We start from the raw sequence: 72,089 nt of genomic DNA on the forward strand, positions 1-72,089 counted from the left end.
GAGGAGAAGGGGACGACAGAGGCTGAGATGGCTGGATGGCATCACTGACTTGAAGCACATGAGTTTGGGTGAACTCCGGGAGTTGTTGATGGACAAGGAGGCCTGGTGTGCTGTGGTTCATGGGGTCGCAAAGAGTTGGACACGACTGAGCGACTGAACTGAACTGAAGTTCTAATTCTGGCACCACCATTCACAAACTCTTCAAGTGTCACCTTTCTTTAACTTGAAAAAAATAATTTGTGTTGCTGTGATAAATTGCTATCAAATGGTTGGCCTGGTTTCTGACTTATAGGGGCATTGAACACATTTTCCTTATATTCCAGTATCATTTAATGAATGCTAAGTAAAAATAAATGTTTATATTTTATGAACTAATCAAAGTTTTACAAATTCTCAGGGCTTCCTTGGTAGCTCAGTGGTGAAGAATCTGCTTGCCTCTGCAGGAAACACGGGTTCGATCCCTGGTCAGGAATGCTTCCACATTCTGCAGAGCAACTAAGCCTGTGTGCCAAAAAATAGAAAAAAAAAGAGAGAGAGAGAGAGAGACAAATTCTCAAACTCTATCTATGAAGATTCAGATTCTACAGGTTTGTACTGGGGCCCAAAGATGCATGTTTTCCCAAAACTCTATAGGTGATTCTGATGGTGAGCCAAAATTTGGACCTCTACTGGGGCATTTCATTCTTTTTATAATCGTCATTTAGTAAGTGCTTGTGATGAGCCAGGTACTTTGTTTTTTATTATTCACAATAATCCTGTAAAATTTCTATGATACAGAGAAATGACTGATTAGTCAAAGGTCCCAGAGTTAGTAAGTTTAGGAGACAGGGTGCAAATCAAGTGTTAGTAGACTCTAAAGCTTGTTTTCTTTGCTCTTCAATTCAACTTCTATCTCACTCATTTAAAAACATATTCATGGTTATCTGCTCAAGCTCTGTATCACAGGTGGATTCTAGGATGGTATCTGAGAACTTGGCAGAGGTAAGGAACATGAAGCAGTCTTTATGAATTGACTAGTACCAACCTCTGGGTGGAAAACCAGGAGTGAGTCCTACTTCTGATACTAGCTTTGTGGCTTTAGGCAAATTTATAAAGCTGTATGAGTCTTAGCTTCCTCAGTTGTAAAATGCAGATAATACATGAGATTAGAAGACTTTTCTCATGAGGCTTATTGTGATAATGAGAGAATAATGTGAAATGCCACATGAATATAAGGTGGTATTATTATATGGGTTTGTAAATCTTGATATATATGTATATATATATATACATACATATACACACACATATATATATACACCACGTCTTTAGTTTGAGTATTAAGGACTCAAGCACTACCATTAAGATAAATGCAAATGAATATGACTCTACACTTCACTTATTCAGGCATTATTCTAGCACATAAAAAAAGTGACTGAGTGTGTGTGTGTGTGTGGGTGTGTATTTTAATTAGCTGTTAGGTGATTTTACATTTTAAAATTCTCTCACCAGTAAGCATTTTGTAGGACTTTAGAAATAGGCTGGTGAAATGAGCATTTAGGAACACTTTTACGAATCATCATGTCATTCATCTTCAGAGGGTTAAATGTCAACTCAGGTATGGATGTCCAGGGTCTTCCTTAAATTTGAAAATGATAAAATTATTGTTATGAACTAAAACAAATGCTCCCTAGTGGCTCAGAGGGTAAAGCATCTGCCTCCAATGCAGGAGACCCGGGTTCGATCCCTGGGTCAGGAAGATCCCCTGGAGAAGGAAATGGCAACCCACTCCAGTGTTCTTGCCTGGAGAATCCCAGGGACGGGGAAGCCTGGTGGGCTGCTGTCTCTGGGGTCGCAGAGTCGGACACGACTGAAGCGACTTAGCAGCAGCAGCAGCAGTGCAGTAAACCAGTGGAATTTTCCCTCAATTGTGGTTGTTCTCAAGACAAAATTTATACAAAATATAATTTAACAGAAATGATAAAGCAGAAAGGAAAAAGCTGATAAAAGGAATCAAAGAAAATGTCTTACATATTTGTTTCTTTAGTGGCTAAGTGTATACTAAAATACTTAGTAGGTCATTACTGAAGAATAAATCATAATAACAAATAGTTAAGATGAGTATGGATATTTTCCCAATTGGGCTTAATTTTACATTAAAAAAGATTATGATAGACTATAAAATAATTTAGTTTCTCAGCTTTACCACATAATATTTATCAAATGCTCACTAATCTAACTTCTTAGAGTTTTCAACTTCTAAGAAAATACTTTTATCTTCCTTAAATTTCTTAGATGTTAATAAGAAAGCTAATTTTAAAAATAATATTTTTCATTGTATGTGAACTTTGGAGTGAGTTTTATTGTGGCATTTGTTAGCCATGGAGCAGGGAGACACTGGACTTCTCCTATAGACATTAATAAAAACTTCCATTTTTAAGCAAGACTTGATGCCTAAAGTGTAGGGTATCAGGCATAGCTTTTCACAAAAACAACAGTACAGTTTCAAACCCCAGGTCCTAAGGGATGGGGGATGAATAATGAGCAGGAACTCTAAGGGATTCTGTGCTTGAAAATCCTGGTTGCCAGGCAATTCATTAGTGCAAGAAAATCAAAAAGCAAGAAATAAAGCTTTGGGAATTCCCTGGTGGTTTAGTGGTTAAGACTCTGGGTTCCACTGCAGGGGGCTCGGGGTTCAATCCTTCCACAGAGAACTGAGATCCCACAAGCCGTGCTGTGGCCAGGAAAAAAACACAAAAGTAAAGTGCTCGGAATCAAAACACTCTGAGAAGGGGACCTGATTATTCAGAAGGTAAGGTAGAGCTTCAGGCTTAAGGTGAGGAGGTACAGGGGTAATATTTCTTATTAGAAGGCAGATTCTGGTCCAAAAGAGAAGTTTAGTTATAAAATCCTGAGCACACAATCTAGGTAGATTGCCATTAAGAATGGATTGATGCAAAATCCACCTTGTTGTACTCGTTCAACGTGATAAAACTTGGTTCTGCACAAGCCGGTCACTTTAGAAAAGTAGCTTACCCCTTCCTTATGTTCATTTGAATTCTTCACAGTAATCTTAACTAAATGGCTATAAATTTATCATTACTTGTCTTTTTGCAAAATGAAGATTATACTTTATGGGAATGTTTTGACAGTAGTTTTGTTTTGTTTGACCACGTCACCCAGCATGGGGGATCTTATTTCCCCAACCAGAGACTGATCCTCCGCCCCCTGCCTGGAAGCACAGTCTTAACCTTTAGACCACCAGGGAAGCTCCCTTGAGTAGTAAATGTCATAATGTATCAAAAATGCCTGGTACATAATAGGAAGTCAATCATTAAAAATATTTATGTTTTTTTCTCAAATACGATTGACCTCATCAGTTTAGTCCTGAGGAGTGGAGAATGGGATGAATCATTCTAAAACCCTGGGTAGACCAAGGCATGAAATAGAGACTTCAAAAGAAACCCTGAGGCAACAAAGTTGCCGCCCCGGTGACCTGTTAACAGGAACTCCTGTGGCATCTCCTTGACCTCAGATTTCCACACAGCACTGATCCTTGTCCTCACTTGCACTCACCTTTGTTTTGTTTTCCTACTATCAGACATGGGCTTGTGTATACTCTATCTTCCATCTGTAGAATTGGTTTTGGAACTTGATCTTCGTCAACTTGAACCTACCCATTCCTCGTTTTGGAATTCCTCTCACCCTTCCCCATCCCCTGGACGGAAGTTGACGGAGGGGGTCAGCTTTTCCCAGATTCTCCCCAATCCCCTGACCTGAACCTGTTACCTATGCAAGAAGGTCCTCCGCACAACTCTTTGCTTCATAGGGAAAGGTTGTGTGGAGGACATGTTCCAGGACACTGTTGATTGCTTCCAATAACGACACTTGGGGAATTTATTTAGAGTTCAGTTCTAGGAAAAGATTGTCTAAAGCACTGTTAGATTTTCTCCATTTTGATGATGAAAGATCTGAAATTTATGCTATATCCCTTTCTTCTTTGTTTGCCAGTAACTTGAAAATCACATCTGAAGCAGCAAATGTGTATGATCTTATGACCTACATAATTGAGTTCCTAATTTTGACATACTAGTTTAATTTATGTTTACTGGATTCTGATTTCTTAAATTCATATTTACATTGTACACATTGTGTTAATTTTTTTTCCCCTGAAAACCCCACTTGGACTCTTTGTAGGAGGAAGTAGGAGATAAGCAAACATATGATTCCATGCTACTCTTATTCTTATGATTCTAAGAATAATTTTTAATGTGTTACTTAAGGCTTTGAATCCATTTTTAAAATTTCTTTCCAGTTTCTGAATTGCTTATTATAAGTAAATATTAAGCATATGTTTGTTGTATGAAAAAATGATAAAGTAGCCCCAGTGTTAGAAAATGCAGATCTTGAACAGTTAGTGCCATTCTTTCATTCAGTAATCTAAGGTATTAAATAACCACAGGGTGTCAGACACTAAGATTCAATAATATCATAATCGCTTTGAAATACTGTTAAGACTTCGAGAATATGATGAATGCTCCTTAATGGTAGGTGGCAAATCCAGGACAAGAACTTTAGGGGAGAAGTAAATATGATTTGAGCATGCAAAGGTGGGAGCAGCTTAGACTAGCATATAGGCAAGAGTAGACTCACTAAGCAACAATCAATATCAAGCCTTCCAGGTTTTTGTGTCACACACAAGAATATAAATGATAACAAAAGGTTAATATCCTTAATATATATAGAATTCTTAAAGCTCAAAAAAGAAAAAAAGATCAGCAATTCAATAAACATAGAGACAAACACATTTCACAGAAGAAATACAAATGACCAATAAATATATGCAGCTCTTCAGTTAACTAGTATATGCAAATTACAAACCCAATGCTATATTTTTTAGAGCCATCAGATTATCCAAAATTAAAGTCAGTATCTTGAGGGCAAGGATATAGAGCAAATCTGTTTGTGATATCAACTACAAATTGGCACTTACCAAGAACATTGCCAACAACAAAGGCATTTGCCATCTGCCTCTAGGGAGACTGAGCCCATGCTACTATAGCTGCTGACCTCAGCGACCCCTGAGGGAGTTCAGGGTGGAGTGAGGTGCCGTGTGCTCCAGGGAATCTGGTGGGACAGGTCTTTAGGTGAAAGTGAAGTTGCACAGTCATGTCTGACTCTTTGTGACCCCATGGACTGTAGCCCACCAGGCTCCTCCATCTATGGGATTTTCCAGGTGAGAATAGTGGAGTGGGTTGCCATTTCCTTCTCCAGGAGATCTTCCCAACCCAGGGATTGAACCCGGGTCTCCTGTGTTGTAGGCAGACACTTTACCATCTGAGCCACTAGGGAAGTCAGATCTTTAGGTAGTTGGGTGTTTTTAAAAACAGATGTTCGGAGAAGGCAATGGGGTCACTAAGAGTCGGACACAACTGAGCGACTTCACTTTCACTTTTCATTTTCATGCATTGGAGAAGGAAATGGCAACCCACTCCAGTGTTCTTGCCTGGAGAATCCCAGGGACGGAGGAGCCTGGTGGGCTGCCGTCTATGGGGTTGCACAGAGTCGGACAGGACTGAAGCAACTTAGCAGCAGTAGCAGCAGCAAGAACAGATGTTATGATCTCAATCCTTGCATCTCCTCTAGAGAAGCATTAAATCCCTTCATGGTGACATCAGATCCTCATGTCTGATGAGTAAAATTTGTGCTTTTGTCAAATGAGTGCTTCATGATATTGAACTCCCCCTTCACCAAAATCTTATATATTGACTTTCCCCCACTGCTTCTTTGGAGCAGTCTCTCAGAGCTATCTGAGATGCTGCCTCCTGGGGTGCAGTCCTCATTTTGCCCCCAAATAAAACTGAACTCACAACTCTCAAGGTGTACATCTTTTTTTAGTCGACAGTGTACTTATTTCCTTAATTTCAATAGAAACTACTGAAACATTGAAAGGTTACATAGACTTCCATAGACTCTTTGTGACTCCACGGACTGTAGCCTGCCACGTTCCTCTGTCCATGGGATTTCCCAGGCAAGAATACTGAAGTGGGTTGCCATTTCCTTCTCCAGGGGATCTTCCCAGCCCAGGGATTGAACCCAGGTCTCCTACATTGCAGGCAGACTCTTTACCATCTAGCCACCAGGGAACCCCCTACATAGACTTATACTTGAAATTAAAAGACACTTACTCCTTGGAAAGAAAGTTATGACCAACCTAGACAGCATATTAAAAAGCAGAGACATTATTTTGCCAACAAAGGTCCGTCTAGTCAAGGCTATGGTTTTTCCAGCGGTCATGTATGGATGTGAAAGTTGGACTATTAAGAAAGCTGAGCACTGAAGAATTGATGCTTTTGAACTGTGGTGTTGGAGAAGACTCTTGAGAGTCCCTTGGACTGCAAGGAGATCCAACCAGTCCATCCTAAAGGAAATCAGTCCTGAACATTCATTGGAAGGACTGATGCTGAAACTGAAAGTCCAATACTTTGGCCACCTGATGCAAAGAATTGACTCATTTGAGAAGATCCTGATGCTGGGAAAGACTGAAGGCAGGAGGAGAAGGCGACAACAGAGGATGAGATGATTGGATGGCATCATCAACTCGATGGACATGAGTTTGGGTAAATTCTGGGAGTTGGTGATGGACAGGGTGGCCTGGCGTGCTGCAGTCCATGGGGTTGCAAAGAGTCGTACACGGCTGAGTGACTGAACTGACTGACTGATACTTGAAATAAATAGCTTTGTAATCATACTGTTTCTGAGCTACTTTAATTACAAGACTGTTTTTGCCACAAGAAAAAGATGTAGGTCTATTTTATGTTTGTTTTTACTATTTTTTCCTTAGCCTTTGGTACAATCCCTATCCACAGTCAGTGCTCAATAAATCTTTGTTGAATTATAATGAACAAAAATTAACTTCACGTGAAGGAAGCCCAACTTCATATATTTTGAGTGAGAATGTATTATTTCTGTGAAGGCATTTTTAATGAGTTTGTGTTTTTCCATTCTTTTTTGCCCATGGTAAGAACTTAAAAAGTGGAAAATTCCAAATCTTCAGAGACAGCATTTAAAAAAAACTACTTACTTAATAAAATTGTGTGCTTTTAACAGTCTCAAAGATTTATTGCTACTGACGTGCTCTAGTAGTTCTTACATTATAAGTAATGAAGGAAAATTTAAAGCTCAGCATAACATAGTGATTGTGGAAAGAAAATTATATTAATGAAGCTCTACATAATCTTTCCTTCTTGCAATATTTTGATTTTTTCAGTCTGGCATGGTAGATCATATATATCATGGTAGATCATATCACTGAATCATATCTCTTTTGCCCCTGCCACCAACTCCTGTGTAATTGTTTACTTAACTTCTCTGGGGTCTTTGTTTTCTTCTTCTTCTTCTTCTTTTTTTTTTTTTTATACAAGCTTTCAAATCTCTGCAAATGCAAGAATTAGTTTATCTACAAGGTTGTGTGGGTGGAAGAAAACTTGTTTATTATATGAACTGAATTGGATTGGGATTTTTCTTTCTGAGGCCCTTAAGATACCATCGCTGATGCTGGGAGGGATTGGGCCCAGGAGGAGAAGGGGATGACAGAGGGTGAGAAGGCTGGATGCCATCACTGGCTCTATGGACATGAGTTTGAGTGAACTCTAAGAGTTGGTGATGGACAAGGAGGCCTGGCATGCTGTGTGTGATTCACGGGGTAATAAAGAGTCGGACATGACTGAGCGGCTGAACTGAACTGAACTGAACTGAACATACCATCGCAATAATCAAAGATGTCCCAAATCATAGTTTAAATAAGAAAAATGTATTGTTAATTTTATCATTAATTTATTGTTAATGTATCTCATTCCTTCTCTTTATTCCTTCTCTGAGTCTCTATTTTGTTTCAGATCATCTAGGGCCATTGGAGAGGCATTTGATAGATTTTTCTTTCCTAACTCTTCTTGGAGGTTAAAAAAAAAGAACAAAACTGTAATAAAAATCTTCTTAGGGACTTCCCTGGCTCTCCAGTGGGTAAGAAAGACTCTGTGCCGACAGGAGGCGTGGGTTAGATCCCTGGTCGGGGACTTAGGATCCCACATGCAATGTGGCCAAAAACATTAAAAAAAAAAAGTCTTACTAGAGTTACAGTGTAAATTTCCAGTTTATTTATTGGACTATGACACTTCAATGATACATTTACCTGACATTATCCAGTAAACTTTCCGCCTACTCCCAACTATTCCAAATCTATTCATCCTTTAAAATTCAACTAAATGTTACATTATCCTGAAACACTGTTTCCTTTGCTTTCTTGTTTCTACTCTGCAGTTCTTCCACATGGTATCTTTCTTGTTATCTGAGTGTCAGCATGGCTGGAGTGTTAATCTCATGCAGGCAGATGCAGCATCTTGTTCACTATTCAACCCTCATATCAAATGACATTCGATACAAGCAATAAAAAATATTGACAGGATGAATAAATTAATGACTGAAACAGGCAACTTGAATCTTTATTGTTTGAAGATGCTTTTCTTTGGTACCCCTGCCCCCCTTTCGAGATACTTACCCAGTGTGCCCTTTATTCCTACTAGTCTCTATACCTACTGGAAAGACAATTCTGCTAAAACTGCAAGGTAATATTTATGCTCCAGCCCAATGCATTTATTGAATGAATGAATGAGAGAATGATGAAACAATCAGTCAAATCTTTCCTTAAATGTTTAGAGACTTTTAAATTTCTTCTGTATTCTACTTGTAGTTCTTCTATTAAATTACATATACAAGCAAATGATGCTGAGATTAATACAGTTTGCTCTAAGTACAATGAGAGTTGTGAATTTGTAGTGTTAATAAAGGCTCTGAACTTAAGAGGGAGCTTAGGGAAACATGGGTCTCTAAGTCTGGAGTTTAGAGAGGTAGGTAGTAAGGGAATTACAAAGAGAAGTGAGTTGAGGGTCCTTTGTCCAAGTCTTTCTATTGCACTTCTGTCTCATGAAATTCTCATGGAATTGCAGGCAGTCAGAGGGTAGGATCCTATTAAAAGAGTCATGATTCCTGTTTTTGAAAAACTAGGAAGGAAGAGAGTAGAGGCCAAGAGAAATACTGTGTAGACGTGAGATAGTCCAGGTTAAACGGGACTAAACTACATTAGGGTAGCTTGAAATTGGGGCTTGGATCCAAGACTAGCACTAAAAACAGAGCGGAGAACTTCCCTGGTGGTCCAGTGGTTAAGAATCCACCTGCCAGGGGACATGGGTTTGATCCTTTCTCTGGGAAGATTCCACATGCTGCTGGGCATCTAAATCCATGTGCCACAAGTTCTGCGTCCGCGTGCTGCAACTCCTGAAGCCCACATGCCCTAGAGCGCATGCTCTGCAGCAAGAGAAGCCACCACGATCAGAAGCCCCTGAACTGCAACTAGAGAGAAAGCCCTCCACGGCAATGAAGCCCCAGTACAACCAAAAATACATAAATAAACAGAGTGGAATACATTTTGTTGGTCTGTATTATGTATTTCTCAGGTATTTACCAAATGCTAGTCCAGAATTAGTGGCTTTATTCTTAATTACCTCTCCCAGGAGATAAAACTAATAATAGGATGCCTTAGGAATTCCATGGTGGGCCAGTGGTTAGGACTCTGTGTCCTCAGGGCCAAGAGTCTGGTTCAATCCCTGGTCAGAAAACTAAAATCCCACAAGCTGTGTGATGCCTCCAAAAAACAAAACAGGAGGCCTTGGTATTTGTTTTGGATTAAAGAATGATGTGATTAAAACAGTATGCTCTAAGATTAGTCCTGTAAGCAGTGTTCAGTTCATGGACAATTGAAAGAGGATAATACTAGAACTGGAAAATCAACCAAGAAGTTGTTTTGTTAATGCTGATTGTGCTCATGAGGAATCAAACCAGTGAGTTCATGGGAATAAAGATGAGAAAAATTAAAGAGTGCACTGTGATTGTGAGAACACAGGGAAGACGAAGATTACTTGATGTAATTTACTAGTTGTGAAACAAACTAGATTCCAGACAAAAAATTCACTTTCAGCTTAAGAAAAAGTCTGAAGGAATTTCAGAATACATGCTATTTCTAAATCAATTGCACAACACACATTTTCTTAGTTTACTATGTTTCTTAATTTTAGTTCTTCTGCATTTATTTCTTAATTCTCTTACCAAATTTTAAGATAAAAATACATGTCAATTTCATAAGAATTTTCAATCAGCCATCAGTGTAGCTTTGTAGTTGACAAATATTATTTCATCTCATGCTTCGTGCTTTATTTTTAAAGGGTTACAAACTTTTTTATATAAAAATCTTTTTTTTAAGATCTATCTATTTATTTTTATTTCTTGGCTGTGCTGGATCTTTGTGGCTGCGCGTGGGCTTTCTCTAGTTGTAGTGAGCTGGGCTATGCTTTGTTGCAGTGCATGGGCTTTCTCATTGCAATGGCTTCTCATGGGGCAGAGCATGGACTCTAGGTGTGAGGGCTCAGTAGTTGTAGTGCCCAGTATTTGTTAGTCCAGGCATGTGGGATCTTCCCAGAGCAGGGATTGAACCTGTGTGCCCTGCGTTGGTAAACGAATTCTTAACCACTGCACCACCAGGGAAGCCCCTATAAAAAGTCCTTTAAAAAGTTAATTAATTTTGGACGGCCCTGCTCTTCACCGCTGTGTGAGGGCTTTCTCTCCAATTGTGGTGAATGGACTTCTGCATGCTGACGGGCACAGGCTCCAGTGGTTGTGGTGCACGGGTTTAGTTGCTCCATGGCATATGAAATCTTCCTTGCTCAGGGATCAAACACGTGTCTTCTGCATTGGCAGGCAGATTCTTTACCGTTGAGCCATGCTTTGTGCCTTTTAAAGGCATTATTAAATTGGGACTTGTGGACTAAATCTGATACATAGAGTGCCTGATGAACTATGGAATGAGGTTCCTGACGTTGTACAGGAGACAGGGATCAAGACCATCCCCAGGGAAAAGAAATGCAAAAAAAACAAAATGGCTGTCTGAGGAGGCCTTACAAATAGCTCTGAAAAGAAGAGAAATGAAAAGCAAAGGAAAAAAGGAAAGATATAAGCATCTGAATGCAGAGTTCCAAAAAATAGCAAGAAGAGATAAGAAAGCCTTCCTCACCGATCAATGCAAAGAAATAGAGGAAAACAACAGAATGGGAAAGACTAGAGATCTCTTCAAGAAAATTAGAGATACCAAGGGAACATTTCATGCAAAGCTGGGCTCGAAAAAGGACAGAAATGGTATGGACCTAACAGAAGCAGAAGATATTAAGAAGAGGTGGCAAGAATACACAGAAGAACTGTACAAAATAGAGCTTCATGACCCAGATAATCATGATGGTGTGATCACTGACCTAGAGCCAGACATCCTGGAATGTGAAGTCAAGTGGGCCTTAGAAAGCATCACTATGAACAAAGCTAGTAGAGGCGATGGAATTCCAGTTGAGCTATTTCAAATCCTGAAAGATGATGCTGTGAAAGTGCTGCACTCAATATGCCAGCACATTTGGAAAACTCAGCAGTGGCCACAGGACTGGAAAAGGTCAGTTTTCATTCCAATCCCAAAGAAAGGCAATGCCAAAGAATGCTCAAACTACCGCACAATTGCACTCATCTCACACGCTAGTAAAGTAACACTCAAAATTCGCCAAGCCAGGCTTCAGGAATACATGAACCGTGACCTTCCAGATGTTCAAGCTAGTTTTAGAAAAGGCAGAGGAACCAGAGATCAAATTGCCAACATCCACTGGATCATAGAAAAAGCAAGAGAGTTCCAGAAAAGCATCTATTTCTGCTTTATTGACTATGCCAAAGCCTTTGACTGTGTGGACCACAATCAACTGTGGAAAATTCTTCAAGAGATGGGAATACCAGACCACCTGACCTGCCTCTTGAGAAACCTATATGCAGGTCAGGAACCAACAGTTAGAGCTGGACATGGAACAATAGACTGGTTCCAAATAGGAAATGGAGTACGTCAAGGCTGTGTATTGTCACCCTGCTTATTTAACTACTACACAGAGTACATCATGAGAAACACTGGACTGGAAGAAGCACAAGCTGGAATCAAGATTGCTGGCAGAAATATCAATAACCTGAGATATGCAGATGACACCACCCTTATGGCAGAAAGTGAAGAGGAACTCAAAAGCCTCTGGAAGAAAGTGAAAGAGGAGAGTGAAAAAGTTGGCTTAAAGCGCAACATTCAGAAAACGAAGATCATGGCATATGGTCCCATCACTTCATGGCAGATAGATGGGGAAACAGTGGAAACAGTGTCAGACTTTATTTTTTGGGGCTCCAAAATCACTGTAGATGGTGATTGCAGCCATGAAATTAAAAGATGCTTACTCCTTGGAAGAAAAGCTATGACCAACCTGCTGCTGCTAAGTCACTTTAGTCGTGTCTGACTCTGTGCGACCCCATAGACGACAGCCCACCAGGCCCCACTGTCCCTGGGATTCTCCAGGCAAGAACACTGGAGTGGGTTGCCATTTCCTTCTCCAATGCATGCAAGTGAAAAGTGAAAGTGAAGTTGCTCAGTCGTGTCCGACTCTAGCGACCCCATGGGCTGCAGCTTACCAGGCTCCTCCGTCCATGGGATTCTTCAAGCAAGAGTACTGTAGTGGGGTGCCATTGCCTTCTCCATGACCAACCTAGACAGCATATTAAAAAGCAGAGATATTACTTTGCCAACAAAGTTCCATCTAGTCAAGGCTATGGTTTTTCCAGTGGTCATGTATGGATGTGAAAGTTGGGCTGTGAGGAAAGCTGAGTGCTGAAGAATTGATGCTTTTGAACTGTGGTGTTGGAGAAGACTCTTGCCAGTCCCTTGGACTGCAAGGAGATCCAACCAGTCCATCCTAAAGGAGATCAGCCCTGGGTGTTCATTGGAGGGACTGATGCTGAAGTTGAAAGTCCAATACTTTGGCCACCTCATGCTAAGAGTTGACTCATTGGAAAAGAGTCTGATGCTGGGAAGGATTGAGGGCAGGAGGAGAAGGGGATGACAGAGGATGAGATGGCTGGATGGCATCACCGACTCGATGGACGTGAGTTTGAGTGAACTCTGGGAGTTGGTGATGGACAGGGAGGCCTGGTATGCTGTGATTCATGGGGTCACAAAGAGTCAGACACAACTGAGTGACTGAACTGAACTGAACTGATGCCTCCATTTGGACTAGGATTTCAAGCAATAGGGAGCAGTTAATCCCTAATTTCTCCTTGAAGAATATTTGAAAAATATTTCTAAAGTGACTCTTTGGGTGAAGAATAGCTGTGCATTATTAGCTGAAGAGTGAAGTTTGAATCAAAGGCAGATGCAACATTATAAGTCCACTAGAGTACTCAAGAGGAAAAAAGACCATTTGTAATTCTGGCATCAGACAGAAGAAACTAATAATAGATTATATTGGTGTCAGTTGAGTAAGGTTTTTCCTACTTCTTACTTCTGCTTTACATCCATCCTTTCTTCAACTTTGGAGGAATCAGAGGCAGTCTACTGAATAGAAAAGGAACAACAAACATTTGGGGAGGAATTTTCACTTTGAGGAATAACGGAGTAGGAAATTGAACCAGCTCATTCATCAAGAACAAATCATGGCCAAAACACTTTTAAATGGCAAATGGCATGAGAAACCTAAGAAAGCATTAAAAATATGTAGGGCAAACATATGGGACAAGAAATCACAGAAAAATGACTCCAGCATTTGAGGCTTCTCTTAGGTCTACCAAGAAGAGGTGGCTCAGAGGATGAGAAGATGAAAAATAAATTTGGACAATCTATCTGGAAGATCTAGATCTAGTTACAAATAATGTCATTAAGTGGATAGTAGTTAAAAGGTTTGAATCTATAAGGGCGGACTGCCTGTGTTCTAATCCCAGTTCTGCCATTTACTCTGGGTGTGATCTTGGGCAAATTTCTTAACCTCACTGTGCTGTAGATTCCAAATTTAAAATGAGATAATAACAACAGGATTTGGTTGAAGATTTTAAATACGATAATATACAGAAAATGCTGCTGTACACTAAGCACTCAGCAATTAGTTATTACTAGTATTTGCTACCTATCTTACCTTGAGGAAATCCCTCTAAACCAATTTGTATAGCTCTCAATCGTTATTTTCCATGGCTACATAATAGACCATTGTATGGATGTACCATTTTGTGGAATACCCTCAACTGATGAAAATTTTCTATTATTTGCAATGAAAAACACACTGATCATGAGTTGCTGTGACTCATATAGTGAATCATAGAGATGTGTTCTGTCATGTAGTTATTGCAATGATTTAGAATAATTTTAGTATGAATGTATTCCATGCAAGAAATAGGAGACTTATGATAGCCCTGCCCAACCACACCTTCAGCAGCATCCTTTGGGTAATTAGTGATGGCCACCATGTAGCTGTCTACTGCTTTGTAGGATAAAAGGCAAAGGGAGGGTCGGTGATGAGAGAAACTGTGTATCTTTAATGCCTATTTGCAAAGTGGAAAAATGAACAGTATTTTTGGCATTGAACCCTACTTGTTTTGTTTGATTAAATTTTGAGGGATTTTTGTTCTTCTTCCCTTGTAATTTATTTTCTATTGTCTAGACTCAAAATTCTATTACTTAGTATTCAGATAATCAGTTCTTTGGCTCATGCCTGTCTTCCAAATCTTCTATCATATATTACGCTCTTGTCATCCTGGAATAGTTCATCTTTTCCCACCATGCTCTTTTCTCAGGTTGGGATATCCTTTCATCCACCTCCATTCAACATCAAGTTCATGGGTGTCTTCTTCAAAGCCTTCTCTCTTTCTTGCTCCTTTTCAGTGCAGATCTCCTCTCCTCTCAATTCATGTCATATACTAAATCTCTGTCATGACTTCTAGTATTTTCTATTTGATTTTGTGGCAAGGTGGTTGCATGACTTGTGGCCTCTGTTAAAATACAAGCTTGTTGAATACAAAGCATCTCTTAAATTTCCAATATTAGCATACTGCCTTGCATATATTTTATGCTTAGTAATATTTTTAAAACAAATGAATGAGGATTATAAGCTTAAAAAGTTGTAAAGTAGTTGTATTTTTAGGTAAATAATTAACAGGAATAGGAGGAACATTATCACCTTACCTAACTAATTGTTAATGCATAGCTAATTAGCTCTGGAATGTGAATGGCTATTTGAATTTCAGAAGCACCAAAAAAACACTCATTAATGAGTTCACTTAGAATATAAGACACAAAACTAAATGTATTTTGTTTAGATGAATAAATTCATTGAAATACTCCTTTATATTTAACATATTTTAGAAAACATTTCCAGGAATCGACTAGAATGTTAAGACCATGTGCAGCTGCTTTTTATCTTGAGGTCTGCCAAGACCAGTCATCTAATATTTTCTTTGCTTGCATATTTAAACTGTTCATTAGGCATCTTATATGTAAGAGATTTGCTTTGTATCTAAAATAATTCATGTGTATCATCCCCAGTGTATTCCTTTTGAGAAATGGAATGCAAATGTCTTTCAAAAACTGAAAGACATTGAAAGAGCAACACACCATTTTTTTTAAGACCCACATTCCACTTTCGCTTTTTCTTCTTTTATCTTCATTTTAGTAATGAAAAGAACAGAAGTTTCTGAGAATTCTGCTAATTAAACAAGTTCAGAGCAATGGATCATTTAAGAAGAAATTATTAATTAAATGGCTGGTGGCTCAGACAGTAAAGCGTCTACCTGCAATGCGGGAGACCCAGGTTCCATCCCTGGGTTGGGAAGATCCTCTGGAGAAGGAAATGGCAGCCCACCCCCATTCTTGCCTGGAAAATTCCATAGACTGAGGAGCCTGGTGGGCTACAGTCCACGGGGTCACAAAGAGTTGGACACAACTGAGCGACTTCACTTTCACTTTCACTGTTCAGTTAAAATCAGCCATAACCAAATTGTGAGGTGCTGGACTGACTTGTGAATTGCTTGAAGACAAAGTTCATGACGACATTGGTCTGAATTCCTGGTACCTGATGAAAAATTGGTGTTCGATAAATACCTGCTGAATCAAAACATGAATGGATAAGTGAATGAATGAATGCTGTGCTTCCTGCAGCTTTAGAGTTGAAAGTGTCATACTTGGCAGCAGAATAAACCAGTAAGTGCCTTCTCCAATTGTTAGGCTAAAATTGAATTCGAAAAGGAAAGGGCTGACATAAACGAACTGCCCAATGACATTTAATGAAGTATTAGTTTTACACAGGGAGAAATTTTCCTTGTGTGTTTCATCCATGCTTCACTCCCACTTATCCGACTTGTTTAAAGATCTTTGTTTATACTTGGTCTTAATTTGACTTTTGGTCGTTGATGATTCATACGGGCATTCTTAAGTGATTCAGGGATGTGCTGCACCCAGCTGATCTATCACTTTGGAATACCTTTTCCAGTTCTGACACTGCACAATTTTATCTAGAATGCAAATCCCATTCAGTCACAGCTACTGGCTGTGATACAGCTGCTGGCCAGCTGTGGCCAGCTGTGGCCAGATACAGCTACTGGCCAGCAGGAAGTTATTTACTGCACATGTAAAATGGATTTGTAAAATACTAACCCTTTATATGGGCAATCCAGTGAAAGTAAAAGTCACTCAGTGAGTGTCAGTCTTGTTTTGACCCCTTGCACTATACACTCCATGGAATTCTCCAGGCCAGGAGTGGGTAGCCATTCCCTTCTCCAGGGGTTCTTCCCAACCCAGGGATTGAATCCAGGTCTCGCGCATTGCAGGCTGATGTTTTACCAGCTAAAACACCAGGGGAATCCAGAATGGTTGTTAAAAAATATGAAGGTCAGGATATTCCCTGGTTTCCTGGCAGTCCCATGGTTAGGACTTGGAATTTCCACTGCAGAGGGCACAGGTTCCATCCCTGGTCAGGGAACTAAGATCTCACAAGCTATGCAGTAAGGCCAATACACACACACACACACACACACACACACACATATGTATGTATGTACTATATATATATATATATATGGATACATGCACATATATGAATAATGCATTTGTTCCTGCATTATAAAGAAGGGTTATAAAACTTGCCATATTTTTACTCTAAAACCATCACTCATCACCGTCACTCATCAGTGATCCTTATTGGCCATTCACTAGTTACATAGTCCAGTATTAGGAACTGAAAAAAAGAAATCCTACATTTGAGGGGATTGCCAACATCCGCTGGATCATTGAAAAAGCAAGAGAGGTCCAGAAAAAACATCTATTTCTGCTTTATTGACTATGCCAAAGCCTTTGACTGCATGGATCACAATAAACTGTGGAAAATTCTGAAAGAGATGGGAATACCAGACCACCTGACCTGCCTCTTGAGAAACCTGTATGCAGGTCAGGAAGCAACAGTTAGAACTGGACATGGAACAACAGACTGGTTCCAAATAGGAAAAGGAGTACGTCAAGGCTGTATATTGTCAGACTGATTATTTAACTTATATGCAGAGTACATCATGAGAAACACTGGGCTGGAAGAAGCACAAGCTGGAATCAAGATTGCTGGGAGAAATATCAATAACCTCAGATATGCAGATGATATCACCCTTATGGCAGAAAGCAAAGAACTAAAGAGCCTCTTGATGAAAGTGAAAGAGGAGAGTGAAAAAGTTGGCCTAAAACTCAACATTCAGAAAACTAAAATCGTGTCATCTGGTGCCATCACTTCATGGGAAACAGATGGGGAAACAGTGGAAACAGTGTCAGACTTTATTTTTTGGGGCTCCAAAATCACTGCAGATGGTGATTGCAGCCATGAAATTAAAAGACGCTTACTCCTTGGAAGGAAAGTTATGACCAACTTAGACAGCATATTCAAAAGCAGAGACATTACTTTGCCAACAAAGTTCCGTCTAGTCCAGGCTATGGTTTTTCCAGTGGTCATGTATGGATGCTAGAGTTGGACTGTGAAGAAAGCTGAGGGCCAAAGAATTGATGCTTTTGAATTGTGGTGTTGGAGAAGACTCTTGCGAGTCCCTTGGACTGCAAGGAGATCCAACCAGTCCATCCTAAAGGAGACCAGTCCCAGGTATTCATTGGAAGGACTGATGCTGAGGCTGAAACTCCAATACTTTGGCCACCTGATGCGGAGAGTTGACTCACTGGAAAAGACCCTGATGCTGGGAGGGATTGGGGGACAACAGGATAAAATGGTTGTATGGCATCAATGACTTGATGCACATGAGTTTGGGTGAACTCTGGGAGTTGGTGATAGACAGGGAAGCCTGGCATGCTGTGATTCATGGGGTCACAAAGAGTCGGACAGAACTGAACAACTGAACTGAACTGAACTGAACATTTGAGGGGATTAAAATCTAATCAGAAACACACAACACTATACAAAAAAGTGAAAATGACAAAGTATTTATCTTTAAGTTCTAAATGAACATGTCTAACGACTTATCTGTGATAAGACAAGTGAAATCTGAGATGTTACATTCTACTGGAATAAGTCTTTTATCAATGCTGTGGGCATTTTGTTTGTTTGTTTTGTTTTGTTTTCTGAGCTCTTAGTTCCTTGATTAGAGATGCAACCCTGAGCCTCCAGGAACAGAGTCCTAACTACTGGCCCGCCATGGAATTTGCCTGTGGGTGTTTTCTATGAGCAGTCTTAATAGGCTTCCACAGTATTTACTTATTTCTGCACCAAGTCTAGGAAAACTCCTGCCACCTTAAAATCTACCATTCGGATGCAAACATAGTCATTAAATAGGAGCCACTCCAAAGTCCTAATGTTATATTTCCAAATTTTCTTTGTTTTATAAAAAGTATTTATTCATTTGACTCTGCTGGATCTCAGTTTCAGGATCTTCGATCTTCATTGCAGCATTTGGGACCTTTAGTTGTGGCATGTGGAATCTAGTTCCTGATTCAATTCAATCCCAGGGATTGAACCTGGGCCCCTGCATTAGGAGCTCAGTCTTAGCCATTGGACCACCAGGGAGTGGTGGTCCCTACAAATTTTCTTAAGCCCACATATTTATTCCTTTTTTCCTTCAGGTCAATGACAGAGTAACTACTTGACATTTAACTTGCCGCTTGTACTTTATATCCCAGTCTCCCTTGCAAGAGGCTCATTTCTCCTGCTTCCTTCTGTCAGTTCCTTCCTATCACCTTTTAGGTATACTCAAGTTAATTTCTCACCTCATCAAAATAAGAAAATTCCTCTGAACTTCTTAGCCCCAATATCTACTGCCCCCTTTCCCTTTTAGGCTCCACTTCAAAGAATAGTTTTATCTTCTTTATAGTCTCATCATTCATAAACGCACTCCAATCTGGTGTACCCCCAAATTCTTTTGCAAAGGTCACCAATGAAAGGTCCTTCTCACTTAATCCAATTAACACTTTTAAAATCTTACCTAACCTCATCATAACATTTCATCATAACATAATTTTTGAATATTCTGGACTTCCCTGATGGTGTAGTGGATAAGACTCTGCCTGTCAATGCAGGGGACACGGTTTTGATTCCTGATCCCAGAAGATTCCACGTGCCTTGGAGCAACTAAGCCCAGGCACCACAACTACTGAGCCTGGGCTCTAGATCCTGTGCTTTGAAACAAGAGATGACACGACAATGAGAAGCCCACACTCCACAACAAGGTGTAGTCCCTGACTGTGGCAACTAGAGAAAGTCCACAGCAAGGCAGACCCAGGGCAGCTGAAAAAATAAAATAAAAAATTTTTGAATAGTCTCTTCTTTTTAAAGCACAGTCTTCCCTAGTTTTCCATAATGATAGTGTCTCCTCAACACCTACCTCTTCTTTTTCGACAGGACCTGAATTCTTCCTCAAATATCTGCTGATGCTGTATTCCAGCAGTTATCCCATTTTCTACTACCAGTGGGTTGATTTAGGAGAGTACAGATGACTTAATTATAGCTCACAAGGTATATGAACTCTGGCAGAGGGCTACTGGTAAGCCCTCTCAGCCCTTGAAGGAGTTGAAGTGATGTCTAAAGCTGGGATTTAGTCATCTTAGGTAAAAAGGAGACTCAGTATGACATACTAGTTGACAGCAGGAACTCTGGAGTCTGCTGTTCAAATATCAGCTCCCCAAGATGCTATTTTATAACCTGGGTAAAATACTTAATCTCTCTGTGCTGATCTTTTCCCATCTGTAAATTGGGAATGGAACTGCCTAAGAGGACTAAGGTGAGGCTTAAGTAAGTTATTTTTTATGAAACAATGGGACTTGTACTGAAACCGTATAACGCAGACTGGGACCTGAACTCAGCCTAAACACAGATTGGGACTTGACAGTCTTTTAACTGAGATCAGACATCTGATCTTAGGACTTAGTTAAGCTCAGGTTCTTGATGTCTCATCACAGAAAGAATTCAATGAGAGACAAGTTGATAGGTAAGAAGTGAATTTATTTAGAGAGAAACACACTCCACAGAGAAACACACTCCACGGAGAAACACACTCCATGGAGAAACACACTCCACGGAGTGTGGGCCATCTCAGAAGGCAAGAGGACTCAGGGTATGCAGGGTTGTCAGTTTTTATAGGGGTGGATAATTTCATAGGCTAATGAGTGAGAGGAGTATTCCAGCCATTTTGGGGAAGGGGTGGGGATTTCCAGAAACTGAACCACTACCCACTTTTTGACCATTTATGGTCAGTCTTGGACCAGTTGTGGCACCTGTGGGTGTGTCTTTTAGCTAATGCATTACAGTGAGCGTATACTGAGGCCTGAGATCTACTAGAAGTGGAATCTTCTGCCATCTTGGATCTAGTTGGGCCTAACCTGTTTATGTCGTGTCCAATGGCTATGTCATTCTTTTGAAGGTTGTGTCCTGCCTCCTTCCCTCCAGTTTCAGTATAGAGTATTTGTTTAAAGAAAAATAAAAAATACCTGAGGACAAAAGCCAATAGAGTGGAGAGTAGGCAGAGTGAGTATGGATTCTGGAGGCCTCATGAGCCACTGAATTGCCCCTTTCCAGATAATAAGCTGTCTTGGTAAATAATAAATCCCTATCTTTAAACCTATGTTTGGTAGGATATTCTGTATCCTAAATGACACCTCTCACTCTCCTAGTTTTCTTTTATTGTATATTTAATTTCTCCTCTTTGTTGTATTTGAAAGTACCTCAAGCATTGTCTATCCCTTGGCTTATAGTGGATTCATAACCATTCCATTGCTAGGCCTGCTCCCCAGTCATCTCAGCAGGTTTCATGGCCCCAGTTACTACATAGTAATGACCTCAAAATAGAAATGTATGACACAGATCTCTCTTCTGAGCTCAACTCTAATGCAAAATTATTATCGTATCTCCATAGGTGTCTCAGAGGCAACTCAAATTCAGCATTTTCAAAAAGGGCTCATTCTCTCTCTTCCCATCAACTCAAAAGCCAGCCTTCCATCCATGCTCCCTTCCTTACTGAATGCATCACTATATCCCTAGAGGCCCAACCCACAAATTCAAGTCTTATCCTTAATTCCTTCTCTCCTTCAACCATCCAATATCCAAATCAACCATTAGATCTAATCAAGAAATTCCATAGCTGCAGCAAAGTGAGCAAAAGGGAGAGCCTAGGTGGAAATAAATTCAGAGAGATAAGGACCCTATGGCAAAGGCCCCTTGATTAAATGGGAAACCACAGGAAGGGCAGCAGGTCTTAAACTAAGGCATAAAATGGGATCTGCTTTCTTTTAAAATAATAGGCTGAAGGGGGCCAAGGAAAAAAGCAGGCAAATTAGAAGTTATTAAAATACTGCAGATGAGCAATGAAAGTAGCTTTGCCTAGGATTGCTGTTATGATGTTGGTAATAAATGATTCCATTGTGGATGTATGTTTAAGGAAGAATCCATTTGATTTCTTAACAGATTTAAGTGATGTTGAAAGAGAAAGGGATTAAAGATTACATTAAGGTTTTGGTCCTGAGTAACTTAAGTAACTTAACTTTTGACCTCTGGGTCAGAAAGATCCCCTGGAGAAGGAAATGACAACCTGCTCCACTATTCTTGCCTGGAAATTCCATAGACAGAGGAGCCTGCCAGGCTACAGTCAATGGGGTAGCGCATACACATACACACAAATATAGTGTTACCATTAAGTGACACAGGGGAAGATTACATAAAAAACAGATTTGGGGAGTGCTAGTGAGATGTCTGGAATTCCATCACCTCCACTAGCTTTGTTCGTAGTGATGCTTTCTGAGGCCCACTTGACTTCACATTCCAGGATGTCTGGCTCTAGGTCAGTGATCACACCATCATGATTATCTGGGTTGTGAAGATCTTTTTTGTACAGTTCTTCTGTGTATTCTTGCCATCTCTTCTTAATATCTTCTGCTTCTGTTAGGTCCATACCATTTCTGTCCTTTATCGAGCCCATCTTTGCATGAAATGTTCCTTTGGTATCTCTGATTTTCTTGAAGAGATCTCTAGTCTTTCCCATTCTGTTGTTTTCCTCTCTTTCTTTGCATTGATTACTGAAAAAGGCTTTCTTATCTCTTCTTGCTATTCTTTGGAACTCTGCATTCAGATGTTTATATCTTTCCTTTTCTCCTTTGCTTTTCGCTTCTCTTCTTTTCACAGCTATTTGTAAGGCCTCCCCAGACAGCCATTTTGCTTTTTTGCATTTCTTTTCCCTGGGGATGGTCTTGATCCCTGTCTCCTGTACAATGTCATGAACCTCATTCCATAGTTCATCAGGCACTATATCTATCAGATCTAGTCCCTTAAATCTATTTCTCACTTCCACTGTATAATCATAAGGGATTTGATTTAGGTCATACCTGAATGGTCTAGTGGTTTTCCCTACTTTCTTCAATTTAAGTCTGATTTTGGCAATAAGGAGTTCATAGTCTGAGCCACAGTCAGCTCCTGGTCTTGTTTTTGCTGAGTGTATAGAGCTTCTCCATCTTTGGGTGCCAAGAATATAATCAATCTGATTTCAGTGTTGACCATCTGGTGATGTCCATGTATAGAGTCTTCCCTTGTGTTGTTAGAAGAGGGTGTTTTTTATGACCAGTGCATTTTCTTGGCAAAACTCTTAGTCTTTGCCCTGCTTCATTCTGTATTCCAAGGCCAAATTTGCCTGTTACTCCCGGTGTTTCTTGACTTCCTACTTTGGCATTCAGTCCCCTATAATGAAAAGGACATCTTTTTTTGGTGTTAGTTCTAAAAGGTCTTGTAGGTCTTCATAGAACCATTCAACTTCAGCTTCTTCAGCATTACTGTTTGGGGCATAGACTTGGATTACTGTGATATTGAATGGTTTGCCTTGGAAACAAACAGAGATCATTCTGTCTTTTTGAGATTGCATTCAAGTACTGCATTTCGGACTCTTTTGTTGACCATGATGGCCATTCCATTTCTTCTGAGGGATTCCTGCCCACAGTAGTAGATATAATGGTCATCTGAGTTAAATTCACCCACTCCAGTCCATTTCAGTTCACTGATTCCTAGAAGGTCAACGTTCACCCTTGCCATCTCTTGTTTGACCACTTCCAATTTGCCTTGATTCATGGACCTGACATTCCAGGTTCCTATGCAATATTGCTCTTTACAGCATCGGGCCTTGCTTCTATCACCAGTCACATCCACAAATGGGTATTGTTTTTGCTTTGGCTCCATCCCTTCATTCTTTCTGGAGTTATTTCTCCACTGATCTCCAGTAGCATATTGGGCACCTACTGACCTGGGGAGTTCCTCTTTCAGTATCCTATCATTTTGCCTTTTCCTACTGTTCATGGGGCTCTCAAGGCAAGAATACTGAAGTGGTTTGCCATTCCCTTCTCCAGTGGACCACATTCTGTCAGATCTCTCCACCATGACCTGTCCATCTTGGGTGGCCCCACGGGCATGGCTTAGTTTCATTGAGTTAGACAAGGCTGTGGTCCTAGTGTGATTAGATTGACTAGTTTTCTGTGAGTGTGGTTTCAGTGTGTTTGCCCTCTGATGCCCTCTTGCAACACCTACTGTCTTACTTGGGTTTCTCTTACCTTGGGCATGGGGTATCTCTTCACGGCTGTTCCAGCAAAGCTTAGCCATTGCTCCTTACCTTAGACAAGGGGTATCTCCTCACCGCCACCTTTCCTGACCTTCAATGTGGGATAGCTCCTCTGGACCCTCCTGCGCCCGCACAGCCATGGCTCCTTGGACGTGGGGTTGAGCTATTTCAAATCCTGAAAGATGATGCTGTGAAAGTGCTACACTCAATATGCCAGCAAATTTGGAAAACTCAGCAGTGGCCACAGGACTGGAAAAGGTCAGTTTTCATTCCAATCCCAAACAAAGGCAATGCCAAAAAATGCTCAAACTACTGCACAATTGCACTCATCTCACACGCTAGTAAAGTAACACTCAAAATTCTCCAAGCCAGGCTTCAGCAATATGTGAACCGTGAACTTCCTGATGTTCAAGCTGGTTTTAGAAAAGGCAGAGGAACCAGAGATCAAATTGCCAACATCTGCTGGATCATAGAAAAAGCAAGAGAGTTACAGAAAAGCATCTATTTCTGCTTTATTGACTATGCCAAAGCCTTTGACTGTGTGGATCACAATAAACTGGAAAATTCTGAAAAACATAGGAATACCAGACCACCTAATCTGCCTCTTGAGAAATTTGTATGCAGGTAAGGAAGCAACAGTTAGACCTGGACATGGAACAACAGACTGGTTCCAAATAGGAAAAGGAGTTTGTCAAGGCTGTATATTGTCACCCTGCTTATTTAACTTATATGCAGAGTACATCATGAGAAACGCTGGACTGGAAGAAACATAAGCTGGAATCAAGATTGCTGGGAGAAATATCAATAACCTCAGATATGCAGATGACACCACCTTTATGGCAGAAAGTGAAGAGGAACTCAAAAGCCTCTTGATGAAAGTGAAAGTGGAGAGTGAAAAAGTTGGCTTAAAGCTCAACATTCAGAAAATGAAGATCATGGCATCCGGTCCCATCACTTCATGGGAAATAGATGGGGAAACAGTGGAAATAGTGTCAGACTCTATTTTTCTGGGCTCCAAAATCACTACAGATGGTGACTGCAACCATGAAATTAAAAGACGCTTACTCCTTGGAAGGAAAGTTATGACCAACCTAGATAGCATATTCAAAAGCAGAGACATTACTTTGCCAACAAAGGTTCGTCTAGTCCAGGCTATGGTTTTTCCTGTGGTCATGTATGGATATGAGAGTTGGACTGTGAAGAAGGCTGAGCGCCAAAGAATTGATGCTTTTGAACTGTGGTGTTGGAGAAGACTCTTGAGAGTCCCTTGGACTGCAAGGAGATCCAACCAGTCCATTCTGAAGGAGATCAGCCCTGGGATTTCTTTGGAAGGAATGATGCTAAAGCTGAAACTCCAGTACTTTGGCCACCTCATGGGAAGAGTTGACTAATTGGAAAAGACTTTGATGCTGGGAGGGATTGGGGGCAAGAGGAGAATGGGATGACAGAGGATGATATGGCTGGATGGCATCACCGACTCAATGGACGTGGGTCTGAGTGAACTCCGGGAGTTGGTGATGGACAGGAAGGCCTGGCATGCTGCGATTCATGGGGTCGCAAAGAGTCAGACACAACTGAGCGACTGATCTGATCTGGTCTGATCTGAGTGAGATGTCTGTGATTAATATGTTAAGTTCAGGATGTCCTTTTGTTATTGTCTAGTTGTTAAGTCCTGCCTGACTCTTTGCTACCCCAAGGACTGCAGCACACCAGGCTCTTCTGTTCCTCCACTATCTCCCAGAGTTTGCCCAAATTCATCTCCACTGGGTCAGTGATGCTGTCTCACCATCTCATCCTCCACTGCCCCTTTCTTCTATTGCCTTCAATTCTTCCCAGTAACAGGGTCTTTTTCAATGAGTCATCTCTTCACATCAGGTGGCCAAAATATTGGAGCTTCAGCATCAGTCCTTCCAAAGAAGTATTCAGGGTTGATTTCCTTTAGGATTGCCTGCTTTGATTTCCTAGCTGTCCTAGGGACTCTCAAGAGTCTTCATGTAGCGTTTAAGTAGACTCTTCAGGATACAAGTCTGGATTCGGATGAAACTGGATATATAATCAAGAAATTTAGTGAAGAGATAAAAGTCTGAGGACTGAGCCTTGGAGCACCCGTATTCTTCAGAGCTTCTAAGGAACAAAGGAGATGACTCAGTAAGATAAGATAGCAGGAAAGCCAGGAGATCAGGATGTAAAAGTGAAGTGAAGAAAGCTTTACAAAGATAGGGAAGCAAGGTTACTGATAGGCCAAGGAAGATTAAGAATAAAAACTAGTTACCTTCAGGTTTAGTGGGAGACCTGGGTTCGATCCCTGGGTCGGGAAGATCCCTGGAGAAGGAAATGGCCACCCACTCCAGTATTCTTGCCTGGAGAATCCCATGGACGGAGGAGCCTGGTAGGCTACAGTCCACGGGGTCACAAAGAGTCGGACATGACCGAGCTATTTAACTTTCTTTTTTTTCAGGTTTAGCTCCATGGAGGACAATGGCAGTCCGTTCAGTCTCTCCGTTGTGTCCGACTCTTTGTGACCCCATGGAATGCAGCATGCCATCCATCCATCTCGTCCTCTGTCGTCCCCTTCTCCTCCCACCTTCAATCTTTCCCAGCATCAGGGTCTTTTCAAATGTCAGTTCTTTACATCATGTGGCCAAAGTATTGGAGTTTCAGCTTCAGCAAAGTATCGGAGTTTCAGGACAATGGCGATCCTGCCTAAATTCTACTTACTTTAAGGTTTCATTTTAGACTTTACCTGGGGAAGTCTTCCATGACTCTGCAAAACTGGATTAAGGATCCCTAATGTATGCTATATCACACCTGTAGTTTTACACTTAGTCTAAAGTTTTGAAGTTGCCCTTTTATTTATCAGTCTTTGTCTCTAAACCACATGTGCCTCAAAGGCAAAACCTTGTGATCACTGTTGTGCCTTGCACAATAACTGGCAAGGAGCAGGGACAATACTTGCCAAATGAATTTTTTTGAAAATGTTTATTTACTTATTTTTGGCTGCGCTGGTGTGTGTGGGCTTCCTCTAGTTGGGATAAGTGCAGCTACAGTTGGTTGCAGTACTTGGGCTTCTCATTTTGGTGGCTTCTCTTATTGGGGAGCAGGGGTCTAGGGCACTCCTGCTTCAGTAGGTGGAGTGCGCGGGCTTAGCTGCCTTGTGGCACATGGAATCTTCCCAGCCCAGTGATTGAACCGATGTCTCCTGCATTGGCAGGTGTATTCTTTACCACTGTGCCACCTGGGAATCCCAGACCACCAGGGAAGTCCTGCCCAGTGAAATTTAATTGAATTGCCAGAAGGCCAGGTGAGGGGAAAAAAAGTGGGGGGAGAGGATATAATAGGGAGTAGCCAGATATAGCAAGCACGAGTGACACATCCCTGGATGACAAAGATCCTCATTTAGGTTACTTCCGATTCAGAGAAGCTTGTTAGGACAACCCAAATGAGCTTCTAGTAGAATATTTAGGTGTGTCCGTTCCCTGCAGGCAGAAGAACAGCCCAAAGCCAGCTAAGCAAATTAGTGAGTAGCTGTCATCAGTCAGCCATGCCCACTTCAACAATACCTTATCAATGGATGGCTCGTAATTCTCCTAAAGTTTTCATCAAGAAGAAAAGGAAGGCAATGAAAAGTGTACAGTTCAATTCTACACATCTACTAACTGAAAACTTGGCCAGGCTTCACTGAAACCAAATGCTTTTTTTGGAATCAAGAAGTGTGAATTGGTTTCCTTACCCTTTTTAAAAATGTATACAATTTTTTCTCATATGTCCTTGTAGGGTGGTTAAAAATAAGCTGTAGGACTACAGTAACATTAATTAAATTAACAATTACATAGTGTGTGTGCGTGTGTATGTGTGCGCACACTCAGTTACTCAGTTGTGTCCGACTCTTTGTGATCCCACTGACTGCAGCCCACCAGGCTCGTGTGTCCATGGAATTTTCCAAGCAAGAATACTGGGGCAGGTTGCCATTTCCTAATCCAGGCAATCTTCCTGACCCAGGGATCAAATCCACATCTCTTGTGTCTCCTGCATTAGCAGGTGGGTTCTTTACCATTGCACCACTTGGGAAACCCAGTTACAAAGTAATATTATTCATAATTACAAGATTAAATGGTCATTATAGTAGGTCACTTCAATTTTAAGAGAATAAATGGTATATAGTAATAATGAAAATTATTCTAAACCTACATGTCTTGTTTATAGGATTTATGGGAAATTGGTTAAATTCATTTCTACAGGCAAAAACAGACCTTTAATTTTGGAATTTTATATACGAAGTCAATTTTTAAAGGATTGCCTTTACTGAATTACCAAGTCACTCTTTTAAAAAGCATCTTCAACATATTAAAGTTTAATTACATATCTGTGCAACTATACCAATATCTCTCAGATTATATATCTATATATGTATATATGTCATATGTATTTGACAAGACTTAACCTATATAATTCTCCTTGGAGTAGAAATGGCAACCCAATCCTATATTCTTGCCTGAAAAATTCCATGGACAGACAAGCCTGGTGGGCTATAAGTCCATGGGGTCACAAAGAGTTGGACAGGACTGAGTGACTGAGCATGTATACACGTACGTACCCCATATAATTCTAGGAACAGCACTGAGACAATTACAGCTGGAGCAGAGTAGAGAGATTGCAGCAAAGGAGAGAGACTAGCTAGAGACTGTGTGTATATATAGAAGTAGAAATTGAATTAAAGATAATAAATTTATATATATAGTAAATTTATTATACATAATAACTTCATATCTATATAAAATAAATATATATATAAATTAAAGTCATAAGAACTCTTTCTAGATGGAACAAAACCATTCAGTATGACATAAATAAAATATAAAAGCAAAGGTCTCAAATTTTTTTTTTTTTTTGCCTCAGGATCTTAGTTCCCTGATCAGGGATTGAATACTGGTCTCAGCAGTGAAAGCACCAAAAGTCCTAACCCCTGGGCAGTCAGGGAATTCCCCCACATTTCCTAGCAGTGGTTACAGAAGAATATGAAGGGTGACTACAAGGTAAGATGACTCATTTTTAAATATCAGATTATCAGAAGTCATTCCTCTGAATGCATATCCGTCCCTTCAAAGAAGTAAATTTGGTGGTTATCAGCACTGAGCTCTGAATTGATTTATCCAATGCTTGTTCAAATTTTTCTGTCCTCTTTGGGAATTTTGAGTAGTACAGTATAATTTCAGTAAATGTTTTATATGCTGAGGGGATCAAAGTACCAGAAAATGTTCATCTGGGTGCATTGGTACTAGTGTTAAAAATCCTTTTACCCCTATACGGTTATGTAGACTTTACAGAGAAGGCAATGGCACCCCACTCCAGTACTCTTGCCATGAAAATCCCAGGGACGGGGAAACCTGGTGGGCTGCCGTCTATGGGGTCGCACAGAGTCGGACACGACTGAAGCAACTTAGCAGCAGCAGCAGCAGACTTCTTTAAATATCTGTGTAGTGGTGTCCCGGTTTGAGAACATAATCTGATCATTTCATTTGAGAAACCTTGTAACAGAAGTCGTTTTCGCATCCGTTCTGCTTGCATTGCCTTTTCCTATTGCTCTCCCCTCTTTTCTAGAACTTGTGCCACAGTATAGTGAAGTGGAAGAGAAAAGACTGACCACAGCTGAAAACTAAAACACCAGCACAAACAATACAGGCTGTTATCTTATTATCAGAATCTAAATGGCTCAACATAAAGTAGCCTCTCCCTGCACCATCTCTGCTTTATGATCTCTGTAGTTCTTTTTCAGACTTGTCTCCGTCACATTAGCTCATTTGTTTGCTTGCTTGTTTACTGTCTCTCTCTGTGGTCCTCCTATTTTTCTTTTTCCCAAGCATTGCTGCTTCCTGAAAGCAACAACTTTTTATAGAGATGTGACTCCTTGTTTACTCCTGTATGCTCTGTGCCCAGAAGAATGCTTAATATACATTGAGTGTTCAGTAAATATGAGTTGAATGAATAAGGATATGAATGAATACTCAAATATTACATAAAATAAAATGCTGCATACATTATTGTTTCTTTCAAAATGCTATTGGCTTCTGAAATAATACTAGAGAGCAATAAAATTTTGTAGTTATGCAGTAATCTGAAGAATTTTTTTACTTTTCCCTATCTTCTTTCCCAAACGCATCTCCAATTCCATTTTAAACACACTCCCTAATAAAAGCATCTCCAGGATACTGAGGTTTGCATGGCATAGCTGTAAATTAGGCCAATATTTCAATTTTCTTTCCCTCTTTCTCTTTCCTTTCTCCCTTCCTTCCACGTTTACCTCTTTTTGAATCAGTCCATCTCTCTTCAAAATCAGGTAGCAAATAAATGTTTTATCAGAATAGAGGAACACAATTCAAACTTCTTAATTAGAGACAAAGATTAGTAACTTAGTTTCTCTTGCCTGTGCTTGCTACAGGAAGATTAGACAAATGTATCTGGATAAGTTTTTCAAAAAAGTGCTGAATCCACCCACCTCTACCTTTCTCCTTGAGTGTGAGCTGCACTTAGAGACTTACTTCCGAAGAATAGAATATGGGAATGGGGAAAAGTAACTTCAGAGTGGAAAAAATTCACAGACACTATCTTTTGTACCACACTGCTTGCATGGGTTCCCTGACAGGGTTCAAACCTGGATCTGGGTAGTGAAAGCACAGAATCCTAACCACTGGACCGCTAGGGAATTCCCTATGAACTTGTATTCTTAAAGGAATCGTTTTTGATGTTGATTTTTAAATTAATTAACTAATTAATTGACTGAGTCAAGTGTTAGTTGCAGCACCCGGGATCTTCTACTTTCCTTATGGCATGTGAATTCTTAGTCATGGCATGCAGGATCTTTAGCTGTGGCATGCGGGATCGAATTCCCTGACCAGGGATTGGACCTGAGCCCCCTACGCTGGAAGCGTGGAGTCTTAGCCACTGAACCACTAGGGAAGTCCAGGAATATTTTTAATTCAGAAAAATAATAAATAAATAATAAAAAATGATTATAGAAATATCAAGAACACCATCCTATTGATGGACATTTTACTATAGTCTATTTTTTAGGAAATCATATAAGGAATAAATATTGTAGGTGGAAAATAACCATTTATAAGTGGCATTTATAAAGCTCCATCTGTGAATTAATTGAAGAGCTTTATAGTGTCCTGGGATGGTACAAGTTAGAAAGATTTAGAACTTCAGTTTTGACCTTAAGTTAATCAGTAATATTTTAGCCATGTTCTTTTTTATTTAAATTTTTTTAAATTTTTTCCATTAGAAGGAGCTTTCAGAGTAACAATTATTTATGGTTTTGAAAATTGCTGGTTTGCAATCTGGATTCATTAACTACTAAACACTCAGGGAGTATGCGCCCCAGGGAACTGGGGTAATTGTGCATGCTAACCAAGTACAGTGATAAAATGTTTAACAAATAAAATTTTCCACTTCTACTTCCCTTGTAGGAAGCTTATTAGCATTTACAAGCACTATGATATTAGGAACCAACACTTATTAAAAACTGCTTTGTGTAGAAATACTGCCAACTTCATGCTAACTCTTGAAGCTGAAGGGACCCATTGCACTAAGCATGAATGGACTTTGCTCTCAGCTGGAGTTACCCAGACTTTAATTCAGGAGTGACTATAGCAACTGGTAGTTCATGAGAGAGCTGAGGGCCGCCAGTATCTTCTAAACATTTCAGGAATGTTTGAGAATCTTGGTGAAAGGTTTTTCTTGCTGCAAGGTATTTCAGAAAGAAAGTGAGAGGTATTGACTATATAATAAAGTGGCCAGGCTTTGACCTGAAAGCAGACAGTATTGTGTTTCTTAAAACAGAGAAATTAAAATATGGTGCCTTATCTGTTATAAAGCTGTTGTGTAATTATAAATATAAACAATTGCAACTGAGTTTGAAGATCATGAAAATTTGGGAAAGTCACTGAAGCTTCCTAAATCTCATTTGCTTACCTCTAATAAATGGGGAAAAATACAAATAAATGTTTATTAAAATGCCTTTTAAAATGTAAAGCACAAGTTGGGTCTTCTTCCTTATTACCTGATAGACACAGAAGGATGAAGAAATTGGCTTTTCATCGTCTTTTTTGACTATTACCACCTAACCCGTATGAGTACAATACCAAAAAGAAAGATTGCTGAATTGTATTAATTATGAATAAAACCATCCATGTTAATTTCTTTCAAGAAACCTGAAACAAATGACTCAGTAGAAATCTCTATATTTTCAATATTTGGTATTCAATTGCTTTGCTATTTAAAAACTGTAGGTTTGCAAAGACACAGGATTCTAAATATTAACCAGGCATTTGAATTAGTATTTACATTCAAACACTTCTGTACATTTAGTGCCAAACTGGAATTTTTATTACACATTCACTTCTTCATTTGGATCTCAGAACATAAACCAAAACGTCTCTTTTAGATGTGTTTGTGCATGTCTGTGTTTGTCTGTGTGGGTTTGAGTGTTTTACAAATATTTGGTACTTAGCAGAATTTTTTCCAAGCAGATGTTCATCAACCCCTTCCAAGAATTTGTGCTTATCACGATTAAACTAACTTGAAGAACAACATTTATTAATGGAAAACAGGTATCTTTACTGTAAAAAGAAATGTCTCACTGAATTAGTCTTGAAAAGACAAAATTTCTTTGGTTTTGGTGAGAACTTACAGATACTGTATAAGTGTATGAAAGTCACCATTTCTAGTGACTTTATTTAACAAGAGTTTCAGGTAAGTAAACTTTTTGAATGCAGAAATTAACTCAGATTTTGCATCTGCATTATGCATTTCTAAATGTGTGACTTTTCCCCCTCAAGAGTCAGATACTGTTCGTTCATCACAGATGGACCAAATCCCCATATTAATTTTATCTGCTTTTTGCCTCTCCAATACAGATGAGGCACATGCATTTTTGCTAGTTGAGAAACCACATATTTGTTATATGTTTATTTCTAAATTTAAAAATAGACAAAAGAAATTTCAAAACAGGAGAGTCCTACAAAATATAGAGCTGAAATATGTATATAAAATCCTGCACTGAAACAGTTCACAGCCATTAATAAATGTATATCCATTAACTGCTAAGTTACCAAATTCATACCACTCAGCCACACAGTAATGCTGAGTAATAAAAAAATCAGCATTTTTAATAAGCGTTATGGTATTCTCTGATTTGGTCATGAAAATAATCAGGTGTTCACATGCCCAAGGTGAGTGCTAGAAGGTGCCTCCCAAATTCTTACACCACCTCTACTTCCCCTGGGAAAATATGAGTTAAGAGTTAGAAATACCAAGGATAGCAGTGTAACTTGAATTTTGAATCTCTTTGCCTTGCTCCTTCATAAACTGAAATCAGTCTATTGATCTTGTTTGATAACTTGAATGAGTGCCTTTCAAGGAGCTGTCCATCAGTGTGGTGTCAGATTCGTTATAATTTAAATCAAAGCTGTTTATAAACTAGGGACAAGTTGTGAAAATTAACTGGTAAGTACAACACATTGAAAATGTCAAGCAATTTATTGATTACCTAAGATCTACTGAGTAGTATGTGGCAAGCTTGGCTTATGGAACATGATGCTGCTGCTACTGCTGCTAAGTTGCTTCAGTCATGTCCGACTCTGTGTGACCCCATAGAAGGCAGCCCACCAGGCTCCCCCATCCCTGGGATTCTCCAGGCAAGAACACTGGAGTGGGTTGCCATTTCCTTCTCCAACGCATGAAAGTGAAAAGTGAAAGGGAAGTCGCTCAGTCGTGTCCGACTCTTCACAACCCCATGGACTGCAGCCTACCAGCCTCCTCTGCCCATAGGATTTTCCAGGCAAGAGTACTGGAGTGGGGTGCCTATTCCCACATAAAATCCCTGTATACCTGCCTTTTGTCACCAAGTATTAGAATTCAGGCTTAGCACCTTTCTTATATCTCCCAGGAAAGCAATGCTATACAAAGCGTGAGTGGAGTGAAAGTGAAAGTCTCTCAGTCGTGTCCGACTCTTTGCAACCCTCTGGACTGTACAGCCCATGGAATTCTCCAGCCCAAAATACTGGAGTGTGTAGTTTTTCCCTATTCCAGGGGATCTTCCCAACCCAGGGATTAAACCCAGGTTTCCCGCATTGCAGGCGGATTCTTTACCAGCTGAGCCACAAGGGAAGCTCATAAAGAGGAATAGAATGGTATCATTCTATCTATCTATCTATTCTATCATTCATTACCATTAGATGGTATCAAGAAAATAATGAAGACGGAAATGTATTTTTCTCTTAAGAACCAGAATTTAAGAGATTGAAAGATACATGTGACAGAGTATCAGATAAAGTTTCCTGAAAAAGTTAGATTTTTAAAGAGGGTCCTAAAGAGTGAGTAAATCTTAGTCAGTGATTCTCAACCCTGGCTGTGCATTCAAACTGCCTAAGGATTTTTTAAAAACTCCCTGTGCCCCACCCTCAGAAATCCTGAGTTAATTGGCCTGGGGTGGGGCCCAGGATAGTTTGACAAAGCTCTCAGGTGATTTTAATGTGCAGGTAGGGTTGAGAACAGTTGTAGTAAGACAATGAAGAAGAATAATGGAAGAGAGAAAGTAACAGTTTAAGAGCATGTGCCAATTCATTCACCCATTTACTCATTCCATAAAAACCTTTATTGAGTGTCTACTGGATGCTAGTCATTGAACTAGCTGGTGGGTCAAATTAAAATGATTGAGAAATCATGCTTGGAGTTTTCCATCTAAAGAGACTCATGTGTAAACAAGCTATGACAAAGCAATGTGATACATACATACATGTATAGAGCACATCGCAGGACAATGATTATCATTTTCTGTTACTCAGAACACTGGTTCACAAACCTGTATGCAAACTGGAATCACTGAGAAGCATTATAAATTATGGCTTTCTGGGTCCCACACCCAGAGATTCCAATATGATTGGTTTGGGAGCCAGAATTTAAAACAAAACAAAACAAAAAATATACCTCTGGAGGTTACTTCAGTTCACAGTGTCAGACTAATGAGAGTGTGGTCTGATGAAGTAAGAGGTAAATTTAGAAGTCAGGTTGAATTGTCAAGCAAAACAAGGCTCAGTGAAGCCATGAGTTCAAGGCAAAGGTTCTGAGATTGCAACATTGAAAGGTTCTCTGTCATCCAATGAAAGGGAAAATTTTAGAAGTATTTTTGGCAATGAAATACTTTTAGAAGTATTTTTAGGAGTATGGGAGAGGATGCCTGAAGGGATTTATCACTAGACACAGTGCTTAGGGTCCCAAGAAAATGTTTCAATTTGCCCTAAAATCAGAAGATAAAAATGAACTTTTAGGAAAAAGTGTTTTAATGTGTAATATTAACATCTGGATCGTTTTACCAGCACCTGTTGCATTATTATTTTTAGTCCTTTTTTTAATGGAGGAAGGAGTCCACAGAGGCAAGTGCATAGGACCAACAGAAGTCATAATGCAGCCCTGGGTAAAAGGAGCACCCAGACTCAACTGATTTTAATTTCTATTAGATAAATGACATGTAACATGCAAGCATTTATTTGCTTTTCTACTCCCTAGAGTTGTTTCCATCTTGGTCTTGCAGAACTGGAATGCGAGGGCGGAGTATTTTATCTTATCAGAATACCTAGTTCCGTACTGGGGAGAGCCCATTGAGTGATTCAAGAAGTTTGATTCAAAACAATCCTCTGCTTTCGTAGGATGCACGGTTTCCCTCCATCTGAAATGTTCTTGGCCCTTTTATCCAACTGGAGAGCTCTGAGTTATCCTTCAAAACTTACCTAAAACAATTCAGTCTTATGTACAACTTTGTCTAGCCTCCCCTGCCTCTGCCTAAAGTAATCACTGTGATATATCAATCCCTTGTCCTCATCCCTTGACACTGCACACTCACCATGCATTGCTGTCTGCAGTTATAAGTGTGGCTAGGTCTCTTCCAACATGACCTCTACATCCTGGATTATCCAATCCTGTGTTCTTAGGTTCTAGAATTATTCCTAATCATAATAGGTGCTACCAAAGATATGGCCATTAATGTACTAGATCAATATATTAATAAATTTAACCTTTCACAAATTTGGACTATGCTTTGGAAAAGAGTCTAGCAAAAGAGTTAAAGTTCAAGATAACAACACTGTTTTAATGAAATGAAGTTAAATTACTTCTCAAGGAATTCACACTTCGCCTGAGCTAAGACAAAAATAGGTGAAGACTGTTAATTAAAACCTTATAGTTCTTGATGGAACTCAAAGAATTTTTCTTAACAGCCATCACTGTGGGTTCCAAAATAGAATGGCTTCAGCAAGAAACCATCATTTTTTTTTAACTTTTATTTTGAACAAATTTTGGATGTTACGGCACATGCTGCATTTATTTTTCTGCCAGAGTTAGAGTAACCAGGCATTGGACACACATCTGAAGAAACTTGAAAAATGTAAACTAATCATTCTAAAGTCTTTGATAGCCTTCGTTCATGAATATTTTGTTAACAGAGCCATCTGTTCACATTTAAATATGCTTCCTTTATCTCAAGTATGATCAGACTGAGGATGTGTTCAATTGAATTTTCCAGGAAGCATCAAGTTCCGAAGCACTGTTTCAGCTGGGGCTCTTGTGTAAAGACTGACTCTAATAAAGAAAGAGGTGTATTTGACTTATTGTAATCAATGAATTAGTTATTTTTAGTCTCATCCCTAAAGAGCAATTGCATTCATCGTAAATAACCCGCCACACTTGAATCTTACGGTCAGTCATGCTGGTTTCACCTCCCCAGAAACTATGCTATTGCTTCCTACAATGTATGGATAGTTTTGGTCAAAGATGGTTGCCTCAAAAAAAATCAGTTGCTCCACTGAGACTGAGAAGGCAGGAAAATTTGTTTACCTGAGTGGAGAATCTTACAGGTTATAGTAGAAAGGTCTGGGGGAGGAAATAAGGGAAGAATGGAGCAGGTGGAAAGACGTTAGAAAAGGAAGAGATAAAGTAAACAGGAAAAATTTGGATATTCCAAAATGACTACATTTGGACACTGACTAAGTATCACAGACATTTGTGTCATCATGGAATGAGTAGACCTTTAAATTACAGTGGAAATTTGGTATCATGTCAGCTCTAACTCTGAGAATGGTAAGGTTTTTAGGAAGAGTTGAGGTAAGTGCCTAAGGACATTTCCACAGTGAGTTTCAGAGAAGATAAACAGCTCATGACCACAGAAATTCACAATCTAGGACTTCCCTGGTAGCACAGTGGTTAGGAATCTGCCTGCCAATGCAAGAGGACATGGGTTTGATTCCTGGTCTGAGAAGATCCCACATGCAGCAAGACAACTAAGCCTGTGTGAAACCCTACTAAGCCTGCACTCTAGAAACCACGAGCTGCACCTACCGAAGCCAGAACCCTAGGGCCCACGCCCCACAACAAGAGAAGCCCCCTCAGTGAGAAGCCTGCACACCACAAGTGGAGAGCAACACCGGATGGCCGCAACTAGAGAAAGCCTGTGTGCGACAATGAAGACCCAGCACAGCCCAAAGAGTGAAAGAAGGAATAAAGAGAGAAACAAAGGTATTCACAGTCTAGTAGTAGTAAGTTCAAGTGCAAAACACCACAATGTAAAGGATGACCTCAACAGAAGGAGGGGAAGAGTAGAGGCCAAAACACTCATTGGCACAGGATTGTGTGTTGGTGATGTGAGAAGTTAATGTTCGTGTTAAAGAGAAATGATCAACCTTCTGTGGAGGGAATGAAACAGATTCAGAGGCACAGAAAATTCAACCTAAAAGAGACTTTGGAAGATCAGTACATCAACCATCGCCCTGTCCAGGAGAAAAAAAACAGCCTGGGGCAGTGGTTATGAACACAAACTCAAGTGTCAGATTCAGTTCAGTTCAGTCAGTTCAGTCGCTCAGTCGTGTCCGACTCTTTGTGACCCCATGAACCGCAGCACGCCAGGCCTCCCTGTCCATCACCAATTCCCGGAGTCTACACAAACCCATGTCCATTGAGTCAGTGATGCCATCCAACCATCTCATCCTCTGTCGTACCCTTCTCCTCCTGCCCTCAATCTTTCCCAGCATCAGGGTCTTTTCAAATGGGTCAGCTCTTCGCATCAGGTGGCCAAAGTATTGGAGTTTCAGCTTCAACAGCAGTCCTTCCAATGAACACCTAGGACTGATCTCCTTTAGGATGAACTGGTTGGATCTCCTTGCAGTCAAGGGACTCTCAAGAGTCTTTTCCAACACCACAGTTCAAAAGCATCAATTCTTCTGTGCTCAGCTTTCTTCACAGTCCAACTCTCACATCCATACATGACCACTGGAAAAACCATAGCCTGGACTAGACGGGCCTTTGTTGGCAAAGTAATGTCTCTGCTTTTGAATATGCTGTCTAGGTTGGTCATAACTTTCCTTCCAAGGAGTAAGCGTCTTTTAATTTCATTGCTGCAATCACCATTGGGAAGTGTCTAGAAAATATTTTAAGTCTAGTTGGAATTTAGATGGTCTCTGTCAAGTAATCTAATGGTGTGGTGGGAAATTAAACACTTGTTATTTAGTGATGTTCCACCTAAAACACAGTTACATAGAGCCATGTTAGATCATGCAAGAGCTAAAGCAAAGCCAGAAAAATGTCACCCTCTCATATCAAAGTCAGTACGAGGAAAAATGAAAATGAAAGAGCTTACTGGAGGGATGATTTGCAAACATGTTGGGCATGTAGTTTCCGAATTCAGAGTGAAATACTGTATCTTCAGGAAAGAGTGTAATTTAAATTGTGCAAAAAAAAAAAAAAAAAAAAGCCCCTTAATTGGATTGAAGTACCCTTATGGCAGAAAGTGAAGAGGAACTAAAAAGCCTTTTGATGAAAGTGAAAGTGGAGAGTGAAAAAGTTGGCTTAAAGCTCAGCATTCAGAAAACAAAGATCATGGCATTTGGTCCCATCACTTCATGGGAAATAGACGGGAAACAGTGGAAACAGTGTCAGACTTTATTTTTTTGGGCTCCAAAATCACTGCAGATGGTAACTGCAGCCATGAAATTAAGACTCCTTGGAAGGAAAGTTATGACCAACCTAGACAGCATATTCAAAAGCAGAGACATTACTTTACCAACAAAGGTCCATCAAGGCTCTGGTTTTTCCAGTGGTCATGTATGGATGTGAGAGTTGGACTGTGAAGAAAGCTGAGCGCCAAAGAATTGATGCTTTTGAACTGTGGTGCTGGAGAAGACACTTGAGAGTCCCTTGGACTGCAAGGAGATCCAACCAGTCCATTCTGAAGATCAGTCCTGGGTGTTCATTGGAAGTACTGCTGTTGAAGCTGAAACTCCAATACTTTGGCCACCTGATGCGAAGAACTGATTCATTGGATAAGACTGATGCTGGGAGGGATTGGGGGCAGGAGGAGAAGGGGACGAGAGAGGATGAGGTGGCTGGATGGCATCACTGACTCGATGGACATGGGTTTGTGTAGACTCTGGGAGTTGGTGATGGACAGGGAGGCTGGGCATGCTGTGGTTCATGGGGTCTGAAAGAGTCGGACACAACTGACCGACTGAACTGACTGACTGATTAGTTTCAATATGTATTTGGACCATGTATTTGGACTACTTACCATAAGCCAGCCACTATTCTATGCTCTTTGAGCAAGTTGATTTATTTTTCCAACAATTCTGAGTTTTTCCATTTCACCGAAGAAGAAACTGAGTCCTAGTAATGCAATGACTTGTACGACAGGCTGCTGGAAATTCACCTGGCAATTTACAGAGTTGGATTTGAGTGTAGATTTATCAGATGCCAAGTCCCTTGATCTCACTGGAAACAGACACTGCTACTGGAAAGAGGGTGCTCTGGGATGATGGAAAGTCACATCTTCAATGAAACAAATAGTTTTTCCTTCTGCTTCATATGTCTTGTGTGAGTCTTGATGGTTCGTGTAGTGTACCCTTTGTCTTTTTATGTATTATTTATTTGATTGCACTGAGTCTTACTGTGACATGCAGGGTGTTCAGCTGCAGCACGCAAACTCTTAGTTGTAGCATGTGGGATATAGTTCCCAAACCAGGGATCGAACCCTGGTCCTCCTCATTGGGAGCATGGACTCTTAGCTACTGGACCATCAGGGAGGTACCCCGCCTTGTCTTTTCAGATGCAAAAAAGGAAAGAAAATTAGAAAAAAATTTATTAGGCATATATTGCTGGCATGATTTATATAGCTACTAATGGGATGCTTAAATGAATTCCCGTGAATTACTAGAAATCACTTTTCATTTTGTATATTAAACATCCCACAAACGGTCTTAGTTTTCTTTGTGCACTCCCTGAATTTGATGTTATGTCTCAGATCATATGCTGCCAGTATACTGTGTGCACCTCTCACCATTACGAATAATCACTGCCATGGTCTTCAGTATCTTAAAGGAAAATATTTAATTCTACATATGTGTCCATTGAGAGATGACAGGATAGAAGATCTGGTGTGTGTATATATACACATGTGCATATACACTTACACATGTGCATGCTTATTCAGTCATGTCCGACTCTTTGTAACCCCATGGACTGTAGCCCACCAGGCTCCTCTGTCCATGTCCACTCCAGGAAAGAATACTGGAGTGGGTTCCATTCCCTTCTCCAGGGGATCTTCCTAATCCAGGGATCAAACCTGGGTCTGCACTGCAGATAGATTCTTTACTATCTGAGAAACTAGGGAAGCTCCCCCCGCTCCCCCCCAACAAAACACACACACACAATGAAATATTGTGTGCATGCGTGCTGAGTTGCTTCAGTTGTGTCTGACTCTTTGCGACCCTATGGACTGTAGCCCACCAGGCTCCTCTGTCCAAGGAATTCTCCAGGCAAGAATACTGGTGTTGCCATGCACTCCTCCAGGATATCTTCCTAACCCAGGATCAAATCTGTGTTTCCTGCATTACAGGTGGATTCTTTACTGCTGAGCCACCAGGAAAGCTCCAATGGAATATTACTCAGCCATTAAAAATACGAAAATTTTGCCATTTACAACAACATGGCTGGGCCTAGACAATATTAAGCTAAGTGAAATAAACTCAGACAAATACTGTATGATTTAATGTATTTGTGGAATTTAAAAAGAAGAATGACTGAATAATCATAACAAAGCAGAATCAGACTTGTAGGTACAGCAAGCAAACGGGTTGGTAGCCAGAGGCAAGAGGAGTGGGTGGATGGGTGAAATACGGGAAGGGGATTAGGAGGTATAAGCCTCCATTTATAGAATAAATAAGTCAGAGGGATGTAATGTAAAACATAAAGAATATAGTCACTAATAGTGTAATAACCTTGTATGGTGACAGTTGGTAATAGGACTTATTTTGGTGATCACAATGTAGATAATATATAAAATACAGAAGAATGTATGAAATATAGAATCACTGTGTTGTATGCTTGAAACTAAAATAATATTGTAAGCCAATTATACTGTAATCAAAAAATAATTGTGTCAGGACCACAAAACACTTGGATTCATGTAAATGAAATATGCAACATGTACGCGAATCTGTTCTTGCTCTGGTCTTAATCACCTCATTTTACTCAAATATGAACATTCATATAACCCTAAGAACAAGCCCTGATAACAAGCCCTGCTCACTTGGCGTTATTCTTCTGGGTCATGTATCGTGTACCAAAATCAGTAGCCAATAATTCTGCAAAAACACATTTCATTACTCCAACATTCTCAAATTTAATGAGCCATTAATTTTTAAAAATACGACTAATATTTATTCCTGTGCTGTGTTTACAGAACTCTTATGAGATCTCATTTCATTTGGACTTGACAATTTGATCAGCGTGATGTCTCCCTCTTGCCGTGAGATTAAAATATCTTGACCATTCTATGAATGTCTGAAAATAGACCCTATATACCAGAATTTACCTTCTGCCTTGAAACATTCTGTAAAACTTTATGATGTACCAAAAAATATAAGTGGAAGGGTGAAGATTGAGAAATCAGTTATTTTGTAAATCAATGTGCAGTAGAAAAACTGCCAAGGACCTACTGTATAGGACAGGGAACTATACTCAATATTTTGTAATAACCTATAAGGGAAAAGCACCTGAAAAAGAATGTATATATTATTCGTATATACATATATGTATATATATATATCTAATTGAATCACTCTGCTGTACACCTGAAACTTACATAACATTATAGAACAATTATACTTAAAAAATAATAAATTTTAAGAAGATGCAAAGAGCATAATAAAAAAATAAAAATTGCTGTACAGTATTTTTCATTCACGTTTAATCATATTGAAAATCAATTTAGACTAGCTTGGATACCAAGGAAATTCATAGATTTGTTGTTCCATAGCAACCCAGTATTAGAGAAAATATTGAAACTGGGAAGCTTGGGCCCACGAGTAACCTTGCTTCCTCAGTTGGGAATGCTACAAAATCCCAGAAACATGAGCTGATATTTTAGTAACTATAACAACATTATCAAATACAAACATACAAGGCGTTCTTTTCCAAAGTGAGTCTACAAACATTGGGGTTTCCTCCAAAGGCTGTTTTCATTGGAGAGAGTTTCAACAGGGTGAAAAGTTTAAACAGTAAGAAGCAACACAGAGTAGAATTCTGAAGTCTTAGTATCACAGTCTCAATATCATAAAGTTTTTCTTTTTTTACTTAACTTATTTATGTAGTAACTGACTTATTTTATGATGTAGTGACTCATTTGGCCTCTTCTTGCCTCCTAAGGCAATACTTTTGTTGATTTTGAGTTCTATCTTTGTTTATTTTTGAGGTTCACTACCAGAGGCAAAGTACTAAAAAAAAGCCATATTGAATAAGATATGAATTTGTTTTTGTTGTTCTATTTATGGGAAAACTTTGAGTAAGTGAGTGAGTGAGAGTTGCTCAGTCATGTCCAACTCTTTGTGACCCCGTGGGCAGTAGCCTGCAAGGCTCCTCTGTCCATGGGATTCTCCAGGCAAGAATACTGGAATAGGTTGTCATTTCCTTCTCTAGGGAATCTTTCCAAACCAGGGATTGAACCCTGGTCTCCTGCATTTTATAAGAAAGCTTTAGAAAAGCAAAACTGAGGAGACAGAAAGCACCTTAGTAACCCCTGGGGTTGGGGGTAGACCGAGTTACTGAAAAAGGGAAGCAGGGACCTTTCTTCAGGGATGGAAGTGTTCCCAGGAAGGTGATGAGTGTCCTGCACAGCTGCATAACCGCACTGAAGCCCACGGAGCCCTAGCCTAAGAGTGCGATCTAAATTATGCCTTGATGAAGAAAGAATCGATCCTCTTGTGTTCCCCTTCCCTCATTGTCAAGGCAAAATCTTCACCATGGTCCCCAAGTCCTGGCAGGATCTGGTCCCCTTCCTGCCTCTCTGAGCTCTCTCCTCTTTCCTCACTCACCCACTCCCTATTCCACAGACCTCCTCGCTGTTCCTTCATCATCCCAGGTACCTCCCTGCTCCAAGCCTTTGCACTGCTTGTTCCTTTCACCTGGAACACTCTTCCCTGTGTATCTGCTCCTTCTCTCACATCGTTCAGGTCTTTGTTAAGATGTCACCCCCTCAGAGAAGTCCTTCCAGACCATCCTACATTGTTACTTTACTTTTTAAAAAAAGTATTTGGCCTTGCCATTCGCATAGAGGGAGGCTTCCCTGATGGCTCAAAGGTTAAGGAAACTACCTGCAATGTAGAAGACTCGGGTTCGATCCCTGGGTTGGGATCGATCCCCTGGAGAAGGGAATGGCAACCACTTCAGTATTCTTACCTGGGAAATCCCATGGACAGAGAAGCCTGGCGGGGTACATTCCATGGGGTTGCCAAGAGTCAGACATGACTGAGCGGCTAACGCTTTCACTTTCATTCACATATGGATTCTTAGTTCCCTGACCAGGGATGGAACCTGTGCCCCCTGCAGTAGAATCACAGAGCCTTAAGCACTGGACTGCCAGGGAATTCCCTAGACTACCCTATTTAAACTACCACCTCATACTCAATCTCCCTCATTTATTGTCCCCTTACTGAAAAGTATTTCTTTCCATGGCCTTATTGCTGTCTGACCTGCTATATATTTTTATTTACCTTGCTCACTATGTCTCTACTTTCACTGGTGGCTCAGATGGTAAAGAATCTGCCTGCAATGCGAGAGACCTGGGTTCTATCCCTAGGTTGGGAAGATCCCCTGAAGAGAACGGCTACCCACTCCAGTATTCTGGCCTGGAGAATCCCATGGACAGAGGAGCCTGGTGGGCTACAGTCCATGGGGTTGCAAAGAGTCGGACACGACTGTGTGACTAACATTTTTGTTCACCGTGTGTGCTCTTTGTTCACCGTGTGTGCTCATCCCTCCTTCCCCTGCCTCATCCCTGCCTTCAACTAGAGCAGAACTCCGAGAGGGTAAGGCCTCTGTTCTGTCATAGCTGTGTCCTCAGCGTTAGCACAGAGCCTTGCCTGTGGCAGTGGCTCCAGACACATTAGCTGAAGGAATGAACGGCAGGCCTCTGGGCCCTGTGTCTGGGCCTCTGGCTACAGGAGGAGAGGGTGGTGCTGACTGTGGACAGACTGGTGACTAAAACACTGTTCTTGCTTTTGGATCTGTATGTCCAGTATCAAACAATCCCCAGGAACCTCTGCTCAGGGACCCACGAGGGCTAAGAAGCAGCTGAGAAACCGGAGGGCTAGGCAGGTGGCCAGAAGACGACCTGACTTTCCAGCACGTCCTCACAGTGCCAGACAGAAGCCAGGAGGCAGGCAGACTTCCCAGCAGGTCCCAGCTGGCTTCCAGCATCCACCCTCAATTAGCATCAGGGAATTCCAGCTCGGCCCAGCCTCTTGCTTTCCACAAACACTGAGCTCTTGTTTTGCACACAACCCTGAGCTAGGCAGCGCTGGGGACACAGTGCTGACAAAGATGGCCTTCCTGGGGCACCTAGTCCAGTGGGGAAGGCAAACTGGTGCCCGCCAGTGGTAATGCCAGGTGGGCTGGGCTGGGTCAGAGGAGCCGGGCAGGCTGTGGGAGCCCAGAGTTCACACTTGACCCCCTCTGAAGGGCTCAGCTAGGGCTTCCGGGGGAGAGGACGTCTGACATCTGTAGTTATCAGCCAGGTAGAGGGGAGATGCTGGGAAAGACTGAAGGCAGGAGGAGAAGGGGATGACAGAAGACAGGATGGTTGGATGGCATCACTGACTCGATGGACATGAGTTTGAGCAAGTTCTGGGAGATGGTGAAGGACAGGGAGGCCTGGCGTGCTGCAGTCCATGGGGTTGCAAAGAGTCAGACACAACTGAGTGACTGAACAAGAGGGGAGAAATGTGAAAGGGTATTATGAGGAAAGAGATATTAAGCCACATTCCTGGAAATAAAAAAGGTCCAGAGTGGCTGGTCCTCCTCTAGTCCAGTGGTTCTCAAACAGGGGTGATTTTGACCCACAGAGAACATTTGGCAATGTCCGGAGACATTTTCAGTTATCACAAGTGGGGAGAGGTATGTGTGCTGCTGAGGTCTAGTAAGCAGAGGCCAATGATGCACCCCAGCATACTGCAACTCACAGGACAGCCCCCCATTCCCTAAACAAAGAACCCAGGTCTCCCTCATTGCAGGTGGATTCTTTACCAGCTGAGCCATAAGGGAACTATCCAACCCCAAATATCAACAGTACCAAGGTTAAGAAAGCCTAGCCTAATCTCAAGAGGAGTCCTATTGTGCAAGGCACGTGCTGTTGTTGTGCTGAAGAATTTGTACTTTATCCTGAAGGCAGATAGGCTTGAGAGGTTTTAAGCAAAGATAGGGCAATAAAAGATCTAGGTATGTGTGGACACTCAGAGCCATCAGGGCAGCCCGAACCCTGGGCTCTCTGACCCTACCAGTCCCCACCCCCCACCAAGCTCCTACAATAAACAACAGAAATTCAGAGAAAGAAAGACATTCTTTGCATGACCAGGAAGCCCCTGAAGACAGGGATAAGCACCAAGGCGATAAAACATTTCTTGGGTTGCTTTCAGGTCAGGCCCAGGGACCAGGTATGCTAGGCTCTTTCACTCCAGTCTCATCCCAGCTGATGTTGTTTTTCCTTCCTCTAGGCTTTCACAGGCTTCGGTCACCACCCTAGTCATCTAGGACTGTGAGTCTGTTTATACCTGTCTCTTCTACTGCACTGAAGGTAGGGACAAGGCCGGAGCCATCTTTTTGGCCCATCATAGGGCTGGACTTCCTGTCCAACCCCTCCACTTACCATTAGAGATGCGAATTCCCAAAGAGGGAAGACGTGCCCAGAGTCACATACAGTTGGCTTCCTCATCATCCCCTAGGCTGCCTCCCCTGTGGCAATGACATCCCAGAGAATGGTCCTGTAATTCCACTGATTCTAGGTGCCTGAAAGGTGGCTGCCTGAACTGCCTTGTGTGCTCTGCAGCCTCAGTTTGGTTGGGGAGGTGCTGCTCAGAAGTCATCAACCCCTGAACTAACGTCCCCATAAGACTGCTGCTGCTGCTGCTAAGTTGCTTCAGTCATGACCAACTCTGTGCGACCCCATAGATGGCAGCCCCCCAGGCTCCTCCATCCCTGGGATTCTCCAGGCAAGAACACTGAAGTGGGTTGCCATTTCCTTCTCTAATGCATGAAAGTGAAAAGTGAAAATGAAGTTGCTCAGTCGTGTCCGACACTTAGTGACCCCATGGACCGCAGCCCATCAGGCTCCTCCATCCGTGGGATTTTCCAGGCACGAGTACTGGAGTGAGATGCCATTTTCTTCTCCACCCCATAAGACTAGTTTATGCTAAAAGCATACACAGCCCTGAGCACCTTGGGTTGGGGATGTCTGGTAACTTTCATAAGGGATGGACCCCACACCTAACCTAGGTGGCTTTCTGTAAGCACCTCCTCTTGGTCTCACTGTTCCTTGGCTTCCTGTCTATAACATGGGGCTACTGGCCTTCACCACCCATATTCTTCCCCATGATAATTACCTGACGTCCCCAGAACTAGAAAACTCCTGCTTAATCATTGCCCACACCTCTGGCACCGCAAGCAAAATCCTGGATGCCAGACTGCTCAAAGAATGGTCTTGGAACTTGGAATCTCTGAGTCAAGACCCAGGATGCCTGGGTACAAATCTGGTCCCCTCTGCACCAGTCTCCTCACTCAATAAAGAGCTGAGTCACGGGCATGAGTGTGCAGGGGGCTCCAGAGCATGCAGGGCCCTGCTCCCTGCCCTACCAGCCTTCTAGGCCCAGAGCCCTGCCTGGGTTTGGTATGCAAATTCCCTCCGAACAAGATGACCCACTGCCCTGGTATTCTGTGCAAAGGGGCAGGACACACCTGTGGGAGGCCCCAGGTAGGGAAGAATCCCTCAGGCCCACCTCTGCCTTTGAACTGCCTTAACTTGCCCAGTTAGACAACTTTCCATATTGTGCTGTTGTTTAGTCACTAAGTTGTGTTTGACTCTTAGTGACTGCAGCACGCCAGGCTTCCCTGTCCTTCACCATCTCCCAGAGTTTGCTCAAATTCATGTACATCGAGCTGGTGATGCTATCCAAAAATTTCATCTTCTGCCGCCGCTCCCTTCTCCGTGTTATGTACATTGAATTTAAAAAAAAATAATCTACATTGAGAATAAAGCTGTTGGATTGTTTGTTAGATTTCTGAGGTGCCATTCATTAAAAATAAGTCATCCTCTCTAAATGTTAAAATACAGAGACTTTTCCTTGAGCAGCAGTTGATAACAGAAACTCTTCAGTCCTAGCCAGTAACCTATTCTAAATTTTAACTTTTTGTTATTTACTATTAATAAAGCACCTAAGAAATAATTCTCATTGGAACCTTACACGGTTCCACAAAATGTCAGGATGGACAATGTCATTTTTCTCATTTGAAAAACCAAGGATTTGAAGCTCATGAAATTTTGCAGGTTCAAACAACTCATAATGATGGAGTCATGACTACAGTCTAGATTCCTAACCTTTAAGAACTCATAAAATAACAAAGATCTTGAATTCTGCAGTCAGAGAAAATGAGTTAGAATACTGGCTGTGTTTTACTTGCTGGCAGACCCTGGACAAGTTATTTTACCTCTTCTCCAGTAATTTTTTTTTTTTTTTTTATCTTTAAAATAAGGATAATAGGGTCCACTTCATACCATGGACATAAGAATTAAATGAATGCTTACATAATGCTTGGCTTGCAACAAGTACTCAATAAATGCTTGTTAATGTACTAAGCCCTGTCCTACCCTATGGAGGCAGCTTCAGTAAAGTGGTCAAAGCTTGGCTTTGGAATGAACCAGATGGTTTCTGTTTTATCACATGACCTTTATGTGAGTTCCTTCCCTGTAGACTCTTCTGGCCAGTTTTTTCATATGTAAAACTGTAACGGATACTCTGAAAATTAAAGTCTTGGGCTGTAGAAGAGAAGGCTTAAAAATTTATTTTATTCCACCTTGAACCTCTGCCAAAAAGTTTACTTATCAAGTATTTATTCCTTTACTCTGCATTTTGCCCCTTGTTTATACTTGCTATTGTTGTTCAGTTGCATCTGACTCTTTGCAAGCTCATGAAATGCAGCACACCAGGCTTCCCTGTCCCTCACTATCTCCTGGAGTTTGCTCACACTCAGGTCCATTGAGTGGGTGATGCTATCCAACCATTTCAACTTCTTTCGCCCCCTTCTTCTGCCCTCAATCTTTCCCAGCATCAGGGTCTTTTCCAATGAGTCAGCTCTTTACATAAGATGGCTGAATTACTGGAGCTTCAGCTTCAGTATTGATCCTTCCAATGAATATTCAGGGTTGATTTCCTTTAGGATGGACTGGTTTGATCTCCTTGCAGTCCAAGGGACTCTCAAGAGTCTTCTCTAGCACCACAGTTGGAAAACGTTATTGTTTATATAAGCCGTATTATTCAACAAAATATTACCAGAACCTAGTACAGTGCCTGCATCTTATTAGGCACCCAATAAATTCATGTTGAGCTATGTAGCTCATGCTGTAGGAAAGAGAATTCTCTGCAGCTCATGATGACCAGAGAAGACTTCAAGAAGGAGAGGATAGGATTTAAGTGGATGTTGAGTAATGTTTGGAAAAGATGGTCACCCCTGTGTGAATGGAGAATGATATTCAGGAGACCTGCTCATGATGACAAGCAGCCCATAGCACCTAACCTTCAAATATGGGCGAAAATGATGAATCTTGCAGAAGATCTAGAGGCAGTATTCTTCAAATCTGACCCAAGAGATATTGAGAGGTCTAAGCAGAAGTGATACATGGGGCTTCCCTGGTGGTATGGTGGATAAGAATCCACCTGCCAATGCGGGGGACACGGGTTTGACCCTTAATTCATGAAGATTCCACATGCTGCAGAGCAACTAAGCCCTCATACATGACTTCTGAAGACCTAGAGCGTATGCTCTGCAACAAGAGAGCCACCACAATGAGAAGCTCGACACGCTGCAACTAGTAGCTCCTGCTCGCTGCAACTAGAGAAAGCCCGTGCATAACAACAGAGAGCCAGAGCGACCAAAATACTAATAATAACAGTCAAATACATTTTAAAAATAAAAGAAATGATCCATATCCTGGAAGGAACACAGGGAAAAGAGAGTTTCTAGTGGCAGTTTTAGAAATGGGAAAAAGCAAAAGTTATCTTTTTCATGTTTTGAAGGTGGTGGAAGAATGGTTTATTAGATTGCATTCATAATTCTGATTTCTGATATAATAAAATTTGATCAAAGCCAGTTTTTCTTCCATACGTTTTCCTTACTTTGATGTTAACTTTTCTGTGTGCATTAGAATCATTCCACCGATGTCAACATTATTCCATACATGTATAGAGAGAAGACTTGGAAACATTGCTATCTTGTAACTAATAGGCAGCAGCACCTCCAGGAGATAGCCTTTTTAACAACAGGAAAAAGTACAAAGGTGTTGGTATTCTCCTAGATGGTTATGTTGTCACTGGAGGTGTCAACAGGTGGGGATCTTAGTTGGGGTGACAGACAAACAGCTTCAGATATTTCACTGAGCTTTCAACTCCGCTGGACTCCTTGTCTACAGGTACAGTTACCTTATTGCTAAGCGAAGGCTACGTTTGGCAGGAGTGAAGTGCTAAAGACATGGAAACAGTGGATGCTGCCAGAGGTTTCTCAAGGGTGTGGGTCCGTGTGTCCTGATTTTGAAATATCCTTCTGAGGCTCCCTCCTACAGTGTGAGAGGACAATGACTGCTTTCTCTGTTTGTGCTCATGCTTGAACTAGAAAGGGATGAGGTTGATCTGAGAGTTTCAGGTGCCATTTTGACTACTTGCTTAAAAGGACTCTCTCTATTCATACACTCTCTTCTTTATTTCTTTTGTAAAAACAACTCATTTCCAATGATCACCCTCTAGACCTTGTCACCATGAAGAACTTGAAATCTTCAGCCCAGTCATCCTACTCTCTGGCAACAATGGTCTTTGTCATTTAAACTTCCATTTTCCATTCTGGGATCTTCAGAGAACTTGGGATTCCAGGACACTTTTCCTTTATCTTCACCTATCAGTTTTTCTCCCAGTAATTCAACCTTCCCCTCCATCTGATTACATGATTCACATTCTAACGTTTCTTTTACTGATAATCTACATCCCAATCTACTGTTACCCCTGCCTGTGAAATTCCAAGCATGGATAAATATCACGTTTCCAGCACTGCACCAGCAAAGTAAACTTCTACTCAATGCCTCCCGAACTTTCTCCTTATTCTTAGAACATTTTAATGCCTAATTCTGAAGGAAATATATGCCATCAAATAAGAGACCTCTTAACATCGTGTTGAAGTCTAAAGATTCATCTGCATCCATACTCACTTTTCTCTTTTTCTTCTCTTTTAAAGAAATGGTGTTCCTCTTTTTAAAATTCATCTTTGTACTTGAGAGGCCTGTGCTTCTTCCCCTGTTAATGAGCCACCTCTCTCCTATCACATTTTCATTCTGTCTTTCCTATCAGTTTTAATATTGCTTCAAGCTCTCCTGTTTTAAGATCAACAAAAGCTTCTACTCTTATCTTTCTTTCCTATTAAGTACATCTCTTTGAATGAGTGATCTATTCTCACCACTTTCAACAACCCCTTATTCTTCATACTTTTCTATATGGCTTCTGCCTTTACAAGTCTATTATAATAAATTCGTTCTAAGAATTAGTGATTTCTTATAGTTAAATTCAATGGATAATTTCTATTCTATATAATTTTCAATAGCATTGAACACTGCTCCTTGTTCCTTTCTCTTGGAATCTTTCTTTCCTAGATACTGTGATATTACATTCTCCTGTTTTCTCTTTTTTTCTCTATTATTTTCCTTGCTGATTCTTCTTAAGCAGTCTGTTTTGCCAGCTTGCCATCTGTTGCCTATTTCTTAAATGTTGGTGTCTCCATGGGCTTTATCCTTAGTTTTCTTTATTACAGATACTCTTGCCAGTCAATCTCACTAAGGTCCATGGTTCGATTTTCCATCCGTATGCTGATGACACCCAAATCCACAGGTCTATTCCAGCAGCTCAAATACCATTGAATAGCTGCTTTTAAACAATAGACATTTATTTTCTTATAGTAGTAGAGGCTAGAAGTCTGTACCTACGTGATTGGGTTCCAGTGGGCTCATCTGCTGACGTCTTTTCACTATGTTCTGGGTGGTCTATGATGGTGGTCTGGGGAATCTTTTTCTTCCTTTTCTTATAAAGCCACAGTCTTTCAGATTAGGATCCTACCCTTATATTCTCATTTAATCTTAAACATCTCCACAAAGGAAAGGCCCTATCTCCAGATACAGCCACTCTGGAGGTTGAGCTTTAACATATGAATTTGGGTGTGGGGGAGAGGGGGATAATCCAGTCCAAAACAATGTCCAAGACTGAACTCATCAGTTTCATAATAAAATCTGATCCATTTCCTATGTTCTCAATTTTAGTGAATTGCACCAGAGATGGTATAATGTAGAAACAAAGAAGTGGGTGCTAGAGTCGGTCTTCTTGGGCTCAAATCCAGGTTCTTATCTTTTACTAACAAAATTGCCTTTGGGCCTCATTTTTTTTCATCCATGAATGGGATTATTTTATAGAATCTGTCTTATAGGAGTATGATGAGCATTAAGTGAGTTATAATTGCTCACTTCTAGCATTAAGTGAGTTGATATAATCCTTGAAACAGTGCCAGGCACCTGGATATAATTACAAAATAGCACCCAGGGCTTCCCAGGTCGCTCAGTGGTGAAGAATCTGCCAGCCAATGCAGGAAATATGGGTTCAGTCCCTGGTGTGGGAGGATTCCACATGCTGCAGAGCAATTAAGCCCATGTGCCACAACTGTTGAGCCTGTCCTCTGGAGCCTGGGAGCTGCAACTGCTGAACTCACGTGCCACAACTACTGAAGTCTGCATGCCCTGGAACCCTGTCCAGCAACTAGACAAGCCACCACAATGAGAAAGAAGCCAGTGCCCCGCAAACTAGAGAGCAGCCATGCTCTGCAGCTAGAGAAACAGCCCATGCAGCAACGAAGACCCAGCACAACCAAAAATGAATAAATAAAATTTAAAAGTGCTTGGTAAACATCCACTACTATTATTATCATCTACCTAATGGATTAAACCTTTACCCCTCCTTTCTCTCTGCTGTTCAGTGGCTAAGTTGTGTCTAACTCTTGGCAACCCCATGGACTGCAGCACACCAGGCTTCCTTGTCCTTCAGTATCTCCTGGACTTTGCTCAAACTCATGTCCATTGAGTTGATGATGCTATCCAACTTTCTCATTCTCTGTCGCCCCCTTCCCCTCCTGCCCTCAATCTTTCCCTTCTCTAGTATTTATTTTTTCTCTAGCATTTCCTTAATTTCTGGGTTCTGTAGTTTCTATCTCCTTAACATCCTGGAACTGATTCACATTCTTCATCACCTTACCTTTTTCCCTGTCTGGGAACCACTACTCTTTGCTGAGTTGCTATGATAGCATATTGACTAGTCTTCCTTGGCTGACCTTCCAGTCTAGCCTCTCACAGCATACAGAGTGTTTTTGCAAAAATGCAAATCTCTTCATGTTAGATCTTTGCCTACGTCTATTAAATGATTCCCCCCAAATCTTTCTCATGATTTACAGACCTTTCATGTTTCTGTGCTTTACCATTGGTGTCCTCATTTCTCTCTGCTCATTAATTTTTACTCCACATGCTAGCTACAACTTAAACTATTTATTTTAAGGCAATACTTCCCAAGAAATTTTATAATATGCAGATAATGATATTGTATGTATGGCACATTGTGGTGAACCGACACGTTTACTTGCGTCTTAGGACAACTGGGCTGAGATCTCATCTAGAACCCTCAAGGGCAAGGGAATCAGCATTTAAACGTATCTGTAACTCTTTCACAATGTAGCAACATAACTAGGGTACATTAGCTTGAAAGCCGGGTCTAATTACAGATTGCCACATCAGGGCCATGAATTCCACTGTCCCTTCCTAGAATCTAGTGTGTGTGTGTGTGTGCGCGTGTGTCTATGTGCTTAGTTGCTCAGTCATATTTGACTCTTCATGACCCCATGGACTGTAGCCCTCCAGGCTCCTCTGTCCATGGAATTTTCCAGGCAAGAATACTGAAGTGGGCTGCCATTTCCTCCTCCAGGGGATCTTCCTGACCCAAGGAATGAACCCTTGTCTCCTGGATTGGCAGGTGGATTGTTTACTGCTGAGCCATCAGGGAAGCCCCTCCTAGAGCCTAGAGCCACTACCCAAACTCCTCTTAAGTGCAAACTAGTCTTCCCATCCCTCTTTAGAGCGCCCTTCCTCTTGGAGCCCTCACTTGCCCTTCCTGTTGGTTTTTGTTTTTGTTTTTTGTTTTTCTTCCTGCTCCAAATAGCAGCTATGTATTCTCTTCCATACTGCTGCTGCTGTTGTTCAGTCATTAAGCTGTGTCCGACTCTTTTGTAGCCCCATGGAGCCCACTAGGCTTCTCTGTCCATGGAATTTCCCAGGCAAGAATACTGAACTGAGTTGCCCTTTCTTCCTCCAAGGGATCTTCCCAACCTAACCTGCATCTCTTATGTCCCCTGCATTGGCAAGAGGATTGTTTATCACTGAGCCACCTGGGAAGCCCATCCCCTTTCGTAGCTTGTACAAAAACATGTTCTTGAGGAACTTTCAACACATAGTAATAATTCAATAACAGATAAATGCATAGGATCCAGTGGGAACATAGAAAAAAACTACAGAGAGTTTGTAAGAATCTGATAGTAGCATAAAATTAATTCTCAACAGTGCCTAAAAATTCTTACCAATGCTGTTACTTCTTGTACTTAATTAGGTAGATTCTTCACTGACATGATAAAACAAACACTTTTTACATAATAAAATAATTCCCATTTTAGCCAATGCAATTGCCTACCATAGCATAAACAAGCAAGATAATTGATTTCCTGAAATAAAGCAGATGTAGCTCTGGCTAAGCTGGTTTTGGCAGCAGCACCAAAGTGAATCTAACTAAAAGGTAGGTATTTACACTGTAGGTTCATTTTGGGGGGAAAATCTAAATGATTCAAAGCATCAGAATCTCTATATACAAATATAAATTCCACGATTATCTTCCAGAAATAAAGATGTCTTAAATGCATGATTCTTTTATTGTTTTAGATTCTTGACTCAAGCCTATGTCAAACTCTGTGAATAACTGAGAATTAACGTGACATTTTAACATCTCTGTTCTTGGAAATAACAGTGGTTCCACTAGTTCCAAAATGCTTTTTAGAGATAACTCAGTTTCTTTAAATTTCATATCTTGTTGCATCTTTGGGACTAATAATATAAATATGCAAATGTAAATGAGTCCCTGTTCTTCCTTTAAGCTAATTTACCTGATATTTGAATTACAACCTATTTTAAAATAAAACTTGAACTTAAGAGGAACATCTGTGGTAGGAGAAAAGTGGTTATAGGAACTTAAGATTATAAAGATCAATTCTTCAAAATGAGATAGTTTGGGCTTTCTACTAATATATATCAAAATAATTTCTTTAATGGACACAAATTACACAAGTAACAGCACAGGAAAATTTAAGAAAACTTATTAGGTAGAAAATTAAAGCCAACTAACTAGTTAACAAAGTAGATTTGAAACCTTCATTTCCCTTATTGGCTGCACCACACAGCTTGTGGGATCTCAGTTCCCCAGGGAACTGAACCTGGGACTTGAACCTGGGCCATGACAGTGAAAGTTGAATCCTAACCACTAGGCCATAAGGGAATTCCCCAAACCTATTATTGCTTTAAGAGTGATTTGGGAGTTTCCTGGTGGTCCAATGGTTGGGACTTGGAGCTGTCATTGCCATGGACCCTGTTTTGATCCCTGATCTGGGAACTAAGAGCAGGTAAGCTGTGTGGAACAGCAAAAACAAACAAACAAACAAACAAAAAATGGTACTTCCCTAGTAGCTCAGTCAGTAAAGAATCTGCTTGCAATGCAGGAGACCTGGGTTTGATCCCTGGGTTGGGAAGATTCCCTGAGGAAGGAAATGGCAACCCACTCCAGTATTCCTGCCTGGAAAATCCCATGGATGGAGGAACCTGGCTGGCTACAGTCCATGGGGTCACAAAGAGCTGGATGCAACTGATGGACTAACACTGATCCTTGAAAAACAATATTGACCAGATGACATTTTGAGTCTCTCCTAGAGTTGTTCTCTTGGTGTCCATCTCCCTTTAGGAAACTTTTCTCTTCACTTATCCTTCTTGACACCATATTTGCCTGTTTTCTGACTTTCCCCTTAGCTGCTAACATATACAAGTGACCCAATCACCAAATAACAGCAAAGAAACATTCCTGGTCCCTACTTTCTGTTCTGGTCACCAACCTATTTCCCTTTTCTCCTGAGCCCCACTTACTAAAATGGCAACATTTCTCAGTCTTCTTTATCTCCTCAAATTTTCTTTAATTTTCCACATGCTACAGTCTGCCTTTCACCTACTTTTTCTGCTGAAACTGTGGTCAGTAATTTAAATGGATATCTATTATTGCTATTCAGTTCAGTTCAGTTCATTCGTTCAGTCGTGTCCAACTCTTTGCGACCCCATGGACTGCAGCACGCCAGGCCTCCCTGTCCATCACCAACTCCCAGAGTTTACTCAAACTCATATCCATTGAGTTGGTGATGCCATCCAACCTTCTCATCCTCTGTCGTCCCCTTCGCCTCCTGCCTTCAATCTTTCCCAGCATCAGGGTCTTTTCCAATGAGTCAAAATATTTATCTGAATCCTCTTCTGCCCTCCTCAGCCCTTGATACTATGAATAACATCCCTACTTCTTGATTTTGGCCCTTAAAGGGGTAAAAGGCAATGCATCTGGATTCAGGCCTGTCAGAAATGGTAGGACAAACAGTTGCTGATAAAATACCACACTCAACTGGACGGAGGACTGCAGTGCCATCTGTTCTGGTGCATCCAAGCCATCCCTCTCATTCTCCAATTGATCTCAAGTTCCTAAAGGAGAGAACATGGGAAAGAGAAAAGAGACCCTGGCGGAGGGAAAGGAATCGAGAAACTGTCTGTGTGTGATTTGTGAGATCATTTTCTGTTCTATTTATTTATGGGTTTCCCTGATGGCTCAGATGGTAAAGAATCCACCTGCAATGCAGGAGACCTGGTTTCAATCCCTGGGTTGGGAAGACACTCTGGAGAAGGGAATAGCTATCCACTCTGGTATTCTTGCCTGGAGAATTCCATGGACAGCAAAGCCAGGTGGGCTGTGGTCCATGGGGTCACAAAGACTGGGACACGACTGAGCGATTAACACTTTCACTTTCCACTTTGTATTCTATCTATTAGACTGGACTGAGCCAAGGGCGCACTCAGGTGCCGCTAGAATGCCCCAGGGCCACAACAGATGCTTCTATGGCCCCCATTGCAAAATCATGGAAACTACGTAAAATTATCCTACCTATGACCAAAGACACGGGATTAATCTTCTTTAGTACATTTGCTGCCACTGCTGAGGACCTCCTTCTGTCCAAGAATCTCATATGATTTATTCAAGCCTGCGTCATTTTTGACACCTCACTTAAATATTTCTTGTGAATTGAAGGGCTTGACTTTACATTTGAAACTGGCAATGACTGCAACCTATTTCTCCCAGTACTTTCACATACCCCCTTTCTTTTTTTTAATTGGAGGAAAATTGCTTTAAGATGTGCTTATTTCTGCTGTACAACAACATGAATCAGTCATTATTATATATATATATATAAATATATAGAGAGCCTCCCTCATGAGCCTCCCTTCCCTTCCCTCATCCTCCCACTATTCTTTCTAGATCAGATCAGATCAGTCACTCAGTCGTGTCCGACTCTTTGCGACCCCATGAATCGCAACACGCCAGGCCTCCCTGTCCATCACCAACTCCCAGAGTTCACTCAGACTCATGTCCATCAAGTCAGTGATGCCATCCAGCCATCTCATCCTCTGTCGTCCCCTTCTCCTCCTGCCCCCAATCCCTCCCAGCATCAGAGTCTTTTCCAATGAGTCAACTCTTCGCATGAGGTGGCCAAAGTACTGGAGTTTCAGCTTTAGCATCATTCCTTCCAAAGAAATCCCAGGGCTGATCTCCTTCAGAATGGACTGGTTGGATCTCCTTGCAGTCCAAGGGACTCTCAAGAGTCTTCTCCAACACCACAGTTCAAAAGCATCAATTCTTTGGCGCTCAGCCTTCTTCACAGTCCAACTCTCATATCCATACATGACCACAGGAAAAACCATAGCCTTGACTAGACGAACCTTTGTTGGCAAAGTAATGTCTCTGTTTTTGAATATGCTATCTAGGTTGGTCATAACTTTCCTTCCAAGGAGTAAACGTCTTTTAATAACCTCAGATATGCAGATGACACCACACTTATGGCAGAAAGTGAAGAGGAACTAAAAAGCCTCTTGATGAAAGTGAAAGTGGAGAGTGAAAAAGTTGGCTTAAAGCTCAACATTCAGAAAACGAAGATCATGGCATCCGGTCCCACCACTTCATGGGAAATAGATGGGAAACAGTGGAAACAGTGTCAGACTTTATTTTTCTGGGCTCCAAAATCACTACAGATGGTGACTGCAGCCATGAAATTAAAAGACGCTTACTATTCTTTCTAACTTTTCCTTAAAGTGTTAGTTGCTCACTCATATCTGACTCTTTGCAACCCCATGAACTATAGCCCAGCAGGCTCCTCTGTCCATGGAATTCTCCAGGCAAGAATACTGGAGTGGGCAGTATTTCTCCAAGGGATCTCACAAATCACACACAGACAGTTTCTCGATTCCTTTCCCTCTGCCAGGGTCTCTTTTCTCTTTCCCATGTAAGTGGGCAGTATTTTTCCAAGGGATCTTCTTGACCCTGAGGTTGAACCTGGGTCTCCTGCATTGCAGGTGGATTTTTATCATCTGAGCCATCTGAGGGGAGCCCAACTTTTCCTTAATCATCCTTTATTTTTCTACTCATTAAATATTAGTGTTTTTCTCAAAGTTCCTATTATTTTCATCTTTTCCTTTTCTTTCTTTGTATCATCAATCCAGGTAAACTCATTGTTTTTATCCTGATTTTATGGATCCATCCCGTATCTGTCTTTCAAACTTCAGGCCCATATAGCCCACTGAATATTAAACATATTTAATATGTATGTCCAATGGAGCCCTCAAGTAAACATAGCCAAAAGAGACATCCTGTATTTTTGTCTCTGATAACACAGCAGACTGAGTTAGTAGGAAACCCTCTTAATTAAAAAAAAAAGTATGGTATAGAATATAAAAAAATACATGAACATACTCTATACGTGACTGCTCAAAACAAATAAAAAGAAAATCCAAGAAATGAAAAGAGCATTCACCATCAGTAACAACAGGCTCATGCCTTTTCCACTATGTCCTTAGAAGATCTTGAATCTGAATATTTGCTTAATGTCTAACTAGCTGTGATTTTAATGTCTGTGAAGAAAGCAGGGAATTCCCTGGCAGTCCAGTGGTTAGAACTCTGTGCTTCCACTGTAGGGGGCCTGGGGTTGATCCCTGGTCTGGGCACTAAGATCCTGCATGCCCAATGGAATAGCCAAGAGAAAAAAGAAAGGAAGAAAGAAAGAACGAAAGCAGATAAAGCCTTGAACCTGCATGAGGCAAGCAAACAGTTGAAAATGAGATGTCTGCCTATAAGCAGGACACTGGAAAGAGCACCGCCTTGATGAGAAAGGGAACAGAGCAGGAGAAACACAGACCCACATGGGAATTGTAAACTCGCCATGTGGAACGCAGATGGTGCAGTAGTACCTCAGCTGAGAAACAGTACAAACTGGTTCCAGAACAGTAAAATAAGGAAAATGTTGCAACATTTCAAAAACTGGGGGTACCTTGGATTCCTTAGAAAACAATTGTTACTAAAGACAATTTCACTATAAAAGTAACAAACCACAAACTGGTGACTCAGGGATTCAAGATTCATCTATCTGGAAACACTACCATTATAAGAGTCTTTGAACTGGATGGACAAAAACGGGAGTGGAGAAAGTATTTGTTGCGGTTGTTTAGTTGCTAAGTCATGTCCACCTCTTTTGCAACCCCAGGGACTACAGCCTGCCAGGCTCCTCTTCCCATGAGAATTTCCCAGGCAAGAATAATGGCGGGGGTTGCCATTTTCTTCTCCAGGGGATCTTCCCAACCCAGAGATCAAACCCGCAACTCCTGCATTGGCATGCGGATTTTTTAGCTCTGAACCACCATTAATAACTCTTAATTACCTTGGACTAGACTGACACGTAACTTTTACTTATATTCCACGGTAAGAATTCATCATTACTACACCACATGATACTTGTACCAATGCTTAGCAGTGTGCCCAGAAGAACGTAATGGTTTTGTAAACATACAGCAATGATCTCAGCAGTGGCCACAGGACTGGAAAAGGTCAGTTTTCATTACAATTCCAAAGAAAGGCAATGACAAAGAATGCTCTAACTACCGCACAATTGCAGTCATCTCACACGCTAGTAAGGGGCTTCCCTGGTGGCTCAGAGGTTAAAGTGTCTGCCCGCAACGCGGGAAACCTGGGTTCGATCTCCAGTATTCTTGCCCAGAGAATCCCATGGACGGAGGAGCCTGGTGGGCTACTAGTCCATGGGGTCGCAAAGAGTCGGACACGGCTGAGCGACTTCACTTCAGTTCTTCACACGCTAGTTAAGTAATGCTTAAAATTCTCCAAGCCAGGCTTCAGCGGAGAAGGCAATGGCACCCCACTCCAGTACTCTTGCCTGGAAAATCCCATGGATGGAGAAGTCTGGTGGGCTGCATTCCATGGGGTCACTAAGAGTCGGACACGACTGAGCGACTTCTCTTTCACTTTTCACTTTCATGCATTGGAGAAGGAAATGGCAACCCACTCCAATGTTCTTGCCTGGAGAATCCCAGGGACCGCAGAGCCTGGTGGGCTGCCGTCTCTGGGGTCGCACAGAGTCGGAAACGACTGAGCGACTTAGCAGCAGCAGCAGCAGGCTTCAGCAATATGTGAACCGTGAACTTCCAGATGTTCAAGCTGGTTTTATTTTTTATTTTTTTTAATGTGTGTGTTTTTTTAAATATAAATTTATTTACTTTAATTGGAGGTTAATTACTTTACAATATTGTATTGGTTTTGACGGCAGAGGAACCAGAGATCAAATTGCCAACATCCACTGGATCATCAAAAAAGCAAGAGAGTTCCATAAAACCATCTATTTCTGCTTTATTGACTATGCCAAAGCCTTTGTGTGGATCACAATAAATTGGAAAATTCTGAAAGAGATGGGAATATCAGACCACCCGACCTGCCTCTTGAGAAACCTATATGCAGGTCAGGAAGCAACAGTTAGAACTGGACATGGAAAAACAGACTGGTTCCAAATAGGAAAAGGAGTTTGTCAAGGCTGTATATTGTCACCCGGCTTATTTAACTTCTATGCAGAGTACATCATGAGAAACGCTGGGCTGGAAGAAGCACACGCTGGAATCAAGATTGCTGGGAGAAATATCAATAACCTCAGATATGCAGATGACACCACCCTTATGGCAGAAAGTGAAGAGGAACTAAAAAGCCTCTTGATGAAAGTGAAAGAGGAAAGTGAAAAAGTTGGCTTAAAGGTCAACATTCAGAAAACGAAGATCATGGCATCTGGTCCCATCACTTCATGGGAAATAGATGGGGAAACAGTGGAAACAGTGTCAGACTTTATTTTGGGGGGGCTCCAAAAATCACTGCAGATGGTGATTGCAGCCATGAAATTAAAAGACGCTTACTCCTTGGAAGGAAAGTTACAACCAACCTAGATAGTATATTGAAAAGCAGAGATATTACTTTGTCAACAAAGGTCCGTCTAGTCAAGGTTTGGTTTTTCCAGTGGTCATGTATGGATATGAGAGTTGGACTCTGAAGAAAGCTAAGCACCAAAGAATTGATGCTTTTGAACTGTGGTGCTGGAGAAGACTCTTGCAAGTCCCTTGGACTGCAAGGAGATCCAACGAGTCCATCCTAAAGGAGACCAGTCCTGGGTGTTCATTGGAAGGACTGATGCTGAGGCTGAAACTCCAATACTTTGGCCACCTCATGCGAAGAGTTGACTCATTGGAAAAGACTCTGATGCTGGGAGGGATTGGGGGCAGGAGGAGAAGGGGACGACAGAGGATGAGATGGCTGAATGGCATCACTGACTCGATGGATATGAGTTTGAGTGAACTCTGGGAGTTGGTGATGGACAGGGAGGCCTGGCATGCTGTGGTTCAGGGGGTCACAAAGAGTCAGACAAGACTGAGCTACTGAACTGAACTGAACTGAGCAATTATCTTTGCCACATTGTCCTATCAAATATAGCAGTAAGAGTTATTGATTCTGCCTTGGATATCAGTAACTGATCCATCTTCTTTTCCTTCTCAGTGTTTTCAGGCTTGTTTAGGCTGTCATCCCCTTCCACTTGGAATACTGCAATAACCTGACTTGTCCTACAACCTGTTTCTCCCTGTCACTGTTAGAATACTGTGGCTGTAAATAATACTAGCTCTAGGTAACTTTGGAAAAATTGGGAACTTATTATACAGGCTCTTCATTATCTTATGGACCCTGAAGCAATAATAAAGCTAGGTCCAGGAAAGTTCTGGGAAAAGAAATTGAAAGGGTGTCAGTATTGCAACCAATAGTCAGGTATTCCCTGTCGATCTTTATTTTATTTGGCCTCTCTTTAAGAGAAAATTTTTTCTCCCAATTCACGGTGAGGTTTCCTATCTTTTTGGGGGGCCACACCACGAGGCATGTGGGATCCCTGTTTCCCGACCAGGGGTCAAACCCGTACCCTCTGAGTTGGAAACACAGACCCTTAACCACTGGACTAGCAGGGAAGTCTGTCTTAACATGGCAAAAAAATATTCAGTGTCTTTTCCATCCTCCCTTATGGCTCAGCTGGTAAAGAATCTGCCTGCAATGCGGGAGACCGGGGTTCTATCCCTGGGTTGGGGAGATCCCCCGGAGAAGGGAAAGGCTCCCCACTCCAGTATTCTGGCCTGGAGAATTCGGTGGACTGCGTAGTCCATGGGGTCACAAAGAGGCAGACATGACTGAGTGGCTTTCACTTTCGCTTTTCCTTCAATATGCTACCATTCATAGACAGCTTTGGGATGAAAGTATTTTTTTACGTTTGTCTTCTGTCTACAAGGGCTAGGACCAATCAAAGTCATCTACTTCTTTTTATCGCCCATGGATCTGACCCTCATGTTTTATACAATCCAGGCAGAGTGATTGTTCAATAAATATTCAACAAATCAGTGAATGACCAACAACATTATTCTGTTTTATTCCACTCAACATATTGTTAGCCACCTGTAATCTATGAATTCTTGTTCTGATTCAGTCAAATTTTTCATCCCTCAAGAAAAATTTGTCATAATGACTAAGCCTCAAAAGAAGGACAATTGCTCCTTTATTTTCTTGATTTTATGATTCAGGACTTGTCTTATCTGGCTGTGGCATCATAAATCGTCTCCATCTCGTCCTGTGTTCAACTTCACAGACAGGTTCTGTGTATTTGTCTTTCTTGTAGATCTTTATTAACTTGGAGCTTACTAAATACTTTTGTTCCACACGCACAAATTTTGATTTTCAAAATTTTCTTGTAAAAAAAAGGTACAATATGAATAAAATTCAGCTTATAGATGATTGTATAGTGTCTTAGGAACTATTTTATTTACATTAATACCGTGCATTTGTTCTCTGTTTGTTTTGGTTTTACAAAACAGCCCCATAAATAACTAAGGATGGAACTTTTTCCCCAAAGCGTTTTCTCATTAGTGTTATCTCAAAGCTCAAATCTGATTTTGTTACCAAATCCCACATGATTTGGTTATCAGATCCCACAGGAGATGATTGTCTCATGTAGCATTCAGTGAAACAGTTCTCTTGGAAGTAAAAACAAATGTCGTCAAGAAGCAAATGGACTGCAGGCAAACCCCTGGCCATTGAAAACTGGCAACTGCTGCGGAGCTGAGGCCATTTTAAAGGACTCCCTGGGAAAAAGAAAAGTATCGCAGCATTTAAGGGCGAGGATTTGAGCTGAACTTTTCAGTGCCCTTGCTGATAAACCATCATTGTCTCATGAAAACCTTCTCATTAATGAGTCAATTCGGGAGTACTTGGAATTCAATATGAGTATATGAGTCTGTCCCTCAGGAGATTCTGGTCAACCTGTGGTTCATGGACAGTTTCTCATCTGTCAACTAAGTGATTTTTGAAGAATCAAAGGATAATACAATACCTCTTTTACATCGAATTTTAGCTCATTTCTTGCATGAAACTAAGGATAATATCCGAAATACACTTCTAAAAGGGTCTTCAGTTGCCAGATGCAAATCTTGGCAGACAGTTTAGTGGAAGAAAGCAAACGGTCCCCCTATTAGGGACTGAACCCAAACCCTCACGGTGGAGGTGCAGAGTCCTGAGCAGTGGACTGCCAGGGAATTCCCAGAATGAATATAAATCTTGACCGTTGTAATAAACTTTTAAGAAACATAAAAAACAACAACAAAAGAAAAATGGATTGTAAATAAATCGTATGCCAGTTTTTATAAAAAGAAAAAAAATGGAGCATGGTTTACAGGCAACATCAGCTGGTGGTAACAGTTCTGAGGCTAAAACCAGACTGGTAAATTTATCTATAAAAATGGATATAATAATAGTACCTACTTCAGAGTTTCACAGTTTGTTAAAAGGATTAAAATAGGTAACAGATGAACAGTATTTGGCAAAGTGCTTAAGTTCACAGTACACACTTATCCCACTGGAAAAGCTGAATGGGGATTGGTATAGAGCCCAACTCTGGACCCATGCCACCAGAGTTCGAGTCCCAGCTCTACCTTTTACTGTCTATGCACCTTGGGCAACTTCCTTAAATTCTCTGTGCTTTAGTTTTCTCATTTATTAAAATTGGGACCACACTAGTATCTACTTCATAGAAGTGTTGTATAGAATAAATGAATTAATGCCTGTAAAATGCTCAGTAAAGTTATTATAACTGAAAATTGCTTCTTGTTTGGGGAGACGCTCAAGATAGTTTCCAGGGTTGAGTACACATTACAGTTAAGCCTGACCAGTTTTATTGCTGTTTTCTTTATTTAAATAAACTCCAATGTTTTCAAATAAATTTATCATTTTATTGTTGACATTTATTAAACTCCAATTAAAGTTATTGACCTTACTCTAAGCAAAAAGAAGCTACAGAAAGGAATCATCAATGACTAAACTAGCATTCCATATAGAGCTACTCACCTACTCAGTAGGAGTGGCTTTTGTTACTAGAAAACAATATTTTCCTATTCTTGAAACTAATATTTTGGGCTGGGGTATCAGATGGGTGCAGGTTGCTGCATCCCAGATTCACTCAAACCACTCTAGACCTGGTGCTTCTGTCCTTATATCACCTGCAGTGTGCTAGGTAGGTGGACAGATGTTTGTTGTCCTGGGGGATTAAATATAAATAGATAGGTGACAGATAGATAGATTTTCAGCTCTGCTATTTTATTTTAAATTTTTGGGTGTGCTGGTTCTTCACTGCTGCGTGCAGTCTTTCTCGAGTTGCGGTGAGTGGGGCCTACCTACTCCCTTGTTGAGGTGCATGCGTTTCTCATTGCAGTGGCTCCTCTTGTTGCAGAGCACCAGCTCTAGGTGAACAAGGCTTCAGTAGTTGCAGCTCAGGGGGTCTAGAGCCAGGCTCAGTAGTTGTGGCACATGGACTTAATTGCCACGCAGCACGTGCAATCTTCCTGGACCAAGGATGGAAACTGTGTCTCCTGTATTGCCATGCAGATTCTTATCCACTGTACCACCAGAGAAGTCCTTCAGCTCTGTTACTGAACAAAGCTACTTATGCCAATTAAATGCATGTCCCTCTTTCCTAAATAGTTTTCCAATTGAAAATACAAATGTAAAATTTTTATTTGAATCTATGCTACATTTATCTGGAGTACTGAATATTGTAGTACAGGTCCATTTACAAACAAGTGCTGCTTTGGGAGAAGTAATCCTTCCAGAGATTCAGGTTAATGTAAATTAAATTTGCAGTTAGACAACTCATTTTTGAGATAAGGTCTTTCCTTCTATTGTTCTTCCTCTCTTTTCCCCTTTCTTTTTCCCTCTTTCCTTCCTTCAATCTCCACTCAAGTCACACTAAGCTCTTTCCTCTTCCTGGAGCACACTACACATGCCCACTTAGTTATCTATTTGGTTAACTCCCTTGCAACTAAGACCTGACACATCCAAAGAAATAAACAAAATAAATAAGTGTTTTCCAAAATGTATTATTTTCTTTTCTATCTTTGCATAATCAAAAATAAGGCAGAGACTAGGCAATAAAATTCCCTTTAATGAAAAAGGCGTCCATGCAAACAAATGTAGTTCCTGACTTGGAAAGGTAGTGGGAAGTTGGTTGTTTCTTGCTGCTTATGTAAGACTTAAAATTCAGCATTCAAAAAACTGAGATCGTGGCATCTGGTTTTGTCACTTCCTGGCAAATAGATGGGGAAAAACTGGAAGCAGTGATAGATTTTATTTTCTTGGGCTCCAAAATCACTGTGGAATGTGACTACAGCCATGAAATTAAAAGACACTTGTTTCTTTGAAGGAAAGCTATGACAAAGCTAGGCAGCATATTAAAAAGCAGAGGCACCGCTTTGCTGACAGAGGTCTGTGTGGTTAAAGCTATGGTTTTTCCTGTTGTCATGTATGGATGTGAGGGTTGGACCATAAAGAAGGCTAAACACTGAAGAATTGATACTTTTGAACTGTGGTGCTGGATAAAAGCCTCTTGAGAGTCCCCTGGACTGCAAGGAGATCAAACCAGTCAGTCCCAAAGGAAATCGGTCTTGAATATTCATTGGAAGGAATGAAGCTGAAGCTGAAGCTGAAGTTCCAATACTGTGGCCACCTGATGTGAAGAGCCGACTCGCTGGAAAAGCCCCCAGTGCTGGGAATAATTGAAGGCAGGAGGAAGAGTTGGACGTGACTCAGCAACAGAACAACAACAACAAAAGGCTGATTGCAGCCAGACTCTGACCTGAAGGACTGTATCTTTTTCTGTCTTGCTCTCTGGGCTCTGTAGGCAAGCCATCTATCCTGAGGGATCTTAAGAACCACATACAATAACGAAAAACAGTCAGGACTTTCTGCACAGAGCAAGTACTGTGAGATCTTGCACTCTGAAGCTTGAAAGGAATCTTAGAGTAATTTAGTAAAAGTCTCCATTTTTCAGATAAGGAAACTGAGATCCAGAGAAGGTAATGAGTTGCCCTCGGCCACATGGAAAGTATGTGGGCTGACATGAACCTAGAGGCCAGTTTTCTTCTCTGGAAGTTAGTCTTCTCCTCGTTTGCCATTTTCGGTTTACTCATCTTCTGTAAGGATCTATTGGCTAGTTTCATAATTGTGGAAGACTGAGCTCTGAGATCAGCAATCATCCTTGTATCTGTTGGAAATTCAGATCTTTAGCCAGGCTGGCATAGTGGAAACTATGGATTCTAGAGTGAAATTCTAGTCCTGCTGCTTGCTAGCTGTGTGAGTTAGGGTAAATAACTTTATCTCTTTAGGTTCAGTTTCATCATATATAAAATATAAGCATCAGAGTTATTGTTTCCACCAATCCTGAATATTCAGTGTGATTTGGTTCCTTCCCTTGCTTTGTTTCCCTCCATGAAGTTCCAAGTCTTTTGTCACAACTTCTTGAAACAAAACAAGTTAATGTTATGAATATACTACTTTAAATGGTTGCCCTTGGGTATAAATCTAAGGGGAACTATACTTATAAATAATCATTTAATAATTAATGCACATTTTCCTTTTAGACAAGGCAGAAAGAAAACACCCCTGCTATTTTTTGCTTGAGTTTGTAGTATTAGTGACCCCAAGTCTAGTTATAAAAAGCAACTGGAATGGTTTAATTATTCAGGTATAAATGCAAGACATTATCTGCTGCTGCTGCTGCTGCTAAGTCGATTCAGTCGTGTCCGACTCTGTGCGACCCCATAGATGGCAGCCCACCAGGCTCCCCCGTCCCTGGGATTCTCCAGCAAGAACACTGGAATGGGTTGCCATTTCCTTCTCCAATGCATGAGAGTTAAAAGTGAAAGTGAAGTCGCTCAGTCGTGTCCAACTCTTAGCGACCCCATGGACTGTAGCCCTACCAGGCTCCTCCGTCCATGGGATTTTCCAGGCAAGAGTACTGGAGTGGGGTGCCATTGCCTTCTCCAAGACATAGTCTAGATTTTTCTAATTCCTTTAATAGGCTCCTATGTTTTAGGAAATTGTGTTATTTTTCTCAGAAAAAATGCCAACATTAAGCAAGTTGAAACTTTAGGCAAATCTTGTTTTATAACACTTCCCTTTATTGCATTTTTTAAAAAATAAATCAAAGGTTTCTAGCAACCCAGAGTTCAGGATGTCTATCAGTACCATTTTTCCCACAGCATTTATTCATTTCATGTCTCTGTCATATTTTGGTAATTTTCAAACTATTTCAAACTTTTAAATTATTGCTATATTTGTTATGGTGATCTGTGGTTAGTGATTTTTGATGTTAATGTCATCAAAGGGACATCACATACTACACCCAATTAGTATTGGGTGCTCCACCCAATTAACTATTCCCCCATCTCTCTCCCTCTCCTCAGGCCTCCCTATTCTCTGAGACACAACAATATTGAAATTAGGCCAGTTAATAACCCTATGATAGCGTCTAGGTGTTTATGTGAAGGCAGGAGTCATATGTCTTCCACTTTAAATCAAAAGCTAGAAATACAATTAAGCTTAGTGAAGAAGCTGTATCAAAAGCCTAGCTGGCTGAAAGCCAGGCCTCTTGGGCCAAACAGGCAGCCAAGTTTTAAATGCAAAGGAAAAGTTCTTTAAAGGATATTGAAAGTGCTACTCTAGTGAACTCATGGATGATAAGAAAATGAAATCATCTTACTGCTGATATGGAGAAAGTTTCAGTGGTCTGGATGGAAGATCAAACCAGTCACAGCATTCCCTTAAGACAAAGCTTAATTCCAAGCAAGGCCCTAAATTTCTTCAATTTTGCAAGGACAGAGAGAGGTGATAAAGCTGCAGAAGGAGTTTGAAGGTGGCAGAGACTGGTTTATGAGGTTTCAAGGAAGAAGCCAATTCCATGACATAAAAGTTCGAGGTGAAGCAGCAACCTATTGCAGAAGCTGCAACAAGTTATCCAGAAGATCTGACATCCTTAATGAAGAGGGTACACTGAACAGATTTTTCAATGTAGGTAGAACAGCTTTTCTTGGAAGAACATGTCTAGGATTTTCATAGCTAGAGAGAAGAAGTCAGTGCTTGGCTTCAAAAAGTTTCAAAAACTAGGCTGACTTTTGTTTGGGGTGAACGCACCTGGTGACTTGAAGTTGAAGCCAATCCTCATTTACCATTCTGAAAATCCTAGGGCCCTTAAGAATTATGTTATATCTATCCTGCCTGTGCTCTATAAATGTACAACAAAGCCTGGATGGCAGCATGCATGCTTACAACATGACTTACTATTTTAAGCCCACTGCTGAGACCTACTACTCAGAAAACAAGAGGTTCTTATCAAAATACTTCTCATTGACAAGGCACCTGATCACCCAAGAACTCTGACAGAGATGTACAATGAGATTAACGTTGTTTTCATGTCTGCTGACACAAAGTCCATTCTGTAACCCAAGACCAAAGAGTTATTTCAGTATTCAGGTCTTTTAATGAAAGAAATACACTTTATTAGGCCATGGCTGCCGTAGATGGTGATTTCTCTGATGGATCTGGGCAAGTTCAGTGGAAAACCTTCTGGAAAGGAGCCACCACTTTAGATGCCATGAAGATCACTTGTGATTCATGGGAAAGGTCACAATATCAACATTGACAGACGTTTCTAAGAAGCTGATTCCAATCCTCTTGGATTGGGTTCCAGATTTGAAGGGTTTAAGATTTCGGTGGAGGAAGTAACTGTAAATGTGGTAGAAATAACAGGAGAGTTAGACTTAGAGGTACAGCCTAAAGATGTGACTGAATTGCTGCAATCTCATGATAAAATTTGAATGGATGAGAAGCTGCTCCTTATGGATGAGCAAAGAAAGCAGTTTCTGGAGGTAGAATTTACTCCTGGCAGAGGTGCTATGAAGATTTTTGAAATGACAATGAAAGATTTAGAATATCACATACACTTAAAGCAGAAGCAGTAGTTTGAGAGGCTTGACTCCTATTTTGAAAGAAGTTCTGCTGTGGGTAAAATGATCTCAAACAGCATTGCGTGCTATAGAGGAATTGCTCACGAAAGAAAGAGTCAATCAGTGTGGCAAACTTCATTGTTGTCTAATTTTAAGGAACTGTAACAGCCACCCCAACCTTTAGCAAACACCACCTTGATCAGTCAGCAGCTGTGAACATTAAGGCAACACCTTCCACCAGGCAAAAGATTATGACTTGCTCAAAGCTCAGATGATGGTTAGCTTTTTTTTTTTATAACAGAATATTTTTTAATTAGGTATGTACATTGGTTTTTAGATTTAATGCTATTGCATACTTAATAGACTACAATGCAGTTAAACATAAACTTTGACATGCACGGGGAAGCCGAAGAGTTCCTGTGATTCACTTCATTGCAATAACCATTTCAGGGCGGTGGTCTGACACTGACCCCACAATATCCCCAAGGGATGCCTGAAGGTCTTGCGTGCCTCTTTGATTGCAAACATTGGGTGCTGATTTATTGTTTCTTGATTTGAAAGGAATGTACAGAATGCAATCCTTACATGTTTCCACTCAGTTTCTGTTTCTTAAAAGATACTGTCACTTATGTCTTAAGGCTTTCCTGTCTGGCTCCATCAGCTGGCCTTTATGTTTTCATCTTCTTTCTTCCCCTTTGCCAAGGAACAGGTTAACTTTTCTTTTAATGGAAGCAAAAATAAAATTAAGCCTTCTCTTTTCTTTCACACACCATTCATACATCATCTTTTTCATGTCCTTCCCTTGTTTTTCCTACTCTGAAGTCCATTAATACTCTAATATCAGCCTCAAACCCTCCACTAAACTCTGCTTGTTAGGTATTGAAGACGTTGCTATTGTCAATGAGTCTCTCCAGTCCAGTTACAGGTTGGTTTCTCCTTGTGCATTTGACGCTCTTCCCTTTCTCTTAAATTTTTTTTTTTTTAGAAAGTTTTTCTTTAAAACAAAACCCCAAATCTCATTTTAGAAAATATAAAGAAGCAAAAAGAAACAAAGATCACCAACATTCCATTACCTAGGACAAACTAGCCAAAGCAGTTCACTATGAGCATACATGCAGACACACGCACACCTCCCCCTCGTACATTCTCCTCCTCCCCCCATGAGAACATGCTATTTATTATATTTGGTATTGTTTTTTTCATTAATGTATTGCAAACTTTGTTCCATGTCAAAAGACCTAATTATAATGTTATCAAAGTTTTAGAAGTTGTTTTAAACTTTTGTTTATTTGTTTAGTTTTGGCTGTGCTGAGTCTTCATTGCTGCTAGAAGGCTTTCTCTAGCTGCGGCAATCAGGGGCCGCTTTGTAGACGTGGTGCTCAGACTTTTAGTGAACTTGTTGTAAATACTTCATGTAGTTGCGGTATGTGGGCTCGGTTATTACAGCTCTGGGCTATGGAGCACAGGCTCAGGAGTTGTGACGCACACACGGGCTTAGTTGCCCTGTGGTATGTGGGATCTTCCCAGATTCGTGATTGAACCCACGTCTCCTGCATTGGCAGGTGGATTCTTTACCGCTGAACCATCAGGGAAACCCCTAGAAGTTATTTTAAAATGAACCAAATAAATCTAATGAGTAGTTTCTTACACATTTTTTAGCTGATTGCATACAATGATATGCAAACAACACAATAAAACACAAATAGCTACATTAATATTACATCAGATAAAATTCTATGATAAAATAATACTAGAGATTAAAGTTCATTTTATAATGATTAGAATTAGTTTCTTGATTTAATCCCTCAGAAAAATGTATTAATATTTAATTTTCATGCTAAGCAAACTGTAACCTCAGCAATAGAAAAAGCAAAGTCAAAACTACAAGGAGACAGAAAAATCCACAACCACAGCAAGACATTTCTCACATTTTGTAGAACAGGCATATACAAAAAATCAGTATGGAAATATAAGATTTGAACGGTATAAGTTAAAAATTACCTACTGAACAAATATGGAATACTGCACACAAGTGCAGAATAATGTATGTTTTGTAAGTACACATAAAGTATTTACAAAAAGTTCACTATATTCTAGGTCATAAAAGAATCTCAACATTTCAAATAATAAAATATATCCTCTGACCTCATATTAAGCTATTGATATAGTTAATAATAACTATTTTGTAATCCCCACATGTTTGGAAATTAACTTATAAATCAAGCATGAGTCAAAGGCAACTGCAAAATAATCACAATAAGCCTAGCTACCCTTTATCACCAGACTCTCCAGGTGGCGCTAGTGGTAATGCAGGAGCCCAAGAGATAGGGGTTCCATCCCTGGGTAAGGAAGATCCCCTGGAGGAGGGCATGGC

This window comes from Bos indicus x Bos taurus, chromosome 16 (genome assembly GCF_003369695.1).
Source record: "Bos indicus x Bos taurus breed Angus x Brahman F1 hybrid chromosome 16, Bos_hybrid_MaternalHap_v2.0, whole genome shotgun sequence".
NCBI lineage: Eukaryota > Metazoa > Chordata > Mammalia > Artiodactyla > Bovidae > Bos > Bos indicus x Bos taurus.